Source organism: Primulina eburnea, chromosome 2 (assembly GCF_022965805.1).
Source record: "Primulina eburnea isolate SZY01 chromosome 2, ASM2296580v1, whole genome shotgun sequence".
Classification (NCBI taxonomy): Eukaryota; Viridiplantae; Streptophyta; class Magnoliopsida; order Lamiales; family Gesneriaceae; genus Primulina; species Primulina eburnea.
The window spans coordinates 3906861-3960177 of record NC_133102.1 but is presented as its reverse complement, the minus strand read 5'-3'; the positions used below and the strand labels follow the sequence as shown (position 1 = coordinate 3960177).

Here is a 53317-nt window from a genome sequence, read left to right as displayed (position 1 = left end):
TAGGGAACCATAAATAATTTACGTGCAAACGGTACGTTTGCCTCGATGCCCGTTTCACGATATCAGAGGACAGCCATGAATCATCATCCTATATTTAATGATTCTTTCTTGTACCTATGTTGTGGGACGACTTAGCTTCTCATCTCTCGATTTCTTACACACACGTGTATATTTGATTTTTTTGGTATCTATGTAAATAGTGTTAGAGCTACCATATTCTCATTAGATCTTTTATCATGTTAAACAGTTGAATATCATCTCAACGATGTTTATATAAATATCTATAATAAATATTAATTAGCTAGATTATATATATATATATATATATATATATATATATATATATGTACACACACAAATGTATGTACATGCGCTAATAATTATTATTGTTGGATAGTAAAAGTTATTATCTATAATTTTAGTGGGTGCTTACGTGATTTGACCTATGAAAATTAAGTGAGTTGAGTGTGTAATTTACCAGCATGAGTTTCTTCTTTGTGAGTGCTAGAGATCGGGCAGTGGGAGCCCGGGCTGATATGAATATTTGAAAAATAAAGAATGTTAGGGGGAGTCGCAGGAGTTTTTGACGTGATCATTCTGATGGTCAAGTCAGTCGATTATTCTCTCAGATGAAAAAAGAGTGTTGTATGGTGAGTATATAGTGAGTACTTGTGAAAATGTTATCCCATTAATAATCGAGCAAACATGAATATTTACATGAGAATATGAAATGATAACATTGTTTTCACTCTCAGTCACTTCTAATGGTCAGACGATTGCTCATGCTCTGTCTACTGACAATGTAACGACTGACAACTCATACTGCCTTTATTTTTGTCACATCGACCACATACCACGTGCACTGGTTAACATGCTATGATTTCTAGGTATTGTAACCTACATCCATGGGGCAAGAATCGGTGCATGTCCCAAGATACTTGGTACTGGCCATGATGTGAGGACACATAAGGGATTTTATCCCCAAGACTACCCGTAGACAGGGTCACTGATCCCTATCTTGATCTTCCTATATATGCCGCTCAGGTTAGGTTGGGGGACATGTTTGTTTAAACATGTATTAGTATGATAAGCTTCTCGGGTTGATACATGCTCGAGGATGGTTTAAGTTAAGTATTATTTCTTTTTCTAGGTTGGCTCTCACCCAGTCTTCTCTTGGTTTCACGGGACCAATTTTGGATTCCTGATCTTTTTTTCCTCGTCCGATTCCAAGGATGACCCGGAATCCTTTTGAAGGTATCATTACATTATATAACTATTATATAAATGTCATATTTTCGACTAAAATCATCAATTTTTTTAAATGAACTACTCGAGTTTGTAGAAATATATAGGTCAAAATAGATGATGTGAATTAAAAACCCTACACATTATGTAGGAATGTGTAGGGGCAATACCGTAATTCGACAGTGAAATGGGAAATAATCAAAAACCAACAAAAATCAAGTGGACAACAAAATAAATAAATAATAATAATAAAAGAAAAAACCTTAATGGAGACAGAGATGTCCTGTCAAAGACAACCCAAATCATAGACAAAACAGCCAATCAAATCACATCTCCCCAAAAAAGGAAATTAAAAAATTGTGGGTGAATCTGGGCCGTCCAAAATGTTCAATTCTTGGCCCAAAAGTGGGCCATCTGTGGATGAGGAATTTTTAATAATTAGAAAGAAAAAGGTTGAAATGTCCATTCAAATATTTTTAATTGATTGATGGGAATGGGTTCCCCCTCAAAATCTCACTCACTCGCATTCCTTTTTTAGGGTTAAAAATCAACATTCTTGGGTTTACAATAAGTAGCAACTAAATTACACAATTTTAATCAATAATGTTTTTGTTTTTTGAGTTTTTCTTTTTTACTTAACTTGGTGAGATATTGAATAATTAGATACAAAAAATATTACGAGACTGTCTCATGTGTTAATTTTATCCCTTCACTGGAAGAGATGTTTATATCACTTTATCAATCGATTGTGGCCATACTCTTATTATTTGAATATCATTACAAGATAACATGCATTGATAAAATCATCTGATTAAAAGTTGGCAATAGTTTAAAGATTGTTTTACATGTTAATTTTGTTAAATATTTTTTTTTTATCTTACTCCACCAACGAAAAATATCGTTTTTTGTTAAATCAGTTTAAAAAGAAATCTATTTTTATTTTATAATTAAATTACAAGTAGTGTATAATAAATAGTGATTATACATATATGGAGCATCAATTTTTGTTATCCGATTGGGTATATGAACGTGGCAGTGTGTGATGAAGATGCGGATAAGGTACGGTCGGCCGGTTCCTAGGTCGAGTGGTGCATACGTTTTCACACTGTCAGACAGGTACACACGCGCCAATAAGCGCGTCTTTTATATACCATGTCACTCAGTGTCCCACAAAAGTAGTATTTATAAAGATAACAACTTGTATGAAACGGTTTTACGAGTTATATTTTGTGAGTTGAATCTCTTATTTGGTTATTCATGAAAAATAATTATTTTTTATGCTAAGAGTATTATTTTTTATTGTAAATATCAGAAGGGTTGACCGTCTCATAGATAAAGATTCGTGAGATCGTTTAACAAGAAACCTACTCATTTATAAATTAGAAATTAAATTAGCATATTATTTATTTATTTTAAAGATATTAAATGTGTATGGATATTAAATGTGTATGGATGGGTTGATGTTTACAATCATTTATATTAGTCTTTCGTTGCTCGGGTTACGTGTTTGTATTGTTTATTTAATTTAATTTTTTTATTTAAATTATAAAAAAATTGATGAGAGATATAATGATTATTTTATTTTAATATAATTTGATTATTTTATTTTATATAATTTTATACAAGGGTCGTGACTTGGTCATATTATACTTGATTACTAATCTAAGGTAAAAAAATTTGTGAGACGATCTAATGGGTCGTATTTTATGATATATATCTTTTATTTGGGTCATTAATGAAAAAATATTATTTTTTATGTTAAGAGTATTGTTTTTTATTGTGAGTATCGGTAAGGTTGACCCGTCTTATAAATAAAGATTCGTGAGACCGTCTCACAAAAGACCTACTCTTAATTTAATACTAAAGAAAGTGTGACGTATAATATATGCTTTGGTATCTTTGAACGAATTTTAACCATTACTTCTTTTTCATTATTAAAGAAAATACAAATTTTTAATAACTTTCACTCATCTCGCAAAATGGAAGTTATTCGAGCCAAAATTTTAAAACAACCCACATCTAATTGAAAACATTTCCTTCCATAAGATGTTGAAGTTTATTCTCTCGTTTTCTCGTTCTTCCTTTTTGCTGATGTTTTTCCCCTAGCTCGGTCTTGAACGACATAAATACACGTATTGTGTGTGCAGAATCACTCGTATTATATAAAACTAAGCAATATATCGTTCAACTATAAATCGTATAAAATTCAAGATGTTAGTTCTCCTAAACAACAAATGGGTTGGGAAAGCAATCAATGTTTTGTTAAGATTAGGTATTACCAATTGTAGATACTTGGAAACAATCCTTTCACCTTCATGGAATTTTCGAGCCCATCATTGATGGGACCAGTCTATTGATTTAATTAACCGAGAAGTGTATGAAGTAATCTTCAACTTATACCTGATTAGGAAAGAAAATTAATTAATGGTATTGAAATGGCAAGGAAAAAAGGTACCATAATTCTTTAAAAAGCTGATCTTGTAGATAAAGTAGTTTTTTTTTTTTTTTTTTTTTGATAAAGTCTCAAGTATATTTATTTGTTAGACATGTCAACTCTGTCTATATTTATAATAAAAAATAATATTTTTTATTAAATTACGTAAATAGAAGATCTTATTACAAAATTGATTCATAAAATCGTTTCACACGAGTTTTTATGGATAAATAAATAACTCACCTCAAGAAAAGACACTAGTATTATTTAATGTTATCTTTACCAAGCATCCGATTTTCCTATATTTGCAACAGAAGTATCTGTGACCATTTTATGTGGTTATAGTTATTTTTTTTAAATAAAAATTGAACTCGTAGTGCTATTTTTCGGTGTGGTAAATTCTTGAGTTAAATAAGTAGTCTTGAAATAATATTAGCCTGGTAAACTGAACTTTACGAATCACATATGACATGATCGTCCAAAAAAATATTAATACGATCAATCAAATCTACAAAAACAATCACCTATTTTATTAACTTAAACACTCAAAACGACAATTTTTTGGTGTCTATTTTCGCTTTCACATGGACTTCTTGTCTTCCAAAAAAACTAGAAAATATATAAAGTTTACTAAAATATAATTAAAACTTGATATTTATATCCTCAAACCAAATGAATCAATCCCAGAAATAAAAAATAAATAAAATAAATGTACCTACCACTTCTGAAGTGGGTTGTGTGTTAAATAATTCTATATCATGCAAGTGGGTTTAATTATTGAAAACATTATATATATATATATATATATTGTTATTCTTTGATGTGGCTAGTATATTATTATTTTTATTAAAAAAAATCAAGAAAATAATAATAATTTAACATGTTGAAAAAGTAGATAAGAAACGAGTGCAGAGGGTTTACTTGTCGGCAGGGGTACGAGGTTTTTATGCTTCGGTCTTCGGAAACGGGGACGTGGCTTCACTTGCTCCTTTCGTACGAAAGGCCCACTTTCTTCCCTCCCTCTGTTTAATGTACTGTTTTTCATTAACCCCAAAAATGCCCTTCCTAGTATTCAGTAATTACCGCACGTGCTTCCGGGCTGGGCCGGATTGGGCTTGCCGGTGGTGGTCCAAATTGAAAATGACCTGGACCTAACTACGTTTGCAAAAACTGTTCTGATTGATAAAATCACGTGTCAATTGCTATATCATATGGTTGATACTCCTTCAGCTTTGCCTTCATCTGCCATGTATTTAATGTATCTTACACTTATTTCTTTTATCAGCTACAAAAAGTATAGGTAAAAACTTGTGTTAGACGGTCTCACGAGTACATATTTTGTGAGACGGATTTCTTAATTGGGTCATCCATGAAAAAGTATTATTTTCTATGCTAAGAGTATTATTTTTTATTGTGAATATCGGTAGGATTGACTCGTCTCAAAGATAAAGATTCGCGAGATCGTCTAACAAGAGATCTACTCAAAATTATAACATGCAAGAGACGTGAGTTCTCAGATATCTATCTATACGATATATTAATGTTGGGCCTAATGGAGAGAAAAATAGACAGCAATTTTTTCATCCAATTTTGCTCTTATGTGATATCAATATCATCAACTTTTTTCTTCCAATTTTGTCCTTATGTGATACCAATATTACAATTTTTGTTTGTTTTATTTCAACTAACACTTTTATTTTTTTAATTTAAATACTTTAGTCCCTCGATAATTATAAAAAAGATTGTTCACACACACTATGTGTGCAGAGTAATTAATACTAAGGGGAGACATGTAAAAAAAATTCTTAATTTTAATTATATGGTGATATTTTTTTCTAAGGATACATATATATTTATGTTCAGGGGAATGGGGAGAAGAGAAAAGCCCAATTCAATTATTGACTACTTTTCATGTAGTCCAATCCAAGTCTAGATGTCTTGCTTGTACAATATGGATCTAACAATATCCCATGTCCTAAGTTTTAGTTGATAGATTTTCAGGCATATGTTTAAATGCCACTACAACTAACTTTAGTCGTTGTATCATGAGAAACGATGATTGAAGTTTACTTATTTTGTTTTTCCGTGGATTTATATTTAAGATTTTTTCTTCGGGTTCTTGATTTTACGAAATTGGGCTTTGATCGATTCGATATAGGCTTGTGTTTAGATAGACCGAAGATAAAAATTGCCACAACATAAAGCATGCAACTCCTACAAAGACGTACATCACTTCCGAATTATTTTTGTTGTTACGATACACTTTTTATATAATGTTTATATCAAAGTATTTCTCTTTTACTCATTTTGTCTGTTTTTTCACGTAAATAATTTTTGTTTTTGTTTTTTTTTTTTGAAAATTCAAATGTTTAGAAACAAACTTGCTATTTTATATTGTTTAATTTATTCAAAAAACAATGCACATTTTTTAGGACTTTAGTTAATAGGTGAATATTAATAAAATTAAGAAAAAATAAATACAGAAGTGGAAATATATATTTGAATTGATTGAAAAAAGGAAAGGAGGTCAATATATAGAGGATGGCTGGAAATCTGATGTTTTCACCAGGGGAACACGACGTCGTATCTGTCTTCCGAAACTAGCAGCAGATAAAGTAACCAAAGCCAACTGCTCCGCTCTTCTGCCTCTCCTATTCCCATCCATCCCGTCGACAATGGAGGCTACCCTCTTCACCATCCCCTCCTCCAAACCTCCGCCGCTTCAATACCTTTACTCCTCTTCTGCCGACGCCTTCTCATTCAAATCCCACTTCAATAACCCTTTCCTCGCCTCCAGCTACTGCCCCAAATTCTGTTCCAAGCCTTCACCTTTACCCAGAATCCGAGCAGCCATCAGCCGCACGAAGAAAGAGGAAACAGTGGAAAAGGTCAAGGAAGAACTCCAGGACTGCTTCCTCGTTGCAGGCATTAGTTACAAGGGATTCACGGTCAAACAGTTCCAAGAATTCAGAAGCCAACTCCCGAGTCCTCTAAACTTTTGGTAGCCAAGAATACCCTTGTGCTTAAAGCCATCGAAGGCACAAAATGGGAGGCTCTGAAGCCGTGCATGAAGGGTATGAATGCTTGGCTTTTTGTGCACACTGAAGAAATCCCGGCTGCGTTGAAGCCGTACAGAGCTTTTCAGAAGGAGAAAAAGTTGGAAGAAAATGACTTTACGGGAGCCGTTTTTGAAGGGAAATACTATGGGACTGAGGAGTTCAAAGCGTTGGAGAATTTGCCGACGAGGGCTGAAATATATTCGCAGATTTTGGGTTCCTTGAAGGGTCCTGCTTCAGCTGTTGTGGGCACTATTCAGGCCCCGGCTAGGAATTTGGTCATGGTGCTCCAGGCATACTGCAAGAAGTTGGAGGAGGAGAATGCTGGCCAATAGTTGTGTTTTGTGTTGGCGAGGCAATGTATGTAAGTTTCTGGTCAATTTGAGTATTTTGAATCCACTAAAAATTTCATGTAACTCATTTTTTAACGATGATTGATCATTGAATTCAATAGCTGAAATATATTTATCGAACATGGTTTGTTGCCCCGGAACTTCTTAAAGTCTCTTGCTTCACTCATGAAATCAAGTGCTTGTATGTATAAAGTGCCATCGCTTTTAAGTGATGCAAATTTAGTGCAAGGTTAGCTCTGATTCTTTGCATCAGAATCTTATGGATTATAGTCTTGTCACTCTTGTCTTTCTGTCTTGCTCGATATTTGGTAAGTTGCATAAGTTGATTTGCTCGAGCATTAATGATGCTTTTGTGTGATTAAAAATTTTCATAATGACTTGAGATGCTTTTATTGATCTATGGAGAGAGAACTGTTGAAATTGTTCAGCTTAAACAAGTATGTGATTGTTATACTGTTTGGTAGTAGAGCAGTGTAGTGCTACTAGCGGATTAAATAATATTGAATTTCGTGATTCAGATTTTTTTTACAGTTTTGTAAGCTTGCTGTAAAGTTGGACTTGGAAGGATGACACGATTACATCCATGCTTGCATAACAACTTAGCAATGTATCAAATTTGGTGGTTTAGAACACTGATGTTTGTTATAATCAATATAATTTGCAAATGACTACATCGATTTAGTTATTGGAACTTTCTTATCTAGAGTTCAGTTTTAACTTTTGTTTTTTTTGTATACTTGCTGGTCGTGTTCCTAGGCATGAAGAGTGAGCTATCATATACTCAAACAAAACAATGCATTCATAGATTTGTTTGGGAAGGCAAGCCAAATGTTAGAAACATTATTATCGAAATTTGAGGATAAGAAACAACATATGTTCTTTAGTTAGTGTTTGAGAGTGATTAGATATGTTGACACTAAATAGTAGATGAACAAAACATTATGTCACATACAAATGCATTTCTTCACACACAACCAAATTAATAGATATATCAAGAAAATTAACTTCCATATTCGTCCGATTGTATGAAACCCCCTATGGAGTAAGATAAACAGTGAAATGTGTAATTGTCTCGAGACCATCAGTGGTGTGCTGATCCTCGTGTGGAAGAGTTTCAATAGTGGCATACCCTTTAGCATTTTCGTACATTCCAGTTCCTCCAATTACCACGATATGTGAAATTGGAGACGCTGTCCTGTGAACTCCAAAGAAACTAATGGTGTCATCCACCTCATGTTCATGGCCGTGAAACATTGTTGTTAAGGCTAGTGTGTGGCTACTTCCATCAGAAGAACTTGCCAAGTAAAACCCCTGAGCTTTTCCAAGAACTGCGGATCCCAGCTCATGCCCTTCTGTTAACTCATTGTCGACCACTGTTACTGATCCAAACATGAGCTGTTGGAGGGTTACCCCTGCCGGCAGCTGTCCTGCCGTGACAAAGGCCTGGTTGTTTCCGCCATTCACGATGTTGTTGTTGCCGTTATTTTGGAGGAGAGTGTTGGTAGGGGAGCCATTTAGGCCAATGAGGGAAGGAACGTTGTTGTTATTGATGACTCCATTGATGGTATTGAGGGGTACCCCGCCGTTGATGGGGAAGATTTGGTTGTTGGGCTTCGAAAATGGGAGGGTGTTGGCATCAGAGTTGGCCACAATGCCAGTCACCACCCGGCCAGACGGGTGTGAACCACCAAGTATATCATGCATGAAAAAGGATAATGTAGGGTGGTCGGTTGTGGCAGCACCAGCAGTTGTTCCAGTGGCTGCACCTGGTTGGGTGGCGGCTCCACCAGGTGATGCGGTGGTTACAGGTGATGCGGTACTGATTGTTGGCACAGTGTTGGCAATGCCAGGAACGGGAGCTATGATGGGGGCAGCAGGTTGTGCCTCGATGGAAGGATTTGGTGGCACAACGGATGCGGGAGGGCTCGGCTGTGTTGTGGTGGGCGCCACCACAGGTCCCACGTCAGGGTTGTCAATCTCCGGTGGTGTAGTATCAGATGCAATAGGGGTGTCGTCTGGGAGTGGAATTTGTAGGCTGTCTTCGTCAAGAATTCGTGCAGAGTTGGCCATTGTAGTTGCTAGCAGCAAGAAACAAAAAATTGACTTGATTGTGTTGGATGTAAGCTTGAAAATTTGAACCATTTTGAATGTGTGGTAACTAATATTTTTCAGAATGATTTCTTGAGTGGATTCACATTGGATTCTAAGCCTGTTTATATAGTTGGAATTATTTGTATAATTGATTAAACAAGTGGAGCTGATTGCATGGAGTTGGTGGATGGAATACCTTATTAGTTGAGCTAAGCGGAGTCTTGATTGGGGAATTTTTGTATAAGTGGTTTTGTTGAACACATGCAAAATAAGATATATTAGCAGCCCTTTTTTGGTCGCCACTTTCGTCGTCGTCGTCGTCGTCATTCGGTTTTTATATTATTTTGAAGTGGCATTTGATGCTTTGTTCCATGACAAAGTTTCATGAATCGAAAGTAGTGAATTGTTGTACTCAAATTCTTTGGCTATTTTTTGGGATTAGGACCTATAATTTAAAAATAATTTTCTGTTTAAAAATTTGTTTGTGATATAATTATCAGGTTATTTTGTTGTATTATTTTGGTTTAAAATTTGATTTGATTACACAATGTTTTATTAAAGAGTGAGTCTCATGTGAGACCGTCTCACGGATCATAATCTATGAGACGGGTCAACCCTACCCATATTCACAATAAAAAGTAATACTTTTAGCATAAAAAAGAATACTTTTTCATGGGTGATCCAAATAAAAGATCTGTCTCACAAATACGACCCGTGAGACTGTCTCACACAAGTTTTTACTTTTATTAAAATGCCAACATCTGTTCTATAGAGATGGTTATAAAATTATCCAGAGTGACTCTCATGTGAGACCGTCTCACAGATCACAATCTGTGAGACGGGTCAACTCTACCCATATTCACAATAAAAAGTAATACTCTTAGCATAAAAAATAATATTTTTTCATGGGTGACCCAAATAAGAGATCTGTCTCACAAATATGACCCGTGAGACCGTTTCACATAAGTTTTTGTCAATTATCTATACTTTGTTTCACGTTGATAACTAGTTATTTAGATTGAATCTTGTTATGTATAAAATCATCCTACCCGTCTTTTACTTACAATATTTTATGTTTATATTATATATTTTGGTACCGAGATTCCAAGTTTAAGATAGATCTCATAAATTTTAATCATATTTATTCATATATTTTAAATTTACATAATTTTAAATTATACAATTCTTTTATTTCGTCAAAACAAAAATTAATGTGACATAGACTCAAAAATCAATCGCATAATACGGATTTTCGATCTGATATAAGAAAAATATTATTTTCACAGTAAAAATATCAGTTTTAAAATTATGTTTTGCAAAAATATTGTGTAATATATATTGATTTTAATGAAAAATATTAATTTTTTTTTGTAGAAAAAGATATTGTGTAATGTACAATTTAATTTGAACAAAAAATATTAATTATTTTTCAAGTCAAATATGAATAAGATCTATTAGTGTCATGTATAGAAACTGCACATACGTCCTCCTGTGTGTCAAAATATCAAATTTTAAATCGTCGCGAAAGATTTTGCGCGACATCACTTAGTTTTGAAGGAGCTGAGAATTGGGGCAAATTCACTGAAAATGGACGATTACACCAGAGAAATGATGGATTTGAAAACCCTGGTCACTCGCACTCTCGAGAAGAAAGGCGTCCTTGCCAAGATCCGAGTTAGCTTCCCCCGCTGTCGAATTCTATGTTTCTCCTTTTAATTTGATGTCGTCTTTTTGTTGACATTTTCGCTCGGGGTATGAAATTTGAGATTTTAACTGAAGAAGGCTGTAAGGATCGTTTATTTCAAGTCTGTTTGTTGTAACCTTTTTCGAGTTACGAAATGAGGTTTATTTAGGTCGATTTTTGTCAGAAAATGGGCTGCTTGTTGTGATTGATCTCGAGAGTTGAGTGGATGTTGGATTTGTGATTTCACTCTCTGAAATTTGGGTTTTACTTATTCTCATACTCGGATGTTAGCTTCCGAAGTGATGGATGAACTCGGGATGAGTTTGAGTTATACTTAGCTTTGCAGAGTTTATATTTAACTTTTTGTCGAATATGATTAATATTAACTAAATGCCGGCCTTGTAATGATAGTAAGTTCGTGATATACCTAAGATTCTCAGAAGAACTGTGAAGTAGACATGTAGTATTAATAAAAAGGCACCATGAAAATAAATTTGCACTTGCTGAGATGGCAAAAGAGTGTCACTGTGGTTGTTTTCTGGCAAGATTTGAAAGTTTTGCTGTTATTTGTTGTTAGGCTGAGCTGAGAGCTAGTGTGTTCGAAGCAATTGAAGAAGAGGATCGGGTGATAGAGAAAGAAGAAGGTCTACCTCCTGCACTATTGGGTAGCTGCAATGATCGTGCTAAGCAACTGCATAACTCTCCTTCAGGTACATAAGTTTCAACTTTCCCGTTCTCTTTTATCCATGATTTGAAGATACCAACTCATTTAGTAGTTTTCATTGTCCTTTGGTACCAATTTGTATTCAATCTCAAATCCCCTAGTTTTGCGGAGAGAACCTCAATCCCACCTCTTCTTTTTAAATAGACTAGATACAATTGGACTTAGGTCAAGATTCCTTGGTAAATCATTTTTCTGTTGCAATCTTCAAGTTAGAGATTCTACACCAGTTCTCCTTCTAACGTGATTCGTCTCTGGTGCCAGCCTCCTTTTGCATAACAAACATGAGAATATAGCATCTATGTGATCTGGCTCTGTGGCTTTCTCCCTCTCTTGGAACTTTCCCATCTCATCCAATATCTTACTATGTAGTAATGGGCGTGCACGTATTTAACACCATGGTGTTACTTCATCTGCTGCATCTCGTTCTCTTTCTGCTCTAGCCGTGAATAGAAAATGAATTCCAGGATTTTGGAAACTTCAGTATAGTTTAAGGGTTATTGATGTTGTGTGACTGTGCTGACCAAGTAGGCAAAATTATGAAGTGACCTGAAACTCTGTGGCATTATCTTTTATGCTACTTATTACAAGCTGTATCAGTTTCTGAAATGGGTTCATTTTGAGCTTATAAAAAATCAAGAATGATTAATATACTTGAATTTTTTCCCTGTAATTTTGTTTCATTAATTACAGGAAGGCTTTTGACTGCATTGGTATGTGAGTACTTGGAGTGGGCTCAATTAAGTCACACATTAAAAGTCTACTTACCAGAGTGTAATCTGGTACTTTCTCCTCACTCTTGTTAGTTTTCTTACCCTTATTATCACAGTTATGTAATTATGATTTGTAAATTTACTATTCATTTTTAGTCAAAAGATTCCTGGAAATCTGAATTAAAGGAATTTAGCAGCAAGAACGGGCATGATCTTAATTGGAATGGAGACAGCGGTCCTCTGCTCCTGGATGTTCTTGAAGGGTTCTTGAAATATGAGGTCCAATTAAGTGCTTATTTAGGTTAATATTTTGAAATTGATTATCACTCATATGATGGCGTACTTTAACATGCACGGAAACTACTCTTTCTGCTATCTAAATTCTTTTCTTATTAAAAGAATGTTTTTGTGAATGAAACCTATCAAATGGGTTTTGTCAAGCAGTTAATTTAGTCTGAAAGTTTCTTTGTTCCTTATTGTTGTTGGTCAATCAATGAGAATTTACTATTAAAGAATCTATGCGACCTAGAATTTTCTTGCTTCATGATGTTTCTTGTTCGCTAGAAATTAAATCAATTCCTGATGTTATTGCACTGCATAATAAAAACTTCAATTTATTTTCTGAATGATTCTACTCAGATCTTCAATCACAAAGCTCAAATCATGGCATCAAGTTCTATATCTTTCTATTTCTTAGATAATGTCAGCTTCTCTTGACATTTTGATGTGGCTCATGCAGAATTTATCTCAAGGAAGGGGTAGCAACAGGAGATTAACCCCTTCGGAAGCAGAGTCTCTATCCAACTTGGAGGCACGAAATATTAGGAGACCTTCGCCGCCCTCAGTTGCTGGGGGTTTACCTCCACTGGGAAGGTTTGTGACCATTATTTATGGCTGTTTTTTTTTTCTCACACCTGCTTTCCTGTTTAAACTTGTAATTAATGGAATTCTCATTGCAGGCCTCTTCCTGTTTCCCAAGCATCTGGTAAGTAGTAAAACGGTTTTGATATTGTTCTATGACATTAGTTAGAACTTGGATTATTCCTTTTTATCGTCTTGTTTTGTGTGAGTTTCAGATAGAAGAGCTGGGTCTTCTACTTCTGGCTATAGGAAAGGCGATTACAATTGGAGATATGATAATGATGAACCTTCAGAAGATGTATTACGTGCTTCTGCTGCTTTAGAAAATTTGCAGTTGGATAGAAAAGCTCGTAGTCTAACCACATCTTGGAGGTTTGTTTCTGAACCTTGATGATGTATTCTAGAATTCATTTTATCTTGGTGTAACATCAGTTTAGATGAAATAATAGTTCTATTTGGTGAATTCTTGGACAATGTTAACTTGTATCATACAATTATACCGGCATTAATGTTACTCCAGCACCATGATTGTGATTGGTGTATGATTTTTATTTTTATTTTTTATTTTTGGATTTGAAGACATAGTGGTAAGGTCACTGACTAGATGAGAAAAAATTCATGGGAATGCAGTTAATAGCGTAGTGTAATCTCTAAGCTCACCAGTTCTCAAAGGTCAGCAATTCTTGTGTATTGGTCTTTTAGAGTTATAAAATTATATGCATTCAGTCTTATATATGATGAAAGAAGCAGAAAATTTTGCCACACCGTGACAAAGATGAAATAGTGGGAAAAGAAATGAACTATTTTCAGCCCTCTGATGTAACAATCATTTGATGACATGCTATCTTAGCGAATCATTGCAAGAATATCTGTATCTGTTAGATATTATCTAAAAGTTCTTAGAAGTGTTATATCAATAAAAAACTTGGACATTACATACAAGAGTGGAAGTATATCTCATCTGAAGAATTTTACATAGCATGTATTTTTTGTCTTTTTAAACACCACTGTTGTTCGATGACTTTTGTGGCAGGCATGCTGGAGATGGAGTTCCGGATGAAGATGGCAGGGTAGATCACCTGTAGTCAAACGATCTCAACTTAGTTCTAAGAACTTTATTGATCCAACAATATACGAGATCGTTGTTCCTTCATGTATCCGTGAGTTGTATTTTTATGAGCTTAACCCTCTTCTGTTCTTACTCGCCATTGCACCATTTATCCCCATTTGGTGCTAATTTCCCCTTTGTCATATTGGTCTAGTATGTGGTTCTTGTATTTGTATGTAGACGATCTTGTGTTAGTTACTGAATTTTAGTTGCTTCTGCTTGTGTATCTTTCTTGAGTATATTTAGCAAGGCATGTTTTTTTATGTTTTGGAACATCTTATCTCGTGTTGTATTGTTGTTTGCTCATGTTTATTCGGCCAGGAGAGAATTATTTTGTTGCAGTTCATGTTTTCGCTACAAAAGGCTTATGGAAGAGGTTTTTTAAAAAAAATAAAAAATTAAAGATCAACTTCCAGTACTCCATACTTCATGAGCATCACTTGCAAAGTCTTTTACTTCCAATCAACAAAATATTTGTCCATAACCGAGTCACCAATGAGATATTAGAAGACTTCCATGTGAAATATATATCGTGTGAATCTTCCAGGTTTTAAAACTTGATCCAACTGCCTTTCAAATTAATGTTTGTGAGTATATTACAGAATTTTATCCCTATGTTCTGATGTGAGGGGTTAATGCCTTAGCATTCCAAAATCTAAGAAATTGCTTTTTATGATTGAAAGAGATAGGATGTTCCTACACTTTATTTTTGTGTTCTGCTCTTGAAAGTTTTACGAATATTTTTGCAATCCATCATGTGTAAAAAAACAGTCGATCGACAGGTTTCTTCTTGGTTTTAGAATTTTCAAGTGTTGAACATTTTGAAGAGTCGGAGTTCATTTGAACTAAATTCCAAATGATATTTTTAGTGATCAAGGGGGGAAATTAATTATCCATCCGGTTTCTCTTTCAGTGTTTTTTGTTTGTGTTGGAAAGTTGTCCGACTGATGTATTAGAAACTCTTTCTACACACAAAAGTCATTGTCGGTAAGGTTTTCATCACTTGAACGAATCAATGGCTGTTTCTTTTAATGAATTGATTTTGCCGAGGAACTTATACAAATATTTATCGTGGACTTTAAGGCCCATTTCTTGCGGCCAAAGGCTGATGAGACTAGGGATGGCAATCCCCATCCCCATCCCCGAATTCCATCCCCATCCCCGTCCCCATCCCCATCCCCGTTTTTTCGAGTTCGGGGAACTTCGGGGATCAACATCCCATCCCATCCCCGTCCCCATCCCCGTTTCAAAAATATTAATATGACAAAACGATGATGGATTCGAAGATTTTCTCAAACCAAAATTTATTATTATCTATTATTATTAGAGATAATATTAATAACAATATCAATATTAATAATAATATTATTATTAATATTTTAAAAAACAATATTATTATCATATTATTAATACTAATAATACTATTATTTTATTATTGATATTATTTTCGGGGCAGGTTTGGGGATTTCGGGGATGGGGATAATAATCTCATACCTGCCCCGAACTACATCGGGGATTTAAAAAAATCCTCGAACCCGAAATCAAAACCGAAAAAATCAGGGATCACGAGATCTCCGTTTCGGGTTTTCCCCGCGGGGCCCCAAACCCATGGGGAAAATTACCATCCCTAGATGAGACGAATCTCGTTATTTCGGCATAAAGATTGTTTCTATTGTTGGCGGCAATTGATCGAAGAACAGGGGTTTAGAGTGAGGCAAGGTTGTGAGGCTGTGATTGCCAAACCCGGACGTCTTCTTGATTTTCTGGAGAGGTGGTATGCTGTATTGAATCAGTGTAACTATGTTGTTCTTGATGAGGCTAACCGAATGATTGATAAGGTTTTTGAACGGCAAGTTGCTCGTGTTTTAGATGCCGTGCCTTCAAGTAACGTGAAACCGGAAAATGAGGACGAGGACCTTGATTAGATAAAGATTCATAGAACAACTTGCATGTTCAGATCAACTATGCCAGCCGGTGTGGAGAGTCCCGTTGATATCGGCACAGCGGGAAAGGCTGCCGATCTTATCACTCAGCGTGTTATCATGATGATGGAGAACAATAAAATGTTCAAGACTGAAAAAAATTTCTTGATGAATTGGGGGATAAGACTGCTTTTGTATTTTTTAACAAGAGGAAGGTCGCTGATGATGTTGCTAAAGCTTGATATAGAAGGCTATCGTGTGACCACATTGCATGTGGAATGTCGCAAGAACAAAGAGAAACGAGCCTCCAAGGTTTTAAAACTAAAGAAATACAAGGTGTTGGTTGCTTCCGACGTAGCAGGACAAGTTAATGATATACCAGATGTGGCGCACGTCATAAATCATGACATGCCGGATAAAATTGAGGAGTAAATTTGTCTAAGCTTGCAAACGTGTTCAACTCCCTGAGTATTATTAACTTATACGGTTTTGGTGCATATACGCAAAAACAAGTTTTAAATGCTTTTTTTCCTAGCAACTTAGGAGTTAGCATACCATTGTAGTAATTCTCCTCATATTACAACACCAACAGATAAAATGAATCCTCGTATTTTAATGGAAATTGATATTCACTCTATCATAGAGGGCAAACATTCCAAGTGTAGCCTAGAAAAACCAGTAATGTAGGTTTCATATCTTCCTAAAACTGACAATTTGTGTCACAAATTTCTTTTGAAAATTACATTATAAAATAACCACTATTTCTAAATTATTTTATATTTTACTTCAAAAGTAAGCAATGCTCGTCCACATACATTATAAACAGAACACCTTTTGGAATTTTGGAAACACGATGGAATCGATTTGAAAGTTTCGGTTTCACAGAATCGTCCAGTCTCTACTGTGGGAAGATATGGTGTGGATAATCATATATTTCACTCAAACACATAAGCAAACTGAACTAAGGGCAGCCTAAATTATCCTCACAAAAAAATTCAGTATCCTCATTTTATCACACCATTTATCTTTTTGTTTCATATGCCAGTCGGCTAAAAATTCAAGACAACACAAACTCATCACGTCTTCCTGGCATAATCATTAACATTATCAAAATATGGTGACATCCCAGAAAAAATAAACTCACGCTACATATAAAAATCCTCTAGTTCTAAGAAAATCAGTCTGCAAGTTAATAGAGAAGCTTTACCAAGTATTTCCACCGCCTTTTACTGAGAGAATCGGGCCGTGGGAGGAACTGCGACTGATCAAATGAGAGTCTAAGAAGAGAACTATAACTGTGATGTCATCGTGAAAATGTCTTCTCACTCCTCGGTCAACCTTTTTCAGGTCCGAATATCTCATTTCTCTTTTCTTTGCTGCTTCTTGCAGTGCAGCTTTGACAAGTTTTCGAGCAATACCCTGTAATATAACAAGGAAAGGCTCTCTTTGTGAAAAAAATATTCAAGGGAAATCACAACTTTCACAAGTTTCAACTCCACTTGAAAAGGAAGGCTAGTGCATGCAGTTAGCCATAAATCTATAAAGTTCCGCCAAGATCAAGAAAAGGTACTTCTCTGTGTCTCATAAAATACAAGAACTATAAGTTAGAGACAATAAGAGTGGGTGGGAACTAGCAGAAAACAGGGATAATACTAAGATTTTGATACAGAAAGAGGGCATAATGATAAAAGGATCTAAACCATAATGCTCGAAAAATTACAAAACAAGGCAGGGCAAAATTTATATTTTAGATAAATAATATAAGAAAATTTATATCTATCTGCAGATGAAAATAAATGTTTATCCTCAGATAAAGGCTGGCACATTAAAAACCTAGAAATAAGAACGCTCAAGTGACAGATGTCCTACGCTGCGTGGAGAACTGTTGACAAGGTCGACTGCCTCTTGATTACTAAGGTGCTCCCATAAACCATCTGAAGCAAAAATAAGAAACTGGTCCTCAGGATAAAGTTTTTGGACATGTATTGATGGTTCAGCCAAAAGGATTGGTTTCTCAAACGGTTCTGGCAGTCTGAACTTTGGTAACAATGGCACTCTGTTGAACTCCTGTTTCTTCAAGTAAGCATCACCTATCGATCTTGAAACCTGGAATCAAATTAGCTAAGAAAGTCGAGAGGAGAAATAAAATGTTTGACAAAATCACTTCCCAGACAATGCATTTTGTACTACAGGAGAAAAGGGGAGAAACGTGACGATCAAGATTAGATACATCATACAATATTCACATGTCCGGGTCCATCTTCACTCACCGATCCCAGAAAGAATTAGAGGGCTTACTTAAACTTTAATGTAATCAAAACAACGGTCAGGATTTGTCAACCATGAAATATCAAGATATGTGAAAATGACACAGCATTTTGATTAATGTGTAGGCATAAATATCAATACGGTCACATTTTTCAGGTAAAAAAAATTAGCCGTCCATTTCCAGAATATCACCTAAGGCAAGAAAAATATGAGGTGGAGCCACCAACTGCCCCATCTATTAAATTATGCCGAAAAAAAATGTTACCTGGATAAGGCCCTTCACACGCCAAACTCTGTGCTTTAAAACAACAATCTGAGGATCATTGGGATGTAATGCATGTAATTCTTCCCGGACAGATTCAAAACTTGCATTGTGCTCAGTTGATAACTGCATGGCTTTAACCTCATTCTTGACCCTTTCTAGCCTTCCCAACACCACCCTAGAATCCCCAGAATTGGCAATGTACAGGAGCCCACTGCATATAATGCCCACCAAACAACATGATCCCACAGAGGCAATTTGAGGTTTAATTTCCCATTGTTTTTTAACCAGAGAAAGAAATTCTTCTTCTGTTGCCAAATATGCATTTTTTATCACATCAGCCGACATTTCTTGATTATCTGTCGTAAATTCTGCATCATGAAGAGCTGTCAAGGTGAGTAAACATATGCATCAGCAAACTTAAAGAATGTCCAAAACAAAACTCTATTCGATCACAGTCCAAGACAGTTGCATTTTATATCAAAACCTAATATTAAAAACAAATGATTCGTGAAATTATCAAGATCGGATTTGGGGGACCATATATGAGTGCTGACAATTGCAAAGCATGACAGGAAGAATTTTTTTGCAACAAAAACACACTATAATTTCTATGGACCGGATTCTTTATCTAAAGCTGCATACAAAATTAAGACAACTAGCTTTGATTTACTCGAACTGAAAATATAATTCTCGGTGGCAATCAGTTACAAGTAGTCGAAAACTATATTCTGACCACCAATTGGGAAGAAGGCATCATAATCCATTCTGTATTGAGAAAGAATCTTCTCACAATAATTTAAAGTACCATAAATCTTTACTGCATACTTCTCCCTTCTTTCAAAGTTATACAAAAGATTCTCACTTCTTTTATTTGTTCTGTTTTTCTCCATGAAGACTCCGAGAATATATACAGTGTGAGACGGTATATGATAATTATTAAAGCTGAAATTAAGTGTAGAAAACTACAAAAAAAACAAATAACTCTGAAGGAAGAAAAAGCATACATTCCACTGTTAATAAAAATCATCCAGTTGGACCTACACACATTTCAACATCAAAATATTGTCAAAATCCACATGAAAAATCTCATAATATGTAAATATGGAAACAAAAATATGTAAAATAATTCAGTGGAAACGACACAAGAGTCAAATATACAGTAAGAACAAGGCGCATACTCTTCATATTCTCAAAAAGATGATCACTTATAAACCGTGAAGCTTCGGGTCCGGCATGCCCATCATAAATCCCAACAAAAGTCCCATGAGGAGCTGACTCAGATAAGCTCATCGGCCCTGATTCCAGCTGGCTGTAATCTTCCAATATGTTATTGGCTTGAATAACTGCCATAGAGAATTCCCCATTAACATGTCGTCCAGAATCCTTGTACCACCATAAACCATCGACACGACTGCCAATGTCACCACCTCCTCTGCTGCTATTTTCTCCCTCATTCCGAGCCGAAGGCCTCCAACATACAAATTTTCTCCATGTAGTGGTCACCATTGCCTTTTTTACATGTTATGTTTTGCTACAATTGTTTCGAATTCACTCAAATGAATTGCAATACTCCAATCTCACCCTTATTTCGAATTTTCTAAATTCCAACTGCGATTTTGATTTCTTTTCTCCTCCAATTTGCAAACCCACATCACAAATCCCAGATTTATCGAGTGACCAAACAATGAATACACCAGTCAATCTGTAATGCGCAAAAAATCAAGAAAATCAATAGATTCCTCCGACTCAAAACAACATTACGACAGATACACCGTACACGCACAAAACATCAAAAAATAATAAATGTCATTGAAAAATGCTTTGAACATAAAACCGAAAAAAAAAACCCCACAAATTATCGACACATTCAATTCAAGTTTAACAAGAAACCAAGCAAAATCCAGCACCAAGAACCCATCACGATAACGAACAAGAAATTGAAAAGCTCCCCTCAAAGAGAACCAAACGACAAACTTTTACCTGGGGCAAAAACGTTCAAAGGGTTAGATCGAGAGAGAGACGAAGACGAGAATGAATATAACCCTTTGATGCGAAAAAATAAAAAGACAGTACGCACAAAAATTCAACAGTCTTATACAACCAACTTTCAATGGGCTTTTCACAGCCGATTTTCTTCTTGGGTTTTTACATCTCAGAGATTTGTTCACAAATTTGATTCATTTATAGGAAATTAATTTGGAGGGGGGTTAGGGGTTCTGATGTTGACCAACAACAAACCACCATTTCAGGCAAATTTTGCTCATCTCTTCCCTTCCTACGTATTTATATTTACTAATTATAAAATGGTAAATTCAAAAAAAAATTCTCGCTTTGATAGCTTTGGGGACACACAATCGATTTACCTTTTCTCTGTAAATCCACGTATCACCGTGTCTACCGAACTTGCTTATCACTTCACACGGTTTACACCAATTATCACGAATAGATTATTTAATTATTATTTTTGCACAAACGATGCGGCTATATTTTATGTTTCATTAATTAATTAAAAATTTATTGTAAAACATTTTCATTTATCGTTATTCTATTTGGATCGCTCATTAAAAATTATTATTTTTATGTTAAAAATAATATTTTTCATAAAAAAATATGAATAAGATTGACTCGTCTCATTCATATAGATATGTGAAACCGTCTTACATTACATTTATTTATTATAATTATGAGTAAGTCTCTAGTGAGACGACATCACGGATCTTTATTTGTGAAACGGGTCAATCCAGCCGATATTCACAATAAAAAGCAATACTCTCAATATAAAAATTAATATTTTTTCATGGATGACCCAAATAAGAGATCTCTCTCACAAAATACGATTCGTGAGTCCGTCTAACACAAGTTTTTATCAATAATTATATTTATTTATTTGCTATGGATATATATATATATATATATATATATATATATATATATATATATATATATATATATATTTTTAATCGAGTATATGATTTGATCGTCTATTGGAAAAGATACCGTGGACTTTATTTGTATTTTCAGTGGTGTGTTTTGTTTTAGTAGTTAAATAATATAACCAACTCAATTAAAATTGGGTGGTCTACCAAGTTTCAAACATACAAAAGGAACCTTTTTCTTGGTCAACTAGTGTTACATTGAATGATTATAAATTGTTCCCACTGAAATTGTTCACATGTGAAGCTTGTCAAAACTTGTGCGAGACGGTCTCACAGATCGTATTTTGTGATACATATATCTCATTAAGGTTGTCCATGAAAAAATATTACCTTTTATGCTAAGAGTATTATTTTTACTGTGAATATCGATAGGGTTGACCCGTTTCACAGATAAAGATCCGTAAGACCGTCTCACAAAAAATTTGTTCCTGAAGCTTATGCTCCACCAGGTATAACACATATTATAAAATATTATACTTCGATTAGTGGATCTCACACTTATCTATCTAAGTGTTGTGCTCGATTTGGAGTAGATATCTAAGTGTAGCAAAGTTTTGTCTATTTGACTAAATACGAGTGTGAAATTTGGTCTTAAAATATTTTAATAATCATTATATACACATTTGTAGTTAAGTTTATTATGATAATATTGGGTTATTACGAGCTTAATAAATTTTTAAGCATATAAATTTTTCCTTAAGTTATATATATATATATATATATATATATATATATATATATATATATATATATATTACTGGAATTTATTTACTTTTTTTTTTAGAATTGGAATCGCCGTTTTGTCATAATTAATCCAAAACTTTAATTGGGCTTAGAAGTGGAGGCCCAAAAAAATCGGGCCTAGTAATTGATCCAATAGAAAACATGAAGAAACTGGAGCACATCACCCGTAGTCCGTAGATGAGCAACAGGTCTTGGTGATGAAGAGTCTCATCAATCAATATGGCAATTTCTCTGTTTATTTACAAAAAAAATAAAAATAAAAAATAAAAAGTATCAATCTTTAATCCAACGAGTGTTTAAAAATTTCGATTTTATTTTTAAAAAACTAAATTTAAATTTTTTTATTTTGATGAAATAGATTATGGGTGTTTTGACTATATCACGAAAGATTGCTTACATTCTCTCCCTCGTTGCTCGCATGATCAATTTCGAGCTTGTACGTATATTGATGGGATGAATAACATAATGATTTATAATATTATTTAATTCATTAACACAAAAACTCATTCAAATTTGATGCTATTCATAAAAAATATTAATTTTTTTTATGTTAAAATTATAGTTTTTCATGTAACGAATCAAATCGTTTAGAAATAATTATTTTTATTTTTTATTTTTTTTATATCAAAGAAAATTGAGCGTAACTAGTGGGTGTCCATTCGGTCCCATACCCCACACGTCATTTCAAGTTTCAACCAGAGTCATCTATATTGCCACTTTTAATAGAGTGAGTCTCATGTGAGACCGTCTCACGGATCATAATCCGTGAGACGGGTCAACCTTACTCATATTCATAATAAAAAGTAATACTCTTAGCATAAAAAGTAATACTTTTTCATTGGTGATCCAAATAAAAGATCCGTCTCACAAATACGACCCGTGAGACTGTCTCACACAAGTTTTTGCCCTTTTAATATTATTAATTAATTAATAAATAATATTATTTTTCTCTCTCGTTATATATGAATATATATAATAATAATTATAATATAATTGTTGTTTTTTATATGTAAATTCCACGATTAAATTTTACTCACAATTGCATCTAAAATACGATATTTTTTTTTTAAAAAATAAAATATTAATGTTAGATGAAGTACAAATAATCGATGTTTTTATAGTAAAGTAAATTGTGCTTTTGTGCTCTAATTTGAATCCATGTACATCGTATTTAATATATTTTATGGTGTAGCTAATTAAAATGATAAATTTGTTTATGTAAAATATATTTAAATAAAACTGACTCAGTTAGTGCTATGCACATTAGATATTATTTATAAAATAAGTGTATAAACTTATTTATTTATTCTTCATAAGAATAAGTAATTCAGTAACAGATAAACACTGTAATGATTTTTTTTAACTATCGGCTAACAAGGAAAAAAAAGATGATTCTAAAAAATGGATTAAAATTGTTCTTCTTTCAATTTTTTTTGATAGATCAAAACACTATGTATAGATGATATGAAATTATGAACTATCCAAACAAAAATTCTTGAACAAGAACAACCAGTTCGGATTCTCACGACCAAGAAGTGCTAGATTCTTTTTCGGATAGCCGATGAAAGGAGAAAGAATGATGGAATGACAACAAACGTCTATCATCGAATTCATCTAATAGTATCAATTTCTAGAACGTCAAGTGCCAAAATTAATTAATGAATAAGTCGTCCGTATGAACTATGTAATGTATATTATCTTCAGAGGATGTGCTTTCTTTCTTTTAAACTCGATTATTCCTATTTGTAGTAATTTAGATTCATATATTTATTTCGATAAAGAATAATTATTGATAACTTAAATTTTTTCAACAAAACAATATATTGTTTTAAAGAAATGATTTATATATATATAGTAGGTATTCGTAAGATAAATTGGTCTGATTGATACATGTAATGAAATAATATCATTGACATAAAAAATAATTTTGTTTAATCGAATAATGTAAAAGATTTGTCTTATAAAATTGATCTGTGATATATCAAACCAATTATATTAGTTTTTGTGTTATATAAAACTAATTATAAGGTTTCTACCAACCATCTTACATTTTCTAATTCCAATCTTTTGATATAATTTGTAAATTTTTTCAGGTATGAAAATTTAGTTTTTTATATCATTAGATAATATAGATCATGGTGGACATATTAATCAATCTCAACGACAAAAGGTAAGAGATAATATTTATATCTTTTGTGAAAAAATATATATATATTTATTTGATATCCACACAATTTCAATCAATATTTTAAAACACAAAATACAATAAAAGTACACCTTTAATTATATTTACACACAACATTATCCATACAGAACTTTGTTTTTTCAAACAAAAATCTAAAGAGAATTCCATTTATTTTTTGTCCATATTTTCTGGGTAATAAACATATTATTTTCGAAGTTTTATTTCTTCGTTTATAATACTCGAAATAAATATATAATGATAGAAACTAATATTTTAACGGATTTCACTAGGAAAAAAGTGGACAATTGCAATTCACACGTCCAAAATAACATTTTTTTATATATCTTATATCGATCTCTCAAATTTGAGACGAGATTTACCAGTGTGATATTCAATCTATGAGACAGATCTCTTATTTGGGTAATCCATGGAAAAATATTACTTTTTATGCTAAAAGTATTACTTTTTATTGTGAATATGGGTAGGATTGATCCGTCTCACAGATTAAGATCCGTGAGACGGTGAGACTCAGTCAATATACTTTTATTTCAATTTAGAGTCAGTTTTGTTGGAGAAATCATTTTAAAAAAAAAAACATATATTGTTTGGTTGTAAAATCTGTTTAAAAAACTTGACTTTTAGAATTAAAATTTATGTTTTTGATTTTATATTTTTATTTTAAAAAAACAATTTTCAATCGTTAAAACTGCTTTCAATTTAAAAATTGAACCAATTTAATTATCTTTTAAGCTAGTAGTAATTTTAAAAATTGAACTTTTATTGATAAAATTAATTATATATTATTTTTTTGTGGATAATAAATAATACTAAAAAATAATTTATAAAAGGCAAACCAAAACAAAGATGGTGTGCAGAAAACTGAATTGTATTGTATATTGTTTGTTGCGTCTCACGTCTCGTTTGCCGAATTCCTTCTTCTTCTTCTTCTTCGTGGTTTTGATCGATGATTTGACCACGTCTGATTTTGAAGCCTGCAATCTCAGGATATACATAGAAAATCGTTTCTTACTTGATCGCCATAATTTATGTGAAGACACGGAGAGGAGATTTTTCTGGTGTGGAGATATATTGTTTAGAAATATAAATTTATGGCGTGTGTTGATTTTGAAAAGATTAACAATCATGCGGTTGAAATGCAAGAACCCAGTGTCGATACGGATAAATTGAGCTACGAGATTTTCTCCATATTGGAGAGCAAGTTCTTGTTTGGCTGCGATGATGACAAGTTTTGGGTTCCAAAGCAGGTGGCAGAGCAGCCGCAAAGCCGGCATGATGCCGTTGTAAATGGTGAAAACGGGGTGCAGTCTATGAAGAACCAGAGGGGGAAGATATGTATTCTCAGCGTTGATGGAGGTGGGATGCACAACATTCTATCGGGCAAAGCGCTGTCGTATTTGGAAACGGCACTGAAGAATCGGTCGGGGGATGCAAACGCCAGAATCGCTGATTATTTCGACGTCGCCGCCGGCAGCGGTGTCGGTGGGATTTTCACCGCCATGCTATTCGCCACCAACGATCAGAAGCGGCCGATTTTCGACGCCGACGACACCTGGAAGTTCCTCGCGGCGGAGGGAAACAAATTCTATCGCTCTGCCAAACCGCGCAACTCCAAGGGCAATATCTTCAAGCGGGTTTTCAGCAAAACCGGCGTCGCCGGTTCGGCTACCTCCGGTTTGGAGAAGGCGATGAGAGACGCGTTCAAGGATGAAAAAACTGGGCGGAGCTTGACCTTGAAAGACACGCTGAAACCAGTTTTGATCCCATGCTACGATCTCACCAGCACGGCGCCGTTTCTGTTCTCCAGAGCTGATGCTCTCGAAACAGACAGCTTCGATTTCAACCTCTGGGAGGTGTGTATGGCTACGTCAGCCGAACCCGGTTTGTTCGACCCGGTTTGTATGAGGTCGGTTGACGGGTCGACCCGTTGCGTGGCCGTGGACGGTGGGCTGGCCATGAACAACCCCACGGCGGCGGCTATCACGCACGTGCTGCATAACAAACAGGAGTTCCCTTTCGTGAGGGGGGTTGATGATATTTTGGTGCTTTCCTTAGGAGCCGGCGAGCAGCTCCTGCCCGGCAGTTTCGACTACGACCAGGTCAAGAAATGGAAGGCGAAGGACTGGGCTCGGCCCCTGGCCTGGATTTCCAGCTCCGGCTCGGCGGAGTTAGTGGACCACGCCGTGGCAATGGCTTTCGGTCAGAGCCGTGCCAGCAATTACGTCCGCGTTCAGGTACGAAATCAACAACATTAAATTTAATGCAACAAAAGTCTCGGTTGGTACGATCGGTCTCCGTAGGCTGGCCACCGAATGTCGTTGAATTGGAGCCTTTTATCCTTATTATATATATTTAATAGAAATTCTATTATCTATCTTTACCAGATTTACAACGATTTTATCTATTTTTTCAATGGAGTCAAGAATTTTATCCAGTTAGATGAAACTGAAATGTAAAATGATAATAGGGGCAAAGTTTTTGTTTTCATATGTTCATATTGGCCCACATCTTCTTCTATCCACCAGGCTCCATCCTTCCACGAGAATTAATTAATCAAACGTTTAGGAACATGGATAATTCTATTAAATATGGGGCCATCAATTTCAAATTTACTTATTGGGTACGACAGAATGATAAAAACCAAATTTTATTAATGAATTTCAAGTCTTAAAAGTTTCTAAGTTTTGGGGTAAGGAGACAGGCTGGGGGATGGGGATGGGGTTTAATGTGATAAGCTGGACATTTTGGGGGCATGCAATTTAATACTCTGTGTTTTTTTTTTGGAAGAGAGAATGTGCAGAGTTGAGTGCAGCCGGAGGAGGCCAAAGGGTAGTGATGATTTGTATGTATTTGTCGCTAGAGACCGATATTTTCATTTAAATGATCAACGAATCTGGTATACGGTATAGGAACATAATATTCATGTTGACTAAAAATGCGATTTTTTTGATAAATTTAATCAATGTCAATATCCTGCTGTTGATTTGGCAAATGGTGTCGTCTTCGCCAAATTAATGCCAACTCAAGGTGAGTGAGTGTTTTTACGTGGCAAAGGTTTTGTAAGGAATTATGTTCAAATGCTCCTATTTTTACAGTCACAGGGATAATTTTCCAGGCCTTGTCTTAAGTGCAGTTATTTCAGGTCTTGAATGTTTCCTGTTGGCAAATATATCTTTCATCAATTCTTTTTGGTTGGATATCTTTAATACGTTATGTGTTTTTAATTAAATGTTGGTTTGAAAAAAGTGTAAAAAATGCCTCGACTTAAAGTTTGACAGACTGTATTTTTAATTTGAATTTACGTTCTTGTTAATTTACTGCACAATCCCATGTTATTTTGACTGGCTCCTGTAAAATGTCCTTTCACAATTATCCAGAATGTTTAGAGACGTCGATTTGTCAAATTTTACAGATTAGGATCCGTGAGACGGACTCACATGAGACTCACTCAACAATCAAATAGTGAGTGGTTATATCATGTGAATTAGAAGATGACATATACGTTGATGAATAATGTTAATATTTGATACTCAGCATACAATAGTCCTAATATACTCCAGCATAGAATAATCATAATTTCAGTGACAAATTAAGGAAAGGAAACTAGCAATCTTGTAAGTTTTTTTTTTTTTTTTTAACATTTTTCACGCCGAAAAATGATTGTGTGGACCACGCATTTAAATGAATGATTCAACATACCTTTAGCAATTTAATGATTGCAAGAAAATGGTATTAAGTTAATATTTTATCTTTTGTCCCCCTGACTTTATGACTCTCTACAACAAATTGCTGGTTCAGAGGAAATAAATTTTTTAACATTATTATTTTCAATTTTGTGACGAAAATGTGATCTGAAAATGAATTGTTTCTTGCTTTTCGTTTCCTTTTTGCCGTTCTTATATAGCACCTAAATTTGCTGATGACAGGAGTAGAGTGGGCTTTATTTCCTCATTTTCTTGTATGGTCCTGCCTCAAGATTTTAGCCGTGCAAAATAATTTTCTCGGTCTTATTTGTTAAATCATTATCAGGTGTACAACACTGTGTGCACATTTGGTGATTGTAATCTTTGTTTAGTTACATCTAAATGGTATGGTTTTGAAATTGACTGAAAACAGAAATTATACTGTTGGAGCATATGGCTGCTCAGGGGAGAATCTTATAATTATGATAAGGATTTGATAATCAAATCCCACTTGTTTCCTGGAATATATTCTTGAGATGGGAAATTGTGATGAATTATTTGATAAATATCGGAACCAAATGATCTGCAGTTGGCTGAGTTCTTTTTCATTAAGTGGCTTCATTTTGTTAGTTGCTAGCCCTTGAGTACTAATTTAAAGCACCACCACGCCTTCCCAGATGGAATAGAAACAATTGAGTGGGGCATCACTCATCAGCAGTCGGCACCAATGGCCTTTTTATTTTTAGGTGGTTATTTTACATCAAACTTCTGTACGGGAATTTTTAACATATTTTTTTTTATCGCTTCAAGTCGCAGGGTAATGGATCCGATACGAACCGATGTGGCGCTGCTACCGATTCAGACGCTAGCCTGAGCAAAGTAAAAATGCTAATAGGAGCAGCTGATGACATGCTGAAGCAGAAAAATGTCGAATCGGTCCTCTTTAACGGGAAGAGGATCGGAGAAGAAAGCAATTTCGAGAAACTGGACTGGTTTGCCGAACAACTTGTGTTAGAGCATCAGAGGAGGAGTTGTAGAATAGCTCCCACTGTTGCATTCAAGCAAGCTACCCCAAAACCTTCTTAGACAACTTTACTTATTTTAAAAATGGTGAGTTCACTGCCTTTGACTACTTTATTATTCTTTAATGCATTATTATTAAATTGTAACATTTTCTTTATTGCTTGCATTATTTTGTCAGCTGATATCAACAAGGCCCCACTCCACTTAAAAGATTAAAGTGTATAATTTAACTTCTTAATTAAAATAGCATTGCAAGAACTTGATGCCTGAGTGGAAATGATAGGAATGATTTTCCATGAACCCAGTTGGCGATCTTTATGATCCTGCTCAAGTCCTCACCATAAAAAAATTTCAAAACCGGCCCCATGTATGGGCATCTTAATTGGTACATAATTTGGTTCCTCTAATTTTATTTTCCAATAATTATATCAAGATTCTGTGAATACCTAATGACTTTTTGGATACAGATGTTTTGTTTCTAGTAGCTCCCATGGCTTCTGTCTTGTCATTTTCTCTCAGAAACAACAATGCTTGCAACTACCTCTGGTTGTTGGCATAATTTTAATTTTAATGTACTTGGGAAGATGAAAATTATTTATAGCCAAACAAAGCAGTATGTGAGATTAGAGAATTTGACCCTTTTGTCTGCTCACCGACACAGTTTCTGGAGGAGAATGAGGGGTATATAAGTCATTTAATCTAACTGGGTTGACACCGTGCACTGGGGGACCTGTTCCACTTCCATCCATGAATGAGAGGGCCCTTCTCTTTTCCACTGTGAATCATGCCATGTTTGAATCTTTAATAAAGAGTTCACTCTTTTTCTTACGAATTTATTGGCGTTGACACTTGTTTGTAGTACTACATTTTACTTTTGATCCATTAAATATCTGCATATTTTACCCTTTCTTGTGCATTAGAGTGTGAAACTTTAAAATCTCAAAAAATTACATAAATTTTATTAATTTTTATGTTCCGAGGGGAAGGCCTCCTCCTGCCCACACTGGGTTTGCCCTGATTATGTTCAAAACATTTACATGTATAAAAACATAGGACTGTTGCACTTTAAATGCTTGATTAGCAAACACCTCTTTATAAGCACATTTTACCCTTTCTTGTGCATTAGAGTGTGACACTTTAAAATCTCAAAAAAATACATAAATTTTATTAATTTTTATGTTCCAAGGGGAAGGCCACCTCCTGCCCACATTGCCCTGATTATATGTTCAAAACATTTACATGTATAAAAACATAGGACCGTCGCACTTTATATGTTTGACTAGCAAACACATCTTTATGACTGAGTTGGATCAGTCACATTTCCTAAAGACAGACATAAATTTTGTCATTACAGAGGCACACATCTTTATCATCTAGGACTAGGATTTTGCCTTCTACTATATGATTATTAATTGCACTTTGTTGCCTTTGATCTTCAACCATGAGTAGGTATTTGCATGCGTCCCTATATAATATATATAGAGAAGAGAGACATGGAGACGTTATCATGGACACTTATAGAGGAAGCTAGTAGATTTTTGACTTCTCACAGTCTCGCAGATCAACTTCTAACTGGAAACAATGGAGTCAAAAGATGGTCTTTGTCTATAAAGAAGAGAAAGTAAAACTAAACTCAAGTTTTGATGAAAGTGTAATAATATTTACTTGCGCCCACTACATATTAATGCCATTATTAAAAGTAAATGGGAAGCCATGATTAGTGCACTAGATGTATGTTTCTGTAGTTTTTATTTTAAAGATTGTGTCCTACATTGTCATATAAAGCTTGCCATATTTTTTATTTCTTACACAATGGCGACATGTGTGTTTCATATCTACTAGTTATCATGGAACTACTGGAAAATTCGAAGCTGGAAGACAGATCCAACGGCCCTCAATATATTTGGGGCTGTGAGGTCCATGTCTGAATATATAGACCCCACAACCCCAAATGTAGTCAGTTTTTGTATGCATGAGTCTAACCTGGAATTACCACCGAAGAAAAAAATCTGGGATCAATTAGTTTTTGTATACATCGGTCTCTCTAGTTGGTCCAACTTTTGAGATGTTTTATCACTGTAAATATTCAATGCAGGTCAATAAAGATGTTCAATCACTGTATGTTATCAGTGCAGGTAATTAAATGTAGAGTGAACCTGGAAGAAAAAGATAAACCAAGAAACAAGGATGTAAGAAGAAAGGCAAGTATGGCAAGCTTTTACTTTTGGCAGGATTGGAGGGTAGTAGGTGAGAGGGACATGGTGATGGAGTGAAGTGGAAAAGGAGTGTCAACTGTAAAAAAAAAAGTGTGGATTTTGGTTAGATTCCTTGCCTGCCATATTTACAAGGCATGGTGGGACATGAAAATTTGTCCATTGGGAAAAAACCTTCTCATTTCTTTCAATATTTTATTACTATTGTTTAATTTTTTTTTGTGTGCCTATTTTATATTTTGATTGATTCACATGGGTGATGCTTGTGTAGTTGTGCGGGCTACCAAGAATTTTAGCTTTTTATTTTTTAAATTAAATTTGAATTTGATGAGATTTTGTCGGATGTGTCGACTTTTTTAATAATATTTAAAGATGTCAACTTTCCTCTGTATTGCCTCAAACATTTGGTCGGCTTCTCTTTCTTTCTGGTTTTTTGCCCCTAACAATAATCAGTTTGATGAAATTTGATAGAAATTTATCTTTTTTGTGCCTATTTTATATTTTGATTCTCGAGTCAATTTGATTATTATTATTATTATTATTGGCACCATCCAACCATTTGCATATTCTTATTCTCTTTTCTTTGCTACTTACGACGACTTTTTTTAGGACATTTGGATAAAATATAATTTTGTTCGTATTTTTTAGTATATATATAATATAATAATCGAATCTACTTTAGCTTTCTCTTTTATTTAGGCAAAACCTTATTCAACATTTATTACAGGCTTTTAGACTTTTATGTTATTCGTTCAAACATGTTTTATATTGCCTTCACCCTCACACATAAATAAAGATTTATCTTTACTCCAATAAATTCATATATATATATTCTGTATATATTTATTATATAAGTAATACATTTGACATAAAAGCAAATAATTTTTTATGATTGATCCAAATAGAAGAAGTATCTCACAATATTGACTCATAAGACCATCTGACAAATTTTTTTGTGTACTTTATTTTAATTTAATGTCAAAGATGTGTGAATGGTCTGATAATTTGGTGTTAATGATTGGTGATTATGACTTTAGGTACTTTTTCTTTTATTAACAAAATAAAAAGTATCTTGTTACTCCTCCAATCACGCTAATCTAGTTTACTTTCCGGACAAAATTATGCCTTCTAAAGCAAAAGGTTTTTAGGATTTTTCGAAATAAGAAATTGATATAGGTTTTTAGGATTTTTCGAAATAAGAAATTCATATAATATGAGATTAATAGTACAAGTATATTTAAAATTATTATTTGGAGATTAAACTGGTTTGATAATAATGCGTCACCGTGACGACATTTGTTTGGTCAAATTTCACCCATAAATAAACCCAACGTGCACAGTGCCCAAATTGCAAATTATAATAATGCACAATATCACCACAAAATGGATTTGAAAAAAAAATATTACAACCAAATCTTTAAGCACAACAAATATCGGTTCTAGGATATAAAAGCATCTCTTTCAAGCACAAATCAAATTGAAAACACATCCTATATTCTTTAATTTGTTATTTTAGCCATCTATGCAAAATTAATTGAATTAATTATGTTTTGATTAAAATTGATCAATTCAATTAATACGAAATACATTTGGTACATTTGATTTAGTAATTTACTAATTTAGTCAACAAATAACACTATCGATTTACGCTTTTAGCATGAGTATCAACTTCATCTTGGCGGGGGGTGTGCTCGTGTTTTTAACTTTTTTTCCCTTCAAAAATTCGATTTACCTCTCATTTTATGAATTGTGTTCCCATTCCTACAGACTTCCACTATATTGTCAAACATTATTTTTTTTGTAAAATGAAAGAACTTGGCAAAATTTGTTGGCTGATGTAGCATAGTTAATTTACAAAAGGAAAATTTTACATAAAAAGAATCTAGACTTTAAAGAAAATGTTATCGGTATTTGTTGGCTGATGTAGCATATATTGTCAAACATTATATTATCAGCCAGGAGAATTTGGGAGAATGTAGCATAGTTAATTTACAAAAGGAATGCCCCGAATTCGAATTCGACGTCCCAATAGCTGAAACACACAATAATTGCTATATAATCGTCTGGAAATCGAAGATTCACTCAATGTAATGCACGAAATGTCAACTAGACCCTATAAAAAACTCACCAGAGCCAACCCATTCGATACTGGAACTGATTCGCCAAATATTATGTGCTCTAAGGACCCATTATTTAGTTTAACTTTTCCTCTTCAGCTGAAAAATAAGGGCTTATAATTTTAATGCTACAAAGAAGGGTACACTTCGACAAGAAAAATGTCAATAGATGAAAGAGGATACAGTTGCCGCATAACCCGAAGAGGACATGAGATCCATCAATCTTAGACGTAGGAAGAAACTTTGTGTACCTAAAGGGTAATGAGGCACATTACTCGTCGTCTTTATATGGGTATTCCTCGGGAATTTGCTTCAGAAGTTTGACTTGCAACTCAAATACATCATCCCCTCTAAGCATGTCACGTAGCCATGTGACCTCAGTTTTCATAGACACCTAAGACAAGGAAAGAGACATCGAATTGTATGATTTTGAAGTTCTACAATCAGGATGGATAGTCATGGAAAGAATACTGATAATGTCTCACATTTTCCGGGCAGACGTGACCCATTCAAATTAACTAGACAACTAACTCCATCATAATATGAAAAGGGGGACCGCCGATGGTTACTGTTAAAGCACATCTCCGAGAAGATGAATTTAACATCTTTAATTTAACAAAAACTATGGTTATGCGCCTTCCAATTTTAGCGTTATATTCTTGAACAACTGCCAAGAGGGTGAATTATGTAAGATATGATATGACCATGCCTAGAGGGTTGTCAAAGCAAGGCATTTTCTTTAAAAATTTATTCCCACATACACCTGCACACATATTGAAACAAACCTAAGAAGATGATAATAGAGGCTGATGTGCTCACCATCTCAAGAGCTCCTCTGATTACTCCACTTAGAATATTGCAATAGTAAAGACCTTGACAGGTATCAGGAAGCTCGACGAAATCTACAAGTGGGTTATCCTCCAAAATTATACTGCAGGTCGTTCCCTCAACATCCCAGTTCGTAACAGATGCAGTGACACCCAGGAACATTTTGAATCCAACCTGTTCAAATAAGGTTTTGAATATTGGATTCGATAAAACATTTCAAGCCATCATTTAAAAGGGGGTATTTACACGTCAACAAAGCAAGGGAAATATGATGAACAGGTCAGTTGATGCACTGGCTTAGGTAATAATCTTTCATAAGGAGCAAGTCATCAATAATCTATTCAAAGATAATAGCTAACCTAAATAGAGTCTATCTAAAATAAACAGCCAATCATCGGACATTAGATGATTCGAGAAACGATAAAGCTAAAAACGTTGGTGAGTGCAAGAAATTTTATGCAAACTCCCACAAATAAATGACACCAGAACACAATCATTTGCCAAATAATATAATAGATAGCGAACAAAATTCACACGTAAACTTTTGTAATACTGACAACATTTTCTCTAAAGTCTAGATTCTTTTTATGTAATCATAATACACGTTTTGGGTTGGACATTTTTTTAAAATACAAACACACACATATATATTACAACTTCACGTATCATGACTTTCATCATTAATTATCTATAGAGAAGATGAGTCAAAGAAAATTCTAAAAAAAATATAAAGGATAGATACTATGGAAGGGTATTCTAGAGATAATTAAAAAAACCAGAGGGATACCAAGAGATTAGCATAATCATTATTTCATTATAGGCAAGTCTCCCTGGAAGGGTATTCTAGAGATAATTTAATGACTTTCATGAAGTTTAAAACTCTTGATATATTCAATCTAGACATTTATATACTCTATAAAAGTTTAGTTGTATTTAATGTAAACTTTTGTAAAATTTTAAAAAATCATGTGCAATTCAAACTGACTGATCATGATCAAGAAAACATTTTGTTCTGGTTACTTTTAGTGAACAAAACATCCATTGGAGATTACAAAAGCTTTCTTCGTCTATTAAAAATGACGTTTCAGAATAGTCTACACTTGAGGGAAATAAGAAAAGCCTCAACCTTTCAATTTCCAAAGGCCTACCAGATGTAACTCGCATAATTGCATCATGAAAATTATTAAAGTTGATGTTCAAACTGCTTAATGCTCATTTCTCTGGACAAAATTTAGCACGATTCCAGTCCAGATCATTCTCAAATTCCTAATCTGTAGAACCAATTACGAATAACAGAAGCTCTTCCAAATTTTCCCGTGTTTTCCATGATCATGTTTTCCATCTCAATCTTCTCACAACCATCAAGGTATCAACAAGTAGCTATAAGGCAATAATCCCTTACAAAAAAACCGTACCTTTGAGGAGTAGAGTTGTAATATTTCTTATGTTCCAAACATTACAGAATGACATCAAAAGCATAAAAAAACAGGAAATTTGTACGGAACACAACAATTTGTCGATGAAAATACAAAACTAGAGATCGAAACACTCTAGAGAACCATAAGAATTCAGGGACATCCAACTATTAAGTTACCTAACCCTCAGGTTTCTTAAATACCCGGGACAGCCAATGGGCACATCCTTTTCAAAACTGTGTGCTTTCTGGGAGGCAAGGCGCACTTCTTCATGTTATAACAATAATAACCCAATGGCGGCCCAGTCCAACTGAATCCATGCCCGACATCACCTAAAAACGCTCGATTGCATAAACCAAGAACACTTCAATTCCATCCCTCCTCCATTCATTAAACTAGCTACCACAACGTAAGACGCTAAAATACCAATTCCAAAATCATTCCAAACACTCCTTCTCTGCTTTCTCTTGCCATTAAAAATTCATGAACTTAAGAAACTCTTTTGCAAATTGTTAAATCGTGGACTTGGACTTAACTCCACCCCAAAAACGAGCTCAAGGAGGGAGGATTGTCCAACTACATATATAGAGCTCCCAATAACTTAATCCAGACGCACCCTCTCACGTCCAGAAACGGACAACTGAAACGTGAAGGTTACAAGACATTAACGGATGACCCATCACCCATGGCCATAAGGACGGTCCAACACATAACGGTGGGTATGAACTGTGATATCATGTTAAGATCATCGACTTGAAGTCTAGCTCTGACACAAAAGCTAGCTCAAGGAGGAAGAGCCGATGGACATCTAACACAATAATCAGCAACTAATCAATACCAAATGCTATCTAAATCTCACTCAGCCAACAGTTGATTGATTAAAAACAAAGCAAAACCAGTTTTGACGTAAGAGTAGCAAAGCTACAATTCAAAGATAAAAGCTTTAAATAGTTATAATTGTTCCACTATTGAAGTAAACAAAATAAAAAACCAGCAGAAAACAGGAAAAAAAGAAGAAGTGGTGCTAAGCAGTAAAGACTCGACCTTTGCAATGACTTCCGCAGTTTCCTTAAAATCCACACATCTAGAAACATTTGATTTCGCAAGAAATTCATCAACGAGACGGATTCCAATATTATAGCCCCTGCAACGCTTAAAACGGAAAAAATAACAAAAAAATGCATTCTAAAGTCGAACTAAATTTCAGGAAAAAAAATAACAATTATCAACAGGGTAAACTGGAGAATCGATCAAGTGAAGAGTATGAACACAGGAGGGATTCATTTACAAACATTTGATCGAGCTGCTTGTTAACCTCCTCGACCTCTTCCAGATCGGTGATCAGTTGGCGCACCATAGCACCGTATGTCAGAGTGAAAAGCTCCGCATTCTGAGAACGTTACACAAAAATTAACACAAATACGAGTTACACAACAATAATTGAATAGTAAAAACATCTATAACTAGAATTCGAAAACAAAAGCCACCAAAACTGTTAGGGCTTGTTAAATTTTTCCCTGCGCGATCGCTAAACCTACCACGCGTTCAACGCTAGCGAAAATGGCGTCGCCAGATTTAGGAGCTAAGGGAGCCATGGAAAGAGCTTCGGATCTCAAGGCTTATGGAACGCTGAAGCTCTTAACGATCACACTAGTAATCAAAATGAGTTGCAGGTTGCTTCAAAGAGTAAAAAAGGAAGTGGATTTTAAAAATATTATATATTTATTTATTATATGAGTTAGATTTCTATTTATTTATTTGTTTATTTATTTCCATAATCAAATTATACCAAAATAAAATTAATATTATATCTCTCGACAAAATAAAATTTCACAATTATATTTTATTATATAAATCAAACTAATTACAAATTTTTTTAAAGAATTTTTTTTAAAATAAAATATTATACAAGTTTAACCCATTTACATCAAATTCTCTTTCCGCAGCGCACATTACATGCGGCAAAAATTCAAACAATTGAAAGTTCAAGATTATCCATGTTATGCATATGTCCGCCGTTAATATAATTATCCGCAGCGTATAATGTACGCCAATGATATTCATAACAAAATTTCGGCATTGAAACCGTCGCTAAAAGTAGCGACAATTGTTGAACCATCGCCGATTCAATTTTAGCGATGGTGCGTGAACCGTTGCTGATTCAATTTAAAGACTGTTTTGATATATATTCCGTCGCTAAAATATTCCTACGGACGTAGATCATCGTCCGAACAGCGTCCGCGCTTCGTGAGCACGGATTGAGGTATTTTTGTAAACTTTTTTTTTACATTATTTTTTAAATTAATTTTAAAAATTAAATAATTTTTTTTAAAAAAACCCTGGTTTGCATTCAATTACTAAAAATATTCTTACAAACAAAGAAAATGTTGTTCACACGAATGGGAACTAATCTCACTTTGGTCACAAACATTTGGATGAATGGAAATAAGATTTATATTAAAATTTCGTATAGTAATATAATTAAATGAAGGAATAAATGCTTAATTTTGTGGGGAAACTATTCTAATATCGATAATTTTAGTTTCAGAACCGACGTTAAGGTGAAACTTTGCTTATACCCAACCAAGTAGTCTTGTGTTAGAAATAGGAATGAAGAATACTACTAATGAGTACAGTTGACATGTCACAGGAAATGAACCAAATCCTTCAAAACACACCATCTCAGCAACTCTGATCAAGCTTTTTAGCTTGCTTATCATAATCAATGCTAGATTCTACACTGCAATAATATAAATCAGCAAGACGGGGGCGAGAATGCCGATCCACGACTGGATTCCCACTTCCACCCCTTATGCTGAGAAAGAATAATGCCCCATGGAATGTGACTTATCTTATTCTCTAAAATACACCTTTGCAAACTAAAAGAGACTCCAAATTAAGACTATATTTGTTTGGTTTGAATGTATTGGTATGCTTGATCTAGAATTCAACTGGAGAAGTATTAGAGGTTGATATCTGATAATCGATCACAGAATTGGTTGGTGCTTTGGTTTTCAATAGCATTTCTTCGTACTCGTCCATGGGATTCGAAAGAGCTGTAATGGCACCGCCAGCTCCAATGGAAGCCTCGCCTTTGTGTAAGACTACAGTTCTGATGACAATATTGAGATCAAAGGTCTGGTTATAAGAGAAATACCCGATGCATCCAGAATAAATGCCTCTGGAACAACTTTCAAGAGAGTCGAGAATTTCCATTGATCTTAACTTTGGTGCACCTGTCATTGAGCCGCCAGGAAAAGCAGCTCTAACACACTCGACAGCACTGACATTCGATTGTTTCTTGCCTCGTACTGTGCTTACCATAGTGTGAACAGTAGAATATGACTCGATGTCCATAAGATGAGGCACGTGAACCGAACCTGGCTCACAGATGCGTCCAAGGTCATTCCTTAGAAGGTCAACAATCATAAAATTTTCGGCTTGATCTTTTTCACTGTAGACACAGATAAGTTGTGAAAAAAGGGAGATGCTCACAAAAAAAGAAGAAGAAAAGAAATGCTTATTTATTTATCCCTTGTATACACTAAATCAAAGAAATAAATATCAACACGAAGGACCATTTCACCCTTCATAAAATTCGCATGTCACGCTAGACTTCTTTCCAACCATTTTTTGGCTGGAAAATGGGATCATGTACAAACATTGTGTAGGAACTACTGAGGAACACTTCTTAGTTTAGAACAAAAGTGACACAAACAATGAACTTTAGAAACCGTAATAGTCATTTTATCCAAAAATATTATGTCCTGCAACAAAAATATAAAGGCATTTTCTAAATAAATCACCCCGTTTCAGTACCTGTACTGCAATTTTAATCTGTTCAACTCGTCTTCCCCCTTTGATGGGCCACGAGCTATGGTACCTTTAATCGGTTTCGCTTCTAAAACACCATTTCTATCCAACCTTAGGAACCTCTCAGGTGATGAACAGCATACACACAAATTTTCTTTTGGAAAATTGAGCCAGGCAGAATATGGGGCAGGATTTTTTTCTCGAAGATTGGGGTAAAGTCCCAGAGAATTTATTTCCCCCACTTTCTTAGTCATCTGTGTAGTAAGACATAACTCATAGCTTTCTCCATTTCTAATAAGTTTCTGGCATTTCTCTATGTCTTCCATGTATTGCTCCCTTGATTTCTCGGCTGAAAAAGTCTCTCCAAACGAGGCATTAGTAGAAACTTGAGATAAAAATGATGAAGACTTTCTTAATAGACGAACTTTCATATCGAGAAGCTTCCGTTCGACCTCATCAAGCCATAGGGTTTTGGTAGTGTCGTTGTCAAGTATGGATGTGATATAAATATCATCATGCAGGTGATCCACCACCACAAGATTGTCCGCGAAAAAAAGGCAGGCATCAGGGGCACTTGACTTATGATGATTAGATGAAACACCACATTCAACTTTAAGATCATACCTGCATTCAAGAGTATCAGAAGAAAATTTGAAAAAAAAAATGAAAAATAACTAATTAAAAGGGTCCTTTCTTTTAACAGAATCAGATTATAGCAAACGGAACAAAAGCAGACCTGCATTGGGGAAATCATGATATTACAAATCTAAATGGCTTCAATGGCGAAAACAGGGAAGGACGACCACAGCATAGTGACCAAGAAATTCAATGTATGTAAAATTGTTTGGAAAATCTATCATAATAAAACAATCTGTGGCACCTTAACTTTTGACAAAGCAAAAATAATTTAAACTGGCTTCTGATCCCAATATATTAACTTCATTTTATCTACATTTTCACTTCACGAATCCTGATTCATATAGAAACAACCAACATATTTCATGCCTACTTCCCAATCTCAATGATAAAATTCAACACCTTAAATCAGATGACATAAAGAAAGATATAAACAACAATGGATACCAAACATGAGAGAGCTATAATGTACCCAATGTAACCAACATAACCGCCATAAAAATCAAAAGGTAATCCTTCATAATCTGATGCATCATAGCAGAATGACTGGAGCTCCTGAAGCATGGGCATGAAAATGCATTAGTAATTTTCTAAAAAATATCTCTAATAATCATCCTACCAGAAAAAGAAAGAGGAGGATCATGGAAGGAAGAACTGGCGTATAAGACTGATATATTTATACATTATAGACATCTTCTGGGCCATGTTGATACATTTTAACATGATAATTATAATTAGTTACGATCATATTTCCATACATTACCTTACAGCCATCTTCTGGGCCAAGTTGATACATTTTAACATGTTAATAAGTTATGATCGTATTTCCATACATTACCTTATTCAAAAAGTCAAAAAATCCATCTTCCAGAAAGGAAGTTGAAGTACAGCCCTCAGCATCTTCAATTAACAGGCTGCCTCCACATTTACACGAAACATCGCTGAAAGAGGTAGTCGCATGCATAGTTTCACGTGAAGGAACACATCATTAATATGATTCATTCGGACTATAAAATAAAGTCTCTAAGAATCATTGATGCTAACTGCATGTTTATGTTCTAACCTCTTGCTCAATAATGTAAATGTCAATTGTCTCCAAAGTGGCCCACCTTTACCCCCCATAAACGAAAAGCGAGCCCTGCTCTATAAATATGAGGGTTCATCATAAGCTAATAATATAGTGAGGCAAAACAGCATGTAAACTATATCCAAAACAAATGGTAAAATATGGATTATTTCGATCCATGTAAGCAATATGCATTAAGGAACTAGAAATGAGGGAATAACTTCAAATCACCAAAAATATCTTTACTCTCTATCTCAATGAATAAAAGTAAATGAGAAAAAAGTAAACACCTTATAGAGAAGTGGAAATCATACAAAAGAATAAAGGGAGAAAAGGTAAAATTCCAAACGACATCCTTAACTGTATCTCCAAAAACACAGCAGTAGAAATATAAATGGTTCAAACGACAGAGCATTCAATGAGGATCAAGCAGGCAACCAAAAGTAAAATGGAAAATAAAAAATATTTAGAAGAAAACCATTTCTGTTGAGGAACTATCCAGCCAAAAGGTATTTCCAGCCTCGCAATCACCAAACAGCTCGCAGAACATGTTTTTGTCTCCACCGACTTGGCTCACAGGGCATTCAAGTTTTCTCCATTTCAATTTCAAATACTTTACAGTTTTTGGTGAATGCGATAGGTTCATCATGTTATGCATGCTTGCAGGTTTCTCATTACTGAATCCATTCACCGAATGCTTGCTTCTCGAAACATCTTGGAAAAATTGAGTCTCGTTAGGCACCTGCATGCATGCTAAGTAAAGGTCACCGCTCAGAGTGACTGAAAGACCGTGCTACTAAAATACATGTATGAACAGGTGTGAGAAATTCCAAATCATATCTATTCAGATGAGAAAAAATTAAAACTAATCTAAAAAAAAAAAGTCAAAAGTTAACAATAATCTTATTTTGAAGTAACTTACCAGCATATTTAACATTCCTTCTGCTATTTGGGGATGATTTCAATCTAAACCAATAGTCCTTGGTGATTGCAGCAAAATTTTGGAATATTTGCCGCCCATGACAAGTAGCGATGCTCTCTGGATGAAACTGGAGAGGGACGACACAAAACTAAATATTAACCAAAAGTAATACAACTTTATTTCACTTGCATTCGGGGCAAATGCCAACCTGTAAGCCATAATGAGGCCTGTGTAAGTGCATGATGCCCATGAGTATCTTTCTACTCTGTAACTCCTCGGAGCTCAATGAATGCCATCGCAATCTTTTCTCCGATCTTGTCAAAAAAAACTTAGTGGAAACTTTGGAGTCCACCGGTCCTATCAAAATCATTGGAGTTCTGAATTCCGAGAAATGGAATTGTGTCAGAGGACGAGGCCCATGCAATAGGTATGAGTTCTTTTGGAAGTGATCTTTGGTCGACAACAAGGGAGTGATACCGAACCACCTGCTTCCAGTCAGCACAGAAAGCATTCAAATGAAATCTCCTTTGTTCTTTATAGATGGCAGCAACGATAAAAATATCAAAAACACGTCTCTAGTTACAGATAAGAGTTAAAAGGATATTTTTGGAGTAGACTTCATAATATCCTCTATCCAGGTTCTGGATTATCCAAGCAAAATTCCCTCTGAAATTCATATAATGGATACCAAACCATTTCATTGCAAAAATGCAAAAGAAATGAAAATGTACATTGAGAAATACCGTTAAGATGCGAAAAACACGAGAAGACAAGGAATAGTAGGCACAAAGAAAGAGAGAGCTGGAAAAGCATCTGGAACAGGACAAGGCTTCAGCTCCTATTGTCTTTCTAAATGGCCAAGCACACAAGCAAACCAATCTCAAGTTTTTTCCCTCGGCTTTCCTAATGCACTCAATTAGTAAGGCCTAGTCAAACCGTAGGAAATATCAACCATAGGAAATAACTCAAAGTGAGTTAGAATTAGGGGTGTAAAGCGACTCAATTGGCTTGTGAGGCTGATGAGCAGGCTCAATTTGAACTCAATCGAGCTTGAGTTCGAGCCGGATCAAAAACTCCAAAAAAAAAATTTAATGATAGTAAGCATTACTTTTTAATATATTTAAAGCTCAAGTTCATGCGCTCGAGCCCATGAGCCAAACTCGTGATCTCAGCTTGCAACAGTTCATGAACAAATTTTTACACACCAATTCAAGCTTGTGAGCTGGCTCAAAACCAAGCTCCTTCTTTTGAGCTCAATTTTTTTAGTCAACTTCGACTCACTAACAAACCTGTCTACAATACTAGATATATCATGCAATACAAACAAAGTGCGGCTACCACTGCTCAAGTAATCTGGTGACCTCGTTATTTCGGAGCACGCTCTTTTTTGATTTGAAATAAACAATTTGAAGAAGCAATCATGCATATATATGAGGGTATGATAATCTAATCTCAAGTGCAGTGATGCCAACCTTGAATCCAGAATTTAGGCCAGAAGGAATCCCATGGAACAATTGACAACCATTGTGTTCAATATCACTGTAAGGGTGTGAAAAAATCAAATAAAAAAGAGGTAAATTTATGACTAACCAACCGAAACAAATCACAAGAAAGATGAGGATGTATAATATGGATCAGCTCTGTGAGTTGGAAGGCGAAAAACAATTTTGATCCATAGATATTTTTGCTTGCATCACCTCATATTATATAACAATGTATTATATAACAATGTCTATGAACAGAGGAATCCACGGCAAAACTCCTTAGCAATCCAAATACAGCTATATAGATAGAAATATATCCACACAAAAAGAAACTAGGATATTTAACCTCAATCGTCCATGAATAGGTTCAGGAGCATGGACGACATCAGCACCATGCACGAAACCTAAAGCCTGTAATATGTACTTCGGTTGAACAACAAAACATAGGATAACAAAAAAAATGCATAAAGCGAATTCGTCACGGCAAAGAACATCCCCAAGGCATTGGGTATTCAAAAAGTAGAATAAAAGGTCACAGATAAAACTGCAGCAAACTTCAAACCATAAAACAGAACTTAAAAAAAACTAGATAAATCATTTAATTCAGCTAAAAATTGCAGGACTTTCCAGAATCCTGCTTATCTTTTAATATAATTTTCCAGCTGATCCATTTAGCTCCCAAGTTTTACTATGATTCCAAACCCTCAAATAATATATTATTCATGTAATGCCTTTCTTCAAGGAGATTTAGATGAGGAAGTATATATGGATATGCCATTGGGCTATAGCAGACATGGGGAGTCAAAGGTTTGCTTGTTAAGGAAGCCCTTGTATGGGTTAAAACAGGCTTCAAGACCATGGAACCACAAGTTTTCCAGCATTATGAAAGATGCAGATTATGTTCAATCGCAACATGATCACTCTTTGTTTACCAAACACACTGCTAGTTATATAGTCTTGCTACTTGTGTATGTTGATGATATCATAATAACTGGTGATAATGATATCGCTATCAAGGAGCTGAAGATCTTTCTTCATTCCAGAATACATCTCAAGGATTTAGGGCCGTTGCGTTATTTTTTAGGAATTGAGATTGCCCGGTCTCGTGAAGGCATCTATTTATGCCAACGCAAGTACACACTGGAATTAATCTCTGAAATGTGTTTGAGTGGTGCCAAGCCGTGTGTTACACCTATGGAGCAAAATCTTAGGCTTACAAGCCATGAACTTGATTCAGTTGTTCAACAAGAAGCTTCACTAGATGCTGCTGATTTCTTGCTGCCAGATTCAGTAGTTATAAAAGGCTTGTGGGAAAATTGATATACCTCGCTTGTGGGAAAATGATATACCTCGCTGTCACTAGGCCCGACCTCTGCTATGTGGTGCAGAATCTCAGCCAATTCCTATATTCTCCCAAGAAGTCACATATGGACGCTGCTATTCGAGTTGTGCGCTATCTAAAATCCACGCCTGGTTTGGGTATCTTGTTGTCTGCTCATAGTAATATTTCCTTGTCTGCATATTGCGACTCAGATTGGGCTGTCTGCCCCATGTCTCGAAGATCACTTACATGTTATTGTGTGAAGCTAGGCGATTCATTGGTGTCCTGGAAGACAAAGAACCAGAGCATCGTTTCGCGATAATCTGCTGAAGCCGAGTACATGGCAATGACAATCACCTCCTGTGAGATTGAATGGATTACATGATCGCTTCGAGATATGGGTGCGTCCATTACAGTACAAGCTACTTTGTACTGTGACAACATGGCAGCTATGCACATTGCTGTTAATCCACTTTATAACGAAACGCACGAAACATATCAAAATCGATTGCCATTTGATACGGGAAAAAATTCAAGCTAAGTTGCTCAAGACTTCTTGTGTTCCTACCAGATATCCGCTTGCTTACATTTTCACCAAGAGCTTGGGCAAGGATCAGCACACCTACTTGATGTCCAAGATTGGTGTTTTAAATCTCCACCAATCTTGAGGGGGAGTGTTAGTTGGTATAGGTGTTAGTTGATATGCATGAAAGTGTTAGATGCTATAACGTGTTTCTTCTTCTTGTATATAAAAGCCCACAATTGTACAGACACAAGTTAAGGGTGAATAAGATTGGAGACATTTTCCCTCCACAGAACATTATTCAATAGGACCTAATCTCAACAGGACCTAATAGATGTCAAATCGACCGAAGTAAAATTTGAACTTTGAAGGAAAGAAAGGACAATCGTTCACAAGAAACATAAGTTGTGTGAATCAAAGAATCTGGTAATAACTAACACGCAAAGGAATGGTGAACAGTGTAAACATACCTGATGGCCTAGGCAAACACCTAAGATGGGGATGTCACTGCCTTCAAGCAGGAGCCTTAGGCATATCCCTGAAATATTACGATAGCCATGACCCACTTGAATAACAAACAAATTGTGGCATGTTTTAGTTACATAATAGAAGGCAAAAAGTTAACGGTAAACTATTAACAGTTTGTTCAACTGTACAAGGTGAAATTATTGAAAGCAAGAAACAGCCTCTTTCCTTTTTGGACCTGATGTTGCACCAATAAATTTCCTTCTCATTCTCAACAAGGAAAGAGGTTTAAGTCAGCTGGACACAGTTTTCATAAACCTAACTTTAGCACCAAATAAAATTCTTTCATAAGCTTTTAAGCATAAAAGTACCACTATAATTCTCGTTAGAAAAGAAACAGACTAGTTAAATTTTTTACTTCGGCAAATGAGTTCTATCAGTGAATCTCTGAGTTTTTCTAAATCTCAGCCTCACTTTGCTATCACAAAACCATGGCTTCCATGTGTATTTAGCCTCTTTCATTCTGAAACAGTGCTCGGGTAATACTATCTGACAGCATGTGTCTGGAAAGATGTGTGTCCAGAAAAATGTACATACATGCTCAGGATTGTTCAAGTTCCACTTCACCAAAGGACACATTTTGGAAGATAATCATATTGAACATAATGTAAAGTCAAGTAGTATTCTAAAAGTGAGTAAAATGGTCGCATATTTTTTTTATCTAACCTATGTCAGCAGCACATGCCGGAGAACCAGGACCAGGAGATATCACAATATTGTCAAATGCCATTTTTTCATATAGAAAATGATGAAGCTCTTCCCAAGACCATTCATCATTATGAATCACCACTGGAGACACTGGTACAGTTTCAAGACAAAAAATTATAGTTAAAAACATTGTTTCCCCATCGAAAGGCATCCATCAATGAAATGGATACAAACAAGAACATGGGTATATTATCCAATTCATTCTTTTCTGATTCAAATTGATCAAAAAGAGAACCTGGACCACTAACAGAAACCGGGAGGAAAGCCTAACAATTAATGAAAGCTTTATTTGAAAATTTTGACAATGATAAGAGAAATAAAAGATGGAACTAACAAGAATTGGATGGTTACCCAGAAATATGAATGCCACGAATGGGGCAGTTTATATAATGACTTATTTGTTATACATATATCAGTGCTTGAAGATTGAAACCGATTATTGCTTCTTATAAAGAAAGTTCACAACATGGTGTTTCTGGAAGTTGAAATAAGTCCATGATAGTTGCTTTGCCATTGAGATTATACAGGGGTAAAACCCCAAATTAATATTGTATAAATACAGAAACAAAGCTCAGATCAACTTTGTTCCGAATAAATTGTGAAAAATAACGTCTTCACAAAGTAAAATTAGAGGCTGCCAACAAACAAGAACAACAAGACTAATAAATATGAGCAAAAGACTAGAAAATTACTGAAATCGACTATAATTATCCATCTTTCAGCCCCTTTTTTCACATCTCTTGCAAGGACAAGGCAGAAGCATTCTCCATGTAAAATCTAAACTTTATTATGCCCAACAAATTATACACACAGATGCCCATAATCAACATCTTGGTGCGGGAAATTAGATACCAATCCTCAACAATCACCAAATTTGAGGTAACACCGCTATAAATTGATTCCCATTGTTTCCAAGTTATAGTTACCGATCCACTCATAAATATGTAAAAAAAAATATCAACGAGCCTTCAATGAAGAAGATTTTCCACAGAATTCGCTATAATTAAGAAATTTGCCATTCATCATAAATTACCTACGAAAACAAGTTCTTGCTTCAAATCAACAACTTAAATATATATTAATCGTGCCAATAAAGCAACAAACGTTAGTTAGCAATATTACAATTGAAATTTGATTGTTCAACTTCACCCCACTCCCTTATCTTCATCTCTATGTCCGCACCTTCAATCTGTCACACATCTCACGTGGGTTCATTGGCGAATTCCTTTGTATCCTTCCCAGAATATGCGAGAAATGCCTCTATAACTAATGGATGCTACCAGACAACTAAAAACATTCCAAAAACTGCATGACAAAGAAAACTAAGTAAAGCTTACATCCATTGATGATGGAGAGCTCCTGGAAAATATTATAGGTGTAACTGTCATAATTATCAATCAACAAGGTTCTTAACAAATTCAACTTCGAAGACGGTTCGTGCAGCCGCTTCCTTGCTAAATTCGATCCTTCCAAGCTCCCAGGAATTAAATGGCTCTTAACTATGGCTTTTTTCAGAACTCCCTTCTGTATTTGAAAATTGCCATTCTTATCCAAATCACCAACTCTATTAAAAGCACTAGAAAGAAAAGAATTCAAATTCTTGTTTCGGGAAATGTTCTCACGACAAGATAATGAGATCTCAGATGAAGGTGAACACAAAGTGAAACTCATATTTATGTTTCGAAAAACAAAATAAAAAATCCCCAAATACTAGCAACTTCCAACGTCACTTTATTCACCTGCAAAACACGAACCAAAAAACTGCATCACAGCCTCTTTTTTTCTAAAAAAAATCTCATTTTTGACAAACGGGCAGCTACATAAATATAATCATAACAACAAACTGAGTAAAATGAATCGGGTCTGTCAAAATAGAGAGATGCCTAAGCAGATCTCTGAATCTCGCAGAGATTAATGGATAAAAGTCAAAAGAACAAATCCTCAACATTCAGCAAAAAAAAATTATACCTGGCGAGAGGAAATGAAGAAAAGGTGATGCTTTCTTTTCCTGTTCTTTTAGTTTCTCCCTCAATTATTTAGCCTTTCATTCTTTTTCATGTTAATGAAAGATGAGGCGTATGGTGGCAACCACTGTTTTCGAACGAAAAGAGGCGGCGGGTATTCCCCTGTCTGATACCAAAATTCGTTATTCCTAGCAAAATCTAGGAAAAACTCGAGGCCACGTGGCCAAACGTAAACTATGTTTCCACTACCGGCACACCGAAGCATTCCTGATTGGATCTTGTCCAAACATCTTTTTTTTTTCTTTTTATTACTGCCAATTACCAAAACTTTCCCCAACTTTCCAAGCCAACAAAACAGCCCTTTCATATAGATCGTTTCCTCAACAAAGCTGGTTCCTCCGTCGAGTTTTGACAAGTATACACATGACATGATCGAGTTCAAGCAAGTCTGTGGACGATTTCAGTTGAGAATTATCACAAATGGACCAAGTCAAATGATAAAAGAAGTGAAGATCGCGTATGATTTACCAACTAAGATGAACTAAATTATTCTAAAGTAAATAATGTAATTTAATAAACAAAAGTGATAAAATAAAGTTTAATTTAAGGGCAATTCAAATTTCAACAAAATTACAGGGAACATATAGATACAAAACTATCAATTATGAGTAGGTCTTTTGTGAGACGTCCCACGAGTCTTTATCCTGTAAGACGGATCAAAACTACCGATATTCACAATAAAGAGTAATATTTTTATTATAAAAATAATATTTTTTCATGTAGGACCTTAAATAAGATACTCGTATCACAAAATACGACTCGGAAGACCATCTCACACAAGTTTTTGTCATCAATTATTGTCATATATTGAATTTGATCAAGTAAAATTATTCGCATTCATTATGAAATTTTCTACATTAATTATTGACTCATTTCTAGAATTAACGATTTTGTTTTTATTTAACAGTTCAATTATTTATAATAAATTTAATTTTTAAAAAAACATTTAACAACCAAGGAATTCCAGCTTTTGTCTAAAATAACATATTGAAACAAAATATTATTTCTAATCAATTTAATCATGTGTTAAACGATATTTGTTAAGCTAATTTTAATCTTCTTTTTTTTTTTGAGTCAGATTAAACAACATACATTCAAATAATTGACCAAATTAAATGTAATAAATTCAAGTGAATATCAATCAATAACATGAAATAAATCAAAACACGATTTAAATCAATATGCAAACAACGATCAATAGTTCGACTCTATCATGACCCTAGTCATCATTAAATTAAGATTTAAGAACATACCACAGCCATGAGCTATAAAAACAAAATCAACACGATTAACTTTATGAGTAAAACTCAATTGAAATGCAACGAGAAAAATTTAATAAAGTTCAATCACGAGAAACCAAACTCTTTCAATCAAATTCAGATACGACATTTTATGGGTTTGAATCGAGTTTAAAAAATCGATCCTCAGATTGTGTCAAATTTGTTTTCCTCTATTGATTATATCTCCATTTGGTAGTAACAGTTTGTAATGTAATATATCAAAATGTCTATCGAATTTGTCTTTGAAAAACACAGTAGTATTATCACTATTTGGACCTCGTTCAACTAAAGGCCCCTTGGATCATCAATATTCGAAAGAATCAAATTCCCTTAATTGATTCATATTTTCATGTAAAACATTTTCAAGAATATCAACATTTGCTCTTTGTTTTGTTTTGTTTTTGTTTTTTTTGATATCTTGATAACTTATTTTGTACTATTCTTTATCCACTATATCTAATAAAAAAAATTAAATATAATATTTTTCTACTTTTAAAATAACGGGACAATACTAACTATTGGGGATTAGCCATTGGTGTTGTTTGTAATGAATCGAATTTTTAAAGAAAATCAGAGTTGTACGTGTTTAATATTCGAACACTCAAATTCCCAATAATTAATTTTTTTAACAAAAAAAAACTATAAAATTCCACGATACAAGAAAAAAATCACGTAAAAAAATAAAATTCATATCAATCATCAGTACTCAAAACCGTCGCAAATTAGCGACGGATTATCTGTTCAAAACCGTCGCTAATTAGCGATGGCTTCGACGGTTTTTCAATTGAAAAACGGTCACAATAGGAAGGCGACCGTGGATTTTCGAACGGTTTTAAGATCCATATTAGCAACGGAAAAACCGTCGTTGATACCATTTTTTTTTTGTAGTGAGTTGTGCTTTAATGAAAAAACAGAATAATGAATTAAACAACAAAATTTTCGTACCTGAAAATTATTGATGCAAGTTTTGAAGTCCGTTGTTCGTTGAATAGAATTAGAAGGTGACGGGCTGATGATCGATTAGAATTATTATTCTCCAATGAATGTAAATAAAACAGCTAGCATGGAAAATACATGTTTTTTATATTTATTTTCGCAATTTCCAAATTATCATTTGGTTTACTTTGTTTAATTTTATCCTGCTAAATTAATTTGATGTAAAAAAACAAATTTAATTTATAAAAAAAATTATGTTGGAGATCATAGTTTCGAAATCATTTGATGATATATCGACATATTCATCTACACAGTACGAGTTACATGATGGTATTTTTTAAATGCATTTATAAGCTTATAATTGAAAGATACAGATAACATAGTTATTTTTTTTTAAAACTTTGATTATCCTAAAACTTGAATCAAACATATCATGATACGATAATACTAAATGTTGAGTGAGTCTCATGTGAGACCGTCAACCCTACCCATATTCACAATAAAAAATAATACTCTTACCATAAAAAGTAAAACTTTTTAATGGATGACCCAAATAAGATATGCGTCTCACAAATACGACCCGTGAAACCGTCTCACACAAGTTTTTGCCCTAAATCTTATCGCTCACGCCAAAAAGTGCTTAATCAAGTAATTTTCGAGTCCATAATTTATGTATATAGTTGTCTGTCTGTACACATAAATAATTTGATAGCTTGCTTCTGGATGGAATCCACTTTTTCTGAGTTCTTACCAAATTTAGCGAACCCACAACATGTCTTTTAATTCGACCTCTATTTTGGCTTTGTGATCTGTATTCTCGAGTGATCAACCATGTACATTTTGTGCTTAACTTGGATGAAAATGTATGGTGAGTTCTGTCAAGAGGTTTGAGTTCAATCTTTTTTCGCTTTTGTCAATGTTACACATAACTTGCTCAGTATGGTTTACTTGATTAGCGTGATTTGTAGACTACTACGTTGACCTTTTGGATTTATGCGAAGCACACCAAAAATAAAAGCGGCGGGTTCCCAAAGTAAAAAAAAAAAAAAAAATTGTATTATATTTCTATTACGTTGGTCGGATCAATATTGTTCATAATATAATTGACCGGGGGTACTCAATCGACGTGGAATCCATGATGGGAAGCTCGATTTGAACCCAAAATTTTCAAGAAGAACCATCCGAATTACCAACAAGAGTGGTGCCGAGTTCCAAGGGTATCCAAAGTGGAGTAGGTTAACGATTAACTACTGGTTAAAAGTTTGATTATTCCTATCAACATTTTCACAGACGAGCATGTCGCAAACTATTTGTCCAGTGTGATTTACATTTTTAGCGTTGTTTGCGTGCTGCTACATTGCTAGTGTGGTTTGCACGTACACTATTATATTGAACTCTGTCAAGATGTTAGAATTCAATCTCTTTCAACTTCTGTCATCTCAACTTTGAGTATGTCACACATGACTTGCCTAGTGTGATTTACTTGATTAGCGTGATTTGCAGTCAACTACATTAGTCTGGAGGTTTACTCAGTGTACGCTGAAGAGTAGCGACTGCAGATCCTCACGTCATAAAAAAGATTGACTCAACAGGATGAGCCATAAACCTAAAAACTCCATGACATGAGAACCTCCACAGGACATGTAAACACTCAAAATGTAGCTAGTCAGTAAACCAACATGAAATAAGCAATTATTCGAGATCAAATTTTGATCCATGCATTATTTGATTGATTTATTTATTTTTTGGCCAAGCTACATTTTTAGATGCTTCAATGGATAAATTGACCATTTTTCAAACTTGTACTTCTACAACTAACGAGCAGTAGATTTTATTCGGCAAAACAAACTGCAGAACAGAAAATTGTGTTCTCATCTTAAACTTTTCTTGACCACAATTTTTTTTTAGATTATCACCAAATATAGATGAGATGTACATAAAAATAATAAAATATAGAAACTTAATTATATAAAAACTTCGATTGGCGAATATTGCGCATCGATCAAGTTATAACTTTGATGTCGTCGATACACACAAAAGAATTGGGACGTGAGTGAGATGCAATCTATACGCACACTTACCCAAGATACAGTTAAGGGTAAAGATTTATCAATACATATATAATCTACTACTTTTTTTAGTAGATCTTACAAATATTAATAAATCTCCATCGTTAAATACATTATGGGATAGTTC

At 34.5% G+C, this 53317-nt stretch overlaps 6 protein-coding genes and 1 pseudogene across 12 annotated transcripts; 3 read left to right on the top strand and 4 right to left on the bottom strand.

The window, feature by feature from the left end:
• Positions 1-6230: 6230 nt before the first annotated feature.
• LOC140821016 (large ribosomal subunit protein uL10c-like) lies at positions 6231-7208 on the top strand (annotated as a pseudogene).
• An 804-nt stretch (positions 7209-8012) lies between these two features.
• LOC140821006 (dirigent protein 9-like) lies at positions 8013-9555 on the bottom strand. Its single transcript, XM_073181397.1, has one exon. The coding sequence runs from the start codon at positions 9504-9506 to the stop codon at positions 8124-8126; it is 1383 nt and encodes a 460-aa protein (XP_073037498.1). The 5' UTR covers positions 9507-9555; the 3' UTR covers positions 8013-8123.
• Positions 9556-10686: 1131 nt separating this feature from the next.
• LOC140820998 (protein TONNEAU 1a-like) lies at positions 10687-14539 on the top strand. The gene is made up of 8 exons (XM_073181387.1): positions 10687-10853; positions 11441-11573; positions 12278-12366; positions 12454-12576; positions 13037-13170; positions 13257-13282; positions 13374-13530; positions 14192-14539. The coding sequence occupies exons 1-8, from the start codon at positions 10767-10769 to the stop codon at positions 14241-14243; spliced, it is 801 nt and encodes a 266-aa protein (XP_073037488.1). The 5' UTR covers positions 10687-10766; the 3' UTR covers positions 14244-14539.
• Positions 14540-17145: 2606 nt separating this feature from the next.
• On the bottom strand, positions 17146-21169 carry LOC140820979 (probable protein phosphatase 2C 38). 3 transcript variants are annotated; one of them, XM_073181372.1, is made up of 5 exons: positions 21085-21169; positions 19900-20423; positions 18722-19104; positions 18058-18294; positions 17146-17607 (listed from the first exon to the last, which is right to left on the bottom strand). In XM_073181372.1, the coding sequence occupies exons 2-5, from the start codon at positions 20225-20227 to the stop codon at positions 17392-17394; spliced, it is 1164 nt and encodes a 387-aa protein (XP_073037473.1). In that variant the 5' UTR covers positions 20228-20423; positions 21085-21169; the 3' UTR covers positions 17146-17391. The 3 variants fall into 3 exon arrangements, with proteins under 3 accessions (XP_073037473.1, XP_073037467.1, XP_073037478.1); XM_073181366.1 differs by lacking the exon at positions 21085-21169 and adding an exon at positions 20702-21035; XM_073181377.1 differs by lacking the exon at positions 21085-21169 and adding an exon at positions 20702-21033 and having other exon boundaries at positions 18722-19089.
• Positions 21170-25449: 4280 nt separating this feature from the next.
• On the top strand, positions 25450-31735 carry LOC140820955 (patatin-like protein 6). Of its 4 annotated transcripts, none has more exons than XM_073181354.1 (3): positions 25450-26838; positions 29104-29397; positions 31441-31735. In XM_073181354.1, the coding sequence occupies exons 1-2, from the start codon at positions 25696-25698 to the stop codon at positions 29371-29373; spliced, it is 1413 nt and encodes a 470-aa protein (XP_073037455.1). In that variant the 5' UTR covers positions 25450-25695; the 3' UTR covers positions 29374-29397; positions 31441-31735. The 4 variants fall into 4 exon arrangements, with proteins under 4 accessions (XP_073037455.1, XP_073037453.1, XP_073037444.1 ...); XM_073181352.1 differs by having other exon boundaries at positions 25452-26838; positions 29098-29397; positions 31446-31735; XM_073181343.1 differs by having other exon boundaries at positions 25452-26838; positions 29098-29397.
• Positions 31736-33552: 1817 nt separating this feature from the next.
• LOC140820945 (uncharacterized) lies at positions 33553-37586 on the bottom strand. 2 transcript variants are annotated; one of them, XM_073181339.1, is made up of 6 exons: positions 37422-37586; positions 37176-37273; positions 36928-37027; positions 34460-34642; positions 33892-34034; positions 33553-33739 (listed from the first exon to the last, which is right to left on the bottom strand). In XM_073181339.1, the coding sequence occupies exons 1-5, from the start codon at positions 37476-37478 to the stop codon at positions 33912-33914; spliced, it is 561 nt and encodes a 186-aa protein (XP_073037440.1). In that variant the 5' UTR covers positions 37479-37586; the 3' UTR covers positions 33553-33739; positions 33892-33911. The 2 variants fall into 2 exon arrangements, with proteins under 2 accessions (XP_073037440.1, XP_073037434.1); XM_073181333.1 differs by having other exon boundaries at positions 33553-34034.
• An 851-nt stretch (positions 37587-38437) lies between these two features.
• Positions 38438-49343, bottom strand: LOC140820934 (aminodeoxychorismate synthase, chloroplastic-like). The gene is given in 15 exon segments (XM_073181323.1): positions 38438-39337; positions 39703-40320; positions 40805-40887; positions 41171-41273; positions 41396-41475; positions 41877-42151; positions 42321-42447; positions 42529-42717; positions 42719-42805; positions 43793-43859; positions 44151-44215; positions 46119-46186; positions 46840-46971; positions 48219-48620; positions 48850-49343. Coding segments are annotated over 14 exon segments (2742 nt in total). The 5' UTR covers positions 48553-48620; positions 48850-49343; the 3' UTR covers positions 38438-38823.
• Between the last annotated feature and the right edge of the window lie 3974 nt (positions 49344-53317).

Coding starts and splice junctions, on each gene's coding strand:
- LOC140820979 (XM_073181372.1), bottom strand. CDS start 20,227: ATGGTGACCACTACATGGAGAAAATTTGTATGTTGGAGGCCTTCGGCT. Junction 19,105..19,899: donor TCTTTTTGAGAATATGAAGA/GTATGCGCCTTG, acceptor TCACCTTGACAG/CTCTTCATGATGCAGAATTT. Junction 17,608..18,057: donor TCAACAGTTCTCCACGCAGC/GTAGGACATCTG, acceptor GTTATATTACAG/GGTATTGCTCGAAAACTTGT.
- LOC140821006 (XM_073181397.1), bottom strand. CDS start 9,506: ATGACGACGACGACGACGACGAAAGTGGCGACCAAAAAAGGGCTGCTA.
- LOC140820998 (XM_073181387.1), top strand. CDS start 10,767: ATGGACGATTACACCAGAGAAATGATGGATTTGAAAACCCTGGTCACT. Junction 12,367..12,453: donor ACTTACCAGAGTGTAATCTG/GTACTTTCTCCT, acceptor ATTCATTTTTAG/TCAAAAGATTCCTGGAAATC. Junction 13,283..13,373: donor TCCTGTTTCCCAAGCATCTG/GTAAGTAGTAAA, acceptor TGTGAGTTTCAG/ATAGAAGAGCTGGGTCTTCT.
- LOC140820955 (XM_073181352.1), top strand. CDS start 25,696: ATGGCGTGTGTTGATTTTGAAAAGATTAACAATCATGCGGTTGAAATG. Junction 26,839..29,097: donor GCAATTACGTCCGCGTTCAG/GTACGAAATCAA, acceptor TATCGCTTCAAG/TCGCAGGGTAATGGATCCGA.
- LOC140820945 (XM_073181333.1), bottom strand. CDS start 37,478: ATGGCTCCCTTAGCTCCTAAATCTGGCGACGCCATTTTCGCTAGCGTT. Junction 34,643..36,927: donor CTGCGGAAGTCATTGCAAAG/GTCGAGTCTTTA, acceptor TTATTTGAACAG/GTTGGATTCAAAATGTTCCT. Junction 34,035..34,459: donor TCAGAGGAGCTCTTGAGATG/GTGAGCACATCA, acceptor TCCTTGTCTTAG/GTGTCTATGAAAACTGAGGT.